This window comes from Pararge aegeria, chromosome 4, assembly GCF_905163445.1.
Source record: "Pararge aegeria chromosome 4, ilParAegt1.1, whole genome shotgun sequence".
NCBI classification, from domain to species: Eukaryota; Metazoa; Arthropoda; class Insecta; order Lepidoptera; family Nymphalidae; genus Pararge; species Pararge aegeria.
The window spans coordinates 8,699,597-8,771,685 of record NC_053183.1 but is presented as its reverse complement, the minus strand read 5'-3'; the positions used below and the strand labels follow the sequence as shown (position 1 = coordinate 8,771,685).

Sequence of the window (72,089 nt, the reverse complement as noted above, 5' to 3'; positions counted from 1 at the left end):
TACATTGACTTTTATTTTACAATCGGTTATATCAACAAATCGAAATAAATGCACCTAACATGCAATGACATATTTTGTGGTAATATTCTGATTTCCTTTCTCACAGAATCTTGTTAATCATACAGTTGATAACCTAAAGTAATAATAATACATAGGTACCTATGTGTAATACCTACCTAAACTTTGATATAGTTGAATCAATTTAGGTAAAGGGCTGAACAATTCCATGCAACTTCGTTGCAATGTTAGAAATATGTTCTGCAGCCATGAAAAAAATATTTATAGACAAAAAGGTGTGACAGTTTTACGATATTGTTCAAGTCACGAAGTTGGGTGGTGTCATCGATCTTTTAAAAACAAGTTCGCTCGTGATTGTTTTTATTTATCCAGTGGAATGTTGGGATGAAAAAATACATACCTTCATATTTCTTGTAAATCTTTTTAATTTTTTGTCGGCATTTCCTTTGATATTAGCTTGTGAGGTGGTCGTTCAAATTATTTCAAATTAATACAAACAAGTTTTTGTTTTGGTTTTAATTAAGTATCTTTAGGTATCAGACGTGATACATATATCAATTCTAACGCATGTGTAGATCAAACGAACTATAATTGGATATAAGAAAAAAATGTAGCGGGGTGTTGCGGTACTTAAGTTTTCCCGTACCTTACTTAAATGTTTTTTAAAGACCTAAACTGGACAGCTTTAAATAACTTCTACTATTAATATAACATTTTAGCAATAAATTTTCAAAGGACCGTTGCAATATATCTGCTTATTGATTTCATCTTTACTTATTTTCAAATTAAAAACAAACCATACGCATGAACATTGAACATACACGATTTGAAAACCTTAACTTCGATATAAATTGCTTTATACTTTACCTTAGTACAAGTAGAAACCTTTTATAACTTCAGTGAGATCGTCTTAAAAGTACACTTCGACTATGAGCTTACGTTACGCTTGGTGGCTTAACAAATATTTCCCGGCGTGGGTATAATACCAATTGTGAGTGCTTCAAAACGGTTCGCGTTCGCTCGTGGTTTTGATAATTTTGCCGCTGGCCCGTTATTTCCTGAGTAGGCGCAGTTTTGGCTTAAATTTCCCAGTATAGGTGTTTGTTACGGGTGATTAGGTTTTACTAAATAAGGGATTTGGAAACAGTTGAATTGGTGGTTTTAACCCACTTACAAAACAGGCCGGCAGGCATGAAGGTTCACAATTCAACGGGGCTTTTTTATACTATTTCCTCCACCGTTTCTTCACTTAGGAATGCCCCTAAATTCGCCTTATAGATATTTTTAGTTCAACCAGTATAAAGGAAAATAAAGCGTGAAAATTGCTTATATATTGAAGTCGGATAATTGCTACATCCTCAGTTTTTTCAAAATACATGTGCAACCAACAATTTTTACCTTTTTATTTGTTATTAGTTTTGAAGTTTATTAATCACCTTTTTTCAGGTAAATAATGAGGTCAGGAACTTTTAAAAGTTTATTCTTTTCGAATGCAATAAATACACGCGTTACTTTCATGATTGTGTACGATGGACCTCGTTTACATGATTTTTCTTAAAATGTGAAAATATTGTATACGTTTTTTTTTTGCATTTTTTTTAATACTACTAGAATGCGCACGATTCATATGTTTATTTATCTGTAATCCTTAAAAACTTAATAGATTGCTCTCAGTCACTGTTCTTCGATCACCAGGGTCCAGAGGAGTGAGTGTTTGAGTGAGTGTTGTTCGGGAGTGATATTTGTTTTTATTCCTAAAAAAGAGTATTCGTAGCTGAGCCATATATCTATGTTAATGTATTTCCTAGGTATAGAGATTACGTACTATTCTAATGTACATATTTTCCGAGGCACGCGTGAACTGTCGTTTGATTGTAGTTTTTCCTATTTACTCAGCCTGTTTGCTCTACAATGTGCACTCACAGAGGTTAATAACCTAGTTTTCCTTTCTCATGTATTGTTTGTCCTATTTAGCACCATCTATGGTGGCTTTTGCATAATATCCGGTTATTATGAAGAACAATATTTAAAATAGCATTATACCGAATGACCGCTTTATACAGATTATGATATTTATAATTATGATAGAACATCACTTACAGATAAGTTCGTTTAATCATTAAATATATTAGATATAAATGTACCATAGTTAGGTACAGGGCCTCCTCTGGCATCGAAAATAAAGATTAAGAGTTAGGCGCAACCTGTTCCAGTGCGGGCTGAAACGATTGTTATCACATTTAAGTTATGAAAAGTTAAAAGGCATTATATAAGGTATAAAATGAATGTACCACAGTTTGGTTCAGGGCCTCCTCTGTCAGGGATAAGATTGATTTAGTGTTAGGTGCATGCAACCTGTTCCAGTGCGGGCTGAAACGATTGTTATCACATTTAAGTTACAAAAAGTTAAAAAGCATTCTGTAAGATATAAAATGAATGTACCACAGTTTGGTACAGGGCCTCCTCTGTCAGGGAAAAGATGGATTTAGAACTTAGTCCAAAAAACTTATATAATATAATTTGCCCTATCCGGAAATTGCATCCATGACCTTGGAATCCATACTTTTACTCTTTTTTATTCAACCTGAACATAGACCATTCACTGCAGCCTCACCTGGTGGTAGATATTGATGCAGCCTAAGATAAAATCGCACAACAAAATCTGACCTTCAAGAGATATGGTTATATTTAACCTATACCCTAATTGGTTTCTAAACAGCATCGTACCGGAACGCTAGAAATAGGCAGAACCGAATCCTCTTACCAGATAAAATGAGGTAGTTAATATGAACAATTTGAGCGATTTGGCATGTTTATATTTTTTAAGTCACAATATTCAGTTTACATATTCCTATCTATTAAATACGTGCATATAAACACGAGATGGGTTGATAAATTATTTATTTGTTGCAATAGTTCTTATCTAGGGATGTATATAATAGCTAGATTAGCCGGGAGAGTCGCAGGAGTGTTCGGAAGAGTGGAATGTGCGCGCAAGGTCATTGCGCCCTGCGCGGTCATGCACATACCCCTCCCGTCGCTCCCCCCGCACCCCGCGACCTCACCCCCCCACAACCACATTGTCTAGCGCGATCAGCTGCGGGATAAAAGGGAACGAGCTAAAAGCCGATAGGAAACGCTTCAATGCAAAATCCCTTTTTATTTTCCCCATCACGAGCGCGACCGCCGACCGCCTTCGGTGATTATGTTCCCTGCTCTAATCTCATTTTCTAAACTACGGAGCAAAAAGACCGAACCCTTTGATTTATTTACAATGCTTGCTCCACCGAGCATTTATGCCGAGCCTTATGCGTCGAGTGCGCTTTATGTTCACAGCACTATTAAGCAGTAAAGATTAATCGTCAGACATCGTGCACCAGTAATATGGCGAAGGCACTTTCACACTTAACCGTTAGATTCCCTTTAATGACGACAATATTAACTTACAGTTTTGGCAATCACACCAACCTTCAACACTACATAATAAACTCATAAACATTCGATCGTAATTTAGCTGTTACGAAATAGGTTGTGGCGTCAAAATAGAGAAGGTAACCTAAGAACTAAATTTACTCAAATTATGACTGCATTTGTTATTCAGGGTGGTATTAACAGGGTTAGTTTTTGCGATGGGCATCGTAGGGCCTTAACCGTTAATATCAAATCTTATTAATCTGTATTGAAGTATTGTCCCTTGTGTTCTAAAATCCGTGAATTATTTAATACGTATGTCTTTAAATGTATTTTAATGCTAAGTTATCCTGCATCTAGAAGTCATGTTATTGAATTCTGTTTTTGTTTCACGAACAAATAATTTTAATTCCTTACTAAACCAGAAGAAGTGATGTGTCTGTAACACGATCGTGAAAGACTGGTTGCTTCGAGTTATTGCAGAACCGGAAAAGCTTTATCACCAAGTGATTTAGCCATCCGGTATACTGCTCCAATTAGTGGTGTAGGTCTGTAAATATACAGAAACGTATTTTTTTTTGTTTTAAAGAGAGTAAAGTTTGAAAATAGATTTGAGAGTAAAAAAATTACTCCACTCTAAAAAAACAATATAAATGAATTGGTTCAAGAGGGAGATTTTTTTAATTTCATTCTTCTCAAAATATAGAGCGACTATAGTAGTATATAAAATTACTGTAACAATAGATTGATCAGCTGTGCACAGCGGTTAGAACCACGTCAACTATTTTCGTAGCGTGGTGTTATACAAACTTTTATATGAAACTAGCGGATGACAGCAATTTCATCTTCGTAGAATTTCTTACTTTCTGTGAGATAAAGAAATTTTTCCGCGGTGCCCGTCTCCAGAAACTATGTTACAAGTAAATAAATAAAATACTAAAATGAACATAATATGCAAGTTGAAAAATTTAATCCTATTTATCTCTTTTAAGTACTTCTCTGTTTTCAACTAAAATCCAAATAACTTGAAAAATATGTTAAAAATTAAGGACTCGAAGGCAAACTTTCATTGTCTATATCGACCGTTTGGGGCAGAGCTTTAAGAAATTATCTTTTAGCAGGTACTCAAGGAATATTCTCGCAAAATCTATCAATTAGTCTAGACAAAGCTTTATATAAAAAGACGATTCTGTAAGGCAAAACCGTAGCAGCGGAACTAGATTGTGGCAAAGTTTTAGTAGTTGTAGAGATTTTTAACAGAGCTCGTTCGGGGAAGTACTACTGCTACTTCTTATTTCTGCCGCAGAGCAGCATTACTATGCTCCGGTCTGTTATAGTTTCCGGTGTAATTACAGGCAGATGAGACTTGATACCCACGCCTTAGGTTGTTATATACACAGTGTGGCACGTTGTAGGACGTGTTCCATGCTTGCCCTGCAACAATATTTTTCTGTTTATAGACGATAGTTTTTACTTACCACGAAGTGGGCCATGTTCTTGATCTGTCAATTATTAATTTTTAAAAAACAATGACGAGTTTCAATCGCACTACGTTTACGTTTGACTCAGTGCGGTTTAGGCTTTAATAAATTAAACTAATACCTACGCTATTGTATTGTATTGTACCTTTCCATTCTGCGGAATTAAAATGCATGTTTTGCACTTACAAGTTACACAAATAAGTTTATTTATGTTAATAACTTTTACATGAATAGTGTGCGAAACCACACATTTTCGTCAGCGGTGCCCGGAAAAGGGAAATTGTCCTCCCCGTGCCTCGGAGAGCACGTTTAACCGTTAGTCCCGGGAATTATGGTCCAACCACAGTCCAATCCACATCAGAGTAGCGTGGGCTTTAGATCCCATTCTCAGATTAGAGATGAGGCATGAGCCCAGCATTGAGATTGATAGGTTGAGAATAACAGCCAAGTTAGGCTGCCAGTCCACCGGAGCGGAGCGAGGCAGCGGAGCCGAGAAATGGAGAAATATTAACCAATAGAATTGCACTAAAACTCTTAAGTGAACCAGACACAGTACGCAACTGCGCTCCGCATAAGTCCGTTTCTCGGCTTCGCTGCCTCGCTCCGCTCCGGTGGACTGGCAGCCTTAATCGCGGGCGAAATCATCTATACTTAACCAATTGATTAATAAGGTGTTAAGGCTTTCGGTATGCAGCATGCCGCCAGTTAGTTGGGCAGCTATGTAGGACCATTATTTGTTCGCATCGGCGCCAAAGGAACGTAGCAAATAAATAACTTGTGCGCTCTCATGTTACTTTGACTCCACATAAGCGTTCCAGTGTCGGGGAAAATGTTAAAGGACTTAACTTGGTATTTAAACCCTTCTTGCCTACCTGGTGTGATTAGTTGCCGTGCTAGCAAGTTGTCGCGGGATAGATTACCAGTTAGGTTAGTTTATTTAACGATGTTTGCTAATTTGGCTCCGCTCTGGGCTGGTCTATCCTACTATATCTGGTCGTTTAGTATTGTGATACGATATGTATCGTATGAATACATTATTTATGTCTTATAGTGCACGTTTAGTCACTGTAAACCTTTTTTTAAGGGCGTGACAGGTTAGGGTGTTCGTTACTTCATCTAGACCGTTACATACTTGTATTCTGCGCATCAGGTATGGTCTCGGTAAAGTCGAAACCTAATCTAAAAACACAGTCTCATTCAAAGATATAACTTGTATTCCGTAAAATGAATGCTGCCCAATAAACGGTTAATCTGACAATTAATACATACCTATATCACATTTTCATTAAGCCACATTTGAACATTCTTGACTGATCTCTGTCAGTTGTGACGTGACTGCATTCGGATCTGCCGTCATCACACCGCAAATGACACGCATGTAGGTTTTAGGGTAGTTTCATGATCATTATTAGAAAACAAATATTTACTTGTATGATTGCATTTATTATTTTATTCGTTTGTGATTTATAAATTCTAAATCATTCTGCAGATGATGAGAGAATGAGATTTTAAGTTATATAATCGTTATCAACCTAACGATTGTAAAAAGGCACTTAAAATAAAAATCAATAGTTTTTTGTTGAATAAATCTAACAAGTTCAATATAACTTATCGATGAATCAAGCAAACACATGAAAACAATTTACTGTAACCTGACTACGACAACTATTGTTTGTCCTATACAGACATATGTCAGGGGTGGAGAACCGTTTTACAAATAAAAGTTATTTTATAATGCTTATATGGATATGATGCTGCGATAGACCAACGTAAGCTACGTTAATAAAAATAGTAAGAAAAGTAAAAATAATATTATCTCAGCGAAGTGACCGAAAATGAAAGTATTCGTTTCATAAGTTTTAAATGAATTACACTTTAATTGTTTTTAAATTTGTTTTCTTACTGTCCAAATCAATGAAAAGAACCAGCTTGTTGAAAACCAGACAGTGCTCTTGGAAGAGGCATATAAGTGTTGTTCGGCTATCGATGGTTTTACCTTAGGCCTAGACTTTAATATACCGGTTTTTAGTATGTGCCAATAGTTTACCATACCTGAGATAGGAGATGCGAAATAGAATGCTTTACATTGAAGCAGTAGAAAGTGGAGCTTTATTGACTTGCGCAGAGAAAAGTAAACATGGTCTACTTTTAATACAAATAAAGTTTAAACGGTTTACGATTACTGTAACTTTTATTATAACAGTTGTATGTTAAGTATTTATAACCTGTAATATTGTTTAATGATGGAAAGTTTATAGACATATGTTAGTGATGGGTGTAATTTATTGATAATTTATGAGCATCTTCATGGTATTTTCCGGGTAGGTATGCTGCTAATAAACTTATTAATCTAATCCGTTGATATTTGACAAGAACATATGTGTACACGAAACCATTTCTTATTTGTCCCAATACTTACATAACTAAATAAAATAAAAAATGTGTTTTGCAATCAGTACTAGAGGAACTAAACACTTTACTATTAAATTAATCGCATGTGTACAAGTTCAAATAAGAAAAATCGGTAAGGAAACAAATGATTAATGAGAAGCTGCTCTTAATTGTCGATGTTAGTATAGTAGATACGTGTATATCTTTAATTCTTCTTGAATAATATTTTTTAATAGGTTTTCATTGCTTGTTTTCAGTAAGAATCCGAATTACGTTAATTTCTTATTTTAACGAGAAAAAACTTGGACTTATTTCTATCTAGCTCAGGAAAAATGGTTTGTACAAAAATACGCCAATAAAAAACGTAAGATCATTATCATCATCATCACTTCAATCGATGACGGTCATTGCCGGACATTGGTTTATTGTAAGGAGTTCCAAAATCCACAGTTCCGGGCCGCATGCCAAATTTTACATGACCAAAACAAACTAATTTGGTTTTAATTTTGTTACAGATACTGAAGAGACAAGAATTTAAATATAAGAAGCTTTAGTTAGGTAAGTTTCAAATATCAACATCATTCAATCTATGAATATCCCAATACTGGGTGTAGCTTATGCCCTCCACGTTGTTTTGACATGGGTAGGTGGGCTTTAATTATAAAAACCACACGTTAATTCGGAAAACCGATGGACGTTGGGGTCCCAAGGTGCTGGAATGGCGATCTCGCAACCGACGAGGTGGTCGGATGACATCAAGAGACTCGTAGAGAGCCGCTGCACTGGACGGATATCTAGAACTCCCTACAAAAGACCTATGTCCAGAAGTGGATGTCCATTGGTTGACATAATTATGATGATGACCTAATTTTTAAAATTCATAATTTTTGGTGCAACCCTTTATAAGAATACATGATACCCTGTGATCCATAATCGATCATGTTTAAAGCAAGCTACGTAAAATATGTTTACTTCAAAAATAATTAAAATGTTGACTATGAGTTTTGTTAACATAACAAAAAAATAACACGTTAACTTTTTACACGGGCTTTTTGTGAAAAATTGTGAAATCGTGTGTTGTTAGCACTGCATTTTATGAGCTTAGATGAACTTTAACCTCTCATTCTTTCCGCGGGTCTAGATACGACTCGTGGTTTTATGACTTCGCACGGCTGTTAAGGCTTGGAAGTGTACCTAAGTTTATTTTTTTATGTTCGATGTTTTATTCAGGGGCAAAGCAAAAGTGTATACAATGTCATTTAGACTGAGCTTAAGTCATAAATGCTAACAATTTTGTTATGAAACATTAAAGTTAATTTTATATTTTTAAACAATGCAATGTGAAATTAGTCCGCCTGACATAAATTAGAAGTGCATCTCTAGGGAACACATATTAAAACACAAGGAATCAAAAGATTTATTGTAAGTGCGCGTTAGTACACAATTGTTCACAGTCTAAACGTAGGGCTTACGCACATAGCGTATTTCCTATGCGCAGACATGTATGCATGTATAATAATAGTCAGCAATGGTTTACTGAAGCAGTGATGAACCAGTGGTTAGGACTTCGACTTCACTGGGGCCGGGTTCTAATTCCAGCACACACCTCTTAAGTTCTGTGCGTGCAATTGAAATATCATTTTTTTCAACGGTGAAGGATTGCATTGTGAGGACACCCGTATGACTGAGAGTTATCCATGATGTTCTCAAAGGTGTGTGGTGGAGAGGAGGCATTAACCCTTTTAAATTGTGGGAGGAGACCCGTGCCCTGTAGTGGATCCGTGCCCTGGTACGGTAATGGGTTGATATAATGATGATGATGATGATGAATGGCTTTGTAGGTATAACCGATCTTATAGAGAGGGTGTTAAGTGCTTTAAGATGAGGTTACCCTTAAAATGACTAGCATATACAACATTCATGCAACTGATATACGACAATGCTACGTTTATCCCAAATTACAAGATTAACACGACGGCCAAAATTCATTAAGTACTGGAAGTGCGAATATTATCTAAATCCATAGCAAGTTTACAATATACTTAAATAATTGGTTTGAAAGATTAACATTAATTTAATAAGTTTCATTTTATCTTTTCTTCACTCTACGTATTATATGATCGTATTAACGCACTATCTTTTCCTTGAAAAAACGAACTGGATATAAAAATATTATATATACGTGTGCACATAAAAGTTATTGCAATACTCTAAACACAAAATATATGTGATGTGTTGGTGCCTTTATTTCCATGCAGACTGCAAATGGTACTTATGTGGGCGGAGCTAGACTGTTTTTATCTCTGATGATTAATAGGTTTTGAATTTGCACTTGAAAAATTGCATTAGGCCCCTTTGATAAATGATATCTTGAATACTTAGTCAGTGAAAGTGATATATTGAGTTTCTCGGGATACCTAATACGATTTATATGCTTAAATCTGTCTGGTTCGACGCTTCAGCCGTGGCTAGTTACAACCCGACGTGCCACTAAGCGTTCCGGTACGAATTCGCGTGGAAACCGATTAGGGTTCAGGTGGGATTGCAGTCTAGGGCTAACTTGTACTGAAATAAAAAAAAAAGTTTGAAATCTAAGTTAACGTGGTAATAATATTCTTAGTTTGGAGCTTATTCGCTGTTGAATATCAGCATATTTCAAGATATATTTTGGAGAGTGTCAAGAAATATTTGATTTAACTGTCCTTTTTACTATCGAACTGCGAGGTATAAGAATCTTAACATTAACAGTGAATAGACGTTTTTCTGTGTTGTTGCAAACGTTGCTCTAGGTATATATTTAGAAGAAAATTAATTAATTTAAAGTAACAGAGGGTGTGGTGTGGCCCTATTTTGACAGAGTTAATCTGTTGATTCACTTAGTAAAGCAACGGCAAGGCAAGTCTGTTGATTGGTTTAGAGATTCAAATTTTGCCTTTACATTTCCTACGTGCTTCTTAGAGCATGTCAACCCCAAATCACGCAGATCACTCAATTACCATTGGCACCTGATTTAAATTACCTACCTACCTTGCGTCGGACTGGGCCCGATATTATTCGAATGTTTCGTTCACAGACATAAAAGTGTTAATGATATCACTTAATGAATTAACTTGATAAGCATTGCGTTAAGAGGTCACCACACTCTCACAAAGTTACTCTACTAACATATGAAAGCTTTGTGGTTTCATTTTTAAAACTGTAGGATATAAGTAAAAATAAAATTTAACGGCCATAATTATAATTATATATGTATACCTTTAAGTATTACACCGACTTATCTGTGGCATTGTTTCTTTAATTCCCACGAAAAGTTATTACACATCTTATAAGGTACCTATAACATTAAACTTTGGATATAAAGACTCGGTGGATAAGTAATTAGTTTAAAACAAACTAAATTATTAAGTTATTTTCAAAAGCCAAAAATCTTCGTAAAAATGAAATTTTAACTCAACCTTGTACCTACATTCCTGGCCCGAAAGAGCATGCGCTATCTGTAAAAAGTAAAGTATGACATAACATAATCTGAAATAGGAATTGTGTTTCATATCAATTATTGTGTTTTGAAAATAAGAACTCACACAGAATAAGAATTCAATGTAATGATAAACGAACTGAAACATCTGCAAGTTAAATTTGAAATTCTTAATAGGTCAACCCCCACTAACACACGAGGTTGTTTAGTTTAGCATACTTAGATATCGAAACAGCACCCTCCAGTTAGTCAAAAATTCTTTTCAAATTGTTTACGCCCTCTCGGAATGCTATAGCTTATTTAGAACTTTATAAGTTAAAGCGAATGGCAGCATTATACCTCGGGCGAGCGTGACCGATCACAATATGTTAACTTGTAATAACATATTTGAATCGACATCCATTTACCACAATTCCGTCTTTCACACCGGTGTAAAACAGTAGAAATTATGTACGATCACGTTACGCTAATAAAGTTGTTCGAAAACACCCTCGAGCTAAATATATTATGTTATTCTAACATCAATTTACCTATAAATTGTTGATTTACAAAGTTGCTATTATCTGAGTTATTCAAAATAATAGTATATCTATACAATAAAAAAATAATCTTGAAGTTTGCTGTACGAGAAAGAAAAACAAAACAAAAGGAAAAAACTTTCTTTATTCAAATATACCTACTCGTACCTATATAATATTACGTATAGGTTAATGGATACACACAAAAGGCACCCTGGTCTTAGTTTAAGAAGAAGCCCACAAGAAACTAAGCCATTAAAAAATATTATCTCTGATATAATTTTTAGAAAAACAAAAATAAAATTTAGAAATATCTAACAAACACTTTCTATAGAAAGAAAAGGCTAACCCATTTATAAATGTCGCCGATATCTGCTAAGACCTCTTGCCACGTGTTAAGTGTCAGTAGGAAAGCGATGCCAGCATTCCAGCCGGCTCCCAAGATAAACACGCAAGTTATTTGCATAAAACCAATAAGTCGTCCAAAGGTATAGAATGTAGTGTCTATGTAGAGAATTCCTCGGGCCTACCACTGCTTTATTTTCTACGGCATATTCATGCAACTCGAATAAGCAGAGCGTGCTTGGTTTTATTTTTGTCAATATTATAAGACAGTGTTTTGTATGTTAATTTTTATGTGCCATTCTTTATCGTGGTTAGAGGGCTCTTTAGGAATGACTGAAAATAGAGATACAGAAATAATAAAACCAGACCACTTGACTTGTGAGGCTGACTTCGCGGGCACAACCCACACAATTGTTCGTAAGTTGTCCATAAACCGAGCGTTTGCTATAAGTATAAAATAAAGGAAACACAAGCATACAAGCAAGGTATACAACTCTCTAGTATTCAATCACTAACATTGATATTTTTTTTGTCACTGTCATTATACGATTACATCGTGGATGTACGTTAGCTAAATCTAGTTTGCTTACTGTTCATGTTATTATAAACTTATAATAATGATGGTGTTTAAATAATAAAAGTAGTACATAGCCTAAAGGAAGCGCTCCAAACTACGATTCATACAGGACATTGCGTGACAGGTGATAAAATTCGCACGCTGAGAAGCGTCCTACTTATTTGTCAGTTTTTTAACGGTTTTAGGTCGGAACTAACTGTAAGTAATAAAGGCACCCCAAGATCTAAACTGCCGTTTAGAGCTCTCGCTTCTAAATAAAAAGTTTTGACAATCTTCCCCTCTTACCATTTTCAAAGTTATTGCATACTTATGATACCTAGTTAAAAAGAGCTAACACGGTCTACAAAATAAATGAATCTAAATAACAAAATAACAAATAAATTGATCTTTTTCTTATTACTTTAGTTAAACTGTATGAATGAATCTAGCTGCTTCGATTTGTAAGCTAAGGTACAATTTCTATTATTTGTTATTTATTACTATTTCGCTATGAGTAATATCACGGAGTGGAGGCGGGAGATCATTGCAGATTTTGGTTGCAGCTAATCGTAAGCAAACCCCTGAACCGTGCCTTTTTGTGTCTTCGGGTGGCTCGTTTCCATTTATTAATTACCCGCATTGCACCATTATCTCTTCGCCAGTGCAGTCTCTACAGGAACCGTGGACACTTACCGTGCAGTATTCTTTATATCAGCATTGTCAAGTGCAGGTTCCTACGCGATTTCATATGACTTTTAATGACTGGTGTGAGTCGCGATCTAAGGCATCACTTAGTAGCGATCTAAGGCAAGCAACTTGAGAATTAGGAACAAAGATTTGAAAGCTGACAAAATTTTTGTTTTATGTTAGCTTTATATTGAGTATGACAATTTTAAGATTAAACTTAAAAGAAAATGCCAATCTAACATGGTGGTTTGTCATAAACTTTTCCAGAGAAACGGACCATAAAAACGCATAAGAAATGCAAATAACGTCTGTGCAAGCATTTTTCAAAAAAATTCCTGTGCGACAGCATTCCACCGAAACCAACAAAAGTAAATCTGACAACAAAATCTGAAAATTAAAACACCATATTAAATTCTCCGCAGGACATTGAGTGAAAGGCAATAAAACTTCACACGTTCAAAAGAAACGTCCTAGTGAGATAATTGGGTCAGACGGGCAACCTGTCTCACGCATTGTCTCGTGTGCTGGGTACCGTTACCGGCCATTCGGTTCTTGTGATTGTTATACGGATTACCGTGACCTGTTATCTCTATCGGTGTTTGCATCTACGAGATGCGCATCTAAATCTATTCTATTAATAGTCTGACTGTGTTAGAGGCTTGATTTTTACATTAGAACACAGTTACGAATAGTTGGCGTATTTAATCGGACTAATTTATGTTTTCTTAACTCTATACGAAGTTGTAGTAGAAATGTCCAATAACTTGTTATAGAATAACTTGTTTTTGTATTTATTTACTAGTTTCTACCCGCAACTACGTCTGAACTTATTTCGTGTTTTGAAAGATCCCCCGGAGCCATTTGTTTTCATAGATAAAAAGTATAATTTCTGTCTGAAATTTTGGTTAGACTTTTGGGTTCTCTGGTTAACCTTGTCTTCTCGGTAATTTTTCTCGGCCTCGAGGGGAAAAGCTAGATGTGTGCAACAACATATCTTGATCAGTACAACTTTTTACCGGATATAGATAACAAATAAAGACAATTTCTTATTCATAATATGTTGCACTGAGAAGAATTTTGATAACAAATAGTAGAAAAAAAACTTCGTACTCAAAGGTGTACGTATTTAGCCTTAGTATTTCTTATTGAAGAATTTGACTAAAGCTTTAGAGTTGTTTATTCCTGGTAGGTTTCTAGCGATGGTACCTTAAAGGAACAAATATCTGATTGGACTCTGACCTCGGCGTACATCAAAGGCACCATATCGGCTTATCGTCCATGTGTGGACATGCCAATGACCAGCGACGTCTTTGTATTATACACGAATTCTCAATGGGTGACCGCATTACAATATTCATTAAAACTGTACATGTGTTTGTCTATGGCACTACTCGAGAACTCATGGTCGAATTTCTTTTAGTTTTGTCGTTACATTATTTAATAAGATTATTTTTATTATATGGGCTTTATTAATAACGGTTCAAATTAAAGATTAATTTATAAAACAGTATTTATAAACGTAATATCAATATAGCGTATTGGGTAGGTATATTATTGTATTAAAAAACTATCAAACTTATTTTTTTTCTTATTACATTAATTAAAATAATGATTACAGAATTTAAATAAAAAAAAAGTAAATATGCACGAAGGCAGAAGGGGATGCCAGTATAAGAGGGCGTTATGCCATTTGCCTTGACATCATAGGAAATGGTTAAGGTAAATCACGTATTTCTAACCTTAGAAGTAGAACCAAGTGCAATAGTGCACGTAAAAAATACTCTTTTCCTTCATTGTGCCCGTTACGATGAAAAAGAAGAGTCACGACCCTCATCGCTAAGGTATTGGTGACCACATACCTTTACCAGCTGTTTAAAAACAGTTTTGCCATAGGTAGTTTTGCTTGAGTCTTTTAGCCAACTTGTATGGTACGTAACTAAGCAAAACTATGGTATAGGTAATTATACGTGACAGTAAATTGAAGACAATAAAGATCAGATAATTACAATAAAAGTTTATAATTCCCAGACAAACAATCAGTTGGGGTAGATAAACCATATTAATTGTATGGCCATGACCGCTACCGTTCATTGTGCCACTGACCGTTAACCACACGTCATTGTTCCGAGCCGGAGGCTGACTGTCACGGTTGGTAATTGGGGAGCGATTTGTCTATATGGGGTCACTTGATTCAGTATAGATGATAGCAACGTTACAGACAGTACCAGTACAGATTATCTTATATAAAGGTCATCATGTCGAGTCATGACCATTGGAATTCAATCAGATGTTATGTGGCATTTTTTTAAAAGAGTAGACTTCGAAGAATTGAGAACCTCTTCCTCTTTTGAAAACGAGTACTAACATTTTCACATACCATATTCTAACTCGCTTAAAAAAAACACGGGCATAAAACGATGGCAGTAAGCCACACGGCCTGAAAGTAAGAAACTTACAGTTTCAATTGTTATACTTGGTGCCGGCATTTTTATATTTTCAAAAAATAGTTCGTAATAAATTCTGTTACTGGAAAGCCTTTTATACTGTCAAGCACTGCAATTATTAACATCTACTCCATTTTCTATGTTTTCTGCCTGTATCCACATTACTATGTATTATACTCCTTGTCTACGACTTCCTTTTCCAGTTTCAATAATACGTATGTTTTAGGTCATCCTATCATTCATCATACTAAGAACTTTTGCCTTTCACTTAAGATGGCATTAAAATCTAAATTGAATAACAAAACTTAGCATGTAATTGTTTCCTATTCACGTATAGTTTGTTTGAATTCCCGTGAAGGAGAAACGACATCAACTATAATTTGTAATTTTATTGTATGAACAACAGGGAAGTGATATCTAGGTTTGCGAATAAGCACATAACATTGAATCGCCTCGCCGCTAATATTGTACTGCATGAGAATAAATAGCCATTGTACGTGGGAACAAAGAAACTGTATTACTGTCTAATTGTGGATAATCTTGCATAAGTTCGTTATTCTCATGATTTAAATACTAATGTACAAAACCGATATTATCTGACAAAACAAGTTTTTATGAGAGCTTTTCAAAAATTGCGGTACGAAATTATTTTTATTCTCTTCATCTATGAATGGGTAAATTACATTCATCCGTTAATGCTGGGAAATTCTGGGAATTTAAGGGAATTCACAAGGTTTTCATTTGCTTTAAACGAGCTTAACAAATAAAGTTGTGCTTTGATTTCTGGCAACATTATTATTGAACAGAACGTGTGTAATATCAGGTTTACAGGATTACACCACAAGTAGAGTTTAGTAGAGCGGATATACCTTCTGCCGTAAATGTGTCGAATTCGTTGCAATGCGTAACTGTTTAATTCTTATCGCTTCTTCAAGCTCATAGAAATTTTATCTTCTTTTAAGGTTACATGAAGTAGGCAAAGTTTCTAAGAAATATCACATTTGCGATAATAGAGTTGTTAGAGGTTCAGCAGTCTTTCACTAAAAGTCTCATTTGTGTTGAACAGGAAATCATCAGTTACGATACAAGTAACTCCCAAGTCGAGTTCACCGTTAAATTGGGCAATTTGAAAGCGCATCTACACGGTCGTTGCATATACGTTACGGTGCCAGTACTTGTGAGGAACGTCGTGACATAACTGTTACAGTAATGTCACACAGCACATACCCTTGGTCCCGTAGTTTAGATCGCGCAGGTGATCAAGGTCGGCCTTTACTGATACAATATTTTTGAACAAGCACGTAATTAAAAATAACTAAATAAAATAAAACCGTCGTTCTGCAGGCGGATTTTTAATTTGTACTGTATAAGTTTTCAGTCTTTTTTGGTCGGGATGATATTAGAATTCTAACAAACCTCTATTCGAACAATCCTGTTGAGGTATTTAGAACTTATGGTAGAATAAAGAAACTCATACAATTATAATAGTATTATTAGCCCTTAAAACGATGGTAAGTAATTACTTTTTTTTGCTATAATTCAATACATTGACTGTAATAAAGTAATATGTCAGTTTTTAATGCCATATGACAAATACATGAATTACGAACTACGCCCGTGCTTTAACCCGATGGAAGCTGGATGTTATACAGCCCATTAGGTACCTTCCGCAATAAACGATATATAATCTAAGACATAGATATGTGTTTAAAAATAGAAGTGGTAGATTTTTTAGATAAGCGTATTTAAAGACATTATATAATCTAAGACATAGATATGTGTTTAAGTATTCAACTAAGTGGTGCAAGTATAGATTTCGCATTTTACACGAATATAATGTATGTCTTAACAAAGCTGGTTTATCAAGTGCTTTATCCTCAATTTCACGCAAATCCTCGATCGCAAGACTGGTTTTCATTTGTGTTTTCGTTGTCTATAACTGTGACTATCATTATGTGACTTATGCGAGCCACGTCACACTTCATAATTGCGTTTCCACATTACGGCTTCGACACGCCCTGTTTCACTCTGAACTTAACGGTTTTAAGTCTGCTATCATAATTAATTTCGTAATAAGCTTCTGTCTTTCTTGTTTACATTTTCGCGATAAGTTGTGTGCTAAACTACGCTACATCGCACCCTATCTATATATGACCGGATCATTACTTAGTTTTAACATTTTTGATATATGTTTACATTGTTACTTTTTTTAAATGCAGACATGATAACTTATTATAAAAAGCCTACCACTTTTTCAGAAGGATATGGCTCATCTTTAAATAGATGAAACTATCAAACAAACTTCACAGTGTATTTAAACTTTTTTTGCGTGCCATGTCATCGATATACAATCGAGAATAAAAAGTATTGAAATATTTATCATCATCACCCTATTTATGCTAAGAAGAAGGACCACGAACCAGAAGGGGACCACTTCTTATAAAAGAGCTTGTTTGAGAGCATAAACTCGTCACGCTGTAGCAAAGCAGGCTGGTGGACTTCGTTGACACTTTTATTACGATAACGACCTAGTTATAATAACCGAGATTGACGACTAGGACTTTACAAGTTTTTAGGCATCATATTTCAAAATCAGCATTTCCTTTTCCAAGTTTCTAAAAGCTTCTTAACCCATCCAGGGCTAAAAATCAGTTACACCATAGATTTTCAATCCTGGATTGGTAAATTCTGATGCATTTTATATATTTTGTTTATGATTTAAAATAAGTTGAAAGACAATTTAAAATGATGCTCTACAGTCATTGTCACAATTGAAATGCCCGAAACAATGGTGTCATAAAAGTTTTAAGGTAGGATGATTTGGATCAAATGTTCCAATGAAAGGATATTTCGGCTAAGATATTAAGCTCCGATAGCCGTGTAAAAATAACTGTTTTCTCACCTTTCTTCTAAACTTTCATAATCTTTTAATAATATAATATAATCTTCTAATATTTATTCCGCTGTGGCTTTGTGAGTTAGAGGTCTCTGGTTCATCTCCCGGGAAAGGCAGTTTAGTAATTTTATAAATTTTCCAAAATTTTCTCTGCTTTGGTCTCCAGTGGGAGGCTCTTGCTGTGGCTAGTTACCACCCTATAAACAAAGACGTGCGGTCAAACGATTTAGCTTTCGGGTACAATGATGCGTAAAAATCGTTTAAGAGTATAGGCGTAAAATAACTACCATTACGATAAAAGGTTGGCCCACTATCATTTATGGGAGCATCAGCACTTACCATTACGAGATTGCAGTCAAAGTGTAACCTGTAGTGGAATAAATAATTTACAACCAAAAATGCAAGCGATTCTCATGGGATCTTTAAAAAGTGTAACAAACGCAAACAAAATCGCGGGTAAGAACTAGAACGAAATAAACCGCGGTCATATCAAGTCACTCTCACGCTTAACAGTCTACATTTACTATAATGTGAGTGTAAAGAGCACGTGAATTTTAGAACGTGCAAATTACCCAAAATTGTCATTACCACAAAACCGTTGGATTGTTTGCGGTTCGTTAGAGACCAGTTTACCGCATATGCTCTCTTCCGGCAAATAAACTTATATACATCTATAAACATGCGAATATGAGTTTGTTTGTTTGTGTTACATATGTTATGACCTTAATGATATTATTCTCCGATATAGCTTCACTCGAAAGTAACCCCCGTTTCTGCGGGATTTGAAAAACCAAGCGTATATAGTTACTTATGCACGGTTTAGCAGAAAAAACAATCGTGCCAAATACCTAGCCCACATTTGTGAGACATACATAGGATACTTTTTTTAGCATGGAAAATTGAAGGGCGCGGGATTTTTAAGAAACTGAAATAAAAACAAATCAATACAAAGTCGTGGGCGCCAGCTAATAATACTACTTTTATGACAAAACTGTGTAAAAAACGTGAGACCACTATTAGAAAATATAAAAGTTATTTTCTAATAGTGGTTACGTAATATTGAAATTTTTTTTAATTAAAGAAAAATACAGACACATGGATATATCCATGTCTATATGCTTCTTATAAGAAATGCGCATACTTGCACTAAGTGCGTATAGACCTTATAAGAAATAATACTACTTAATAGAAGTTCTTTAAAATATTAACCTCTAATATCTCGCTTAACGGAATGGAATGAAGAAATAAGTATTAGGTACCTTTTCGAAAGAAACTCAACTTTTGCGGAATATTTGAACCAGCAGTTTGAGAAAGTTCATATAACGGTAAATTTACAAGCAATTACTCGTATATTATATTTTATGATACCTACATCGGAGAAATATGCTTATAATTAATTGCAATTTTGTGGGGCACGCGTAAATGCAAGCTTACGATGAAGTATTTTCCCACCTTATTGGTTTAAAGCTAGTGATCTTTTTTTTTTTATTATTTGCAAATTATTGGGTCTTATGGATTACGATACGATATGGACACGGATTTTATCAGCCCCATCATTGGGTTACATTTATTATAATATATCAAACCTGATATTTAAAATAATACAATTATATATGTGTTCAAAACTATCTTATTCAATCATAATCATTGTACATAAAAATATTAAAAATGTACAGATGTGATTTTAGATAAATTATAAAAAAAAAGATTACAACTCGAACAATTCAAACAATTCGCCGGTTCACTGTTATTGAATGTGGTTAAATCTAGTAGACCGTTACAAAAGCAATCGAAAGCTGCGTTTCATTAAACATGCATAGTAAAAATGATTTCAGATATTCTCGGTGTAAAGAACACAACTATCGCTTTACTTTCACGTTTATCGATGGTCGTTCGCCTGCTTTATAAAAAGCCTAGTGAAAGCGATATTGCAATGTAAAAAATAATGAAAATTTGTGTCACAGCTTTCCTGAACTCTGAAGGCTCGTTTATCGTGACCCGCATCTGTATCGCGATTAACACCACAAGTAATTTACTTAAAATAATAAAAAAAAAACTTCAAAAAAAATAAACTTTCTAAATGACTGTCAACAATCATAAATGATAAGATAAATATCAAAGGTGTTGTAAGATCATCTGATTATAAAAATTTTAATCTAAATTGTATCATTCGACTACGGAGGATCGTTAGATAAATAGTATTTGGCTGGTTATTGTGTGTACCTATGTACGATTTTTTTTTGTATATAGAGTCGTCCTTATTGGGCCCAGTTCGATTAATATATATGCCAAACCGAGTTACTTACTAGAAGGATTGTGAATAGGGTTTAGGCCGTCGTCCACCAAGGCGGCCATGTTTAGTTCTATCCGACACTCCAATTATCCCAACCCTCTCATAGTTGCAGCTTCTTTCCAACTCACCCATCCTTGGCGCCACTCTCAATAAGAGGAGGCCTACACATATCCTTCACGACTCTGATTACTACTGACAATGCTCCCTATCAGGACACACAATCAACCTCTGCACAGCGTCTTCACCAGCGAAGACGAGGCCCTTGACTTCTGACGACATCCGGACGTGGGCTCACACCACGGCCTCAGAGGCGTGCGGATTAATCACCTATGATGTATAAAACCCTTTACTCTGAGCCGAGGTTCGGCCTCAAGTTAGGCGTGCTTAGGCAGTCGATCTCTTCGCTTCTTCGAGCCCTAAGGTTCAAACTTCTCCTGGCAGAGCCCCATTCCGCGGCACGCCAACAAGCTCGCGTTACGCTGTTCAAATAAGCTACATAAAATCTGAAAAAAAAGATTTTATGCATGTATAGATTCGTATACACGTCTTTTGGAATATTATGAAAAATATGAAAGTTTCCTCACAGACACCATAGTGGACCGTTAAAGCCAATGATATTTAAGTTCCTAAATTAAAAACGTCAATAATTCCGTAAAGTAAAGGGGGATCGAAGTCGGTTCTCCCGAAAGGGAGGCCAAAGTTCTAATCACTAGTCTTTTGAGTTTAAGATAATGGTAGTTTAATAAACTACATGGGTTTAATACACGCACTGGATGAAAAACTAGTAGTAGGTACACGGATGAATAAATGATGAGTTATATTGTACGGATGCGATATTTCATACTGCCAGAATGGCTTATTAAACGAACGCAACGTGTATATTATGTTTATAACAGGTTCAAAGTCAAGGCTCATATCGCTGACCGACTTTCGATTTTATTTATTGTCCACGGCACAATTGAGTTTTTTATATTTCAGTATTAAGTAGGCTTCGTGGCTCGTGCATTCTATTCCACTTAAGTATAAACATTGTGCTCTATGACCTTTCGTTTGTAAAACCCTGATAAAGCCTTTAACGATAGAGATCACTTTTGTGTAATGATTGTTTTGATTTGTAGGCCATACGATTTAACACAGATAAACTTAGATACTTTCAAGTTCAGAATGTGTTTTTTTATGACTTTGTAGCATGAGACTAGTATATTAACTTGAAATAACATAAGCTTACTTTTCGTTTGTTCATTTAGTTAATACATTATAATATAAGAATTAATATAATAAAAGAGTAGAAAAGTGTATTCGTATTTTTTTCTATATAAGGACCAGTATAGAACCTGTTATTTTTCGAAATACGCAACAAAGAAACCGTGAATTTGATACAAAACTGAATAAATTTGTCTTAATTTATATTTTTCTGTTTTACTTATATGTGTTTGTCGATTACATCCGCCATGTTGGAATTGTCATATCGACACAAACACTTGTGGCACACACGCTTTTTTATAATGTAATATGGGAAAACTAACTATTTAAGAGAATATAATGCTTAGAACAGATGCTAAGACAGATGCATTTCCTTGGCTTAAGCCATCGTTATTAACAACGACTATTTATTAGAGCCTAATATTTTGTTTATTTGTTTCAGGTTGAAGTGTCAGTATGAGGGGCGAATATCTGGGCCTGGCACGGATAGCCTTACTACTGTTGCAGTCGTCATTCGTACTTAGTAAGTAGAGCATTTACCCATTCAGTATATTATTTTTGAGCTGACTTCAAAAAGGTCCACCGAGCACAGCGGAACCCTAAAAACTCGTCGACTTTATTACCTTATATATATTAATGTCTACATGTCCTACAGAATTCTTAACATTTTTTTATTTGATAACGGTTCTAATTAACTCTTCGGGCTTTCTACTTTCCCAGTAGCTAGTTTTTATATGCAAAATGTTGATACCTGACATCCACTGGTCTTGTTGGCATAGTACCTCTTATTTCGGCCTTGGCAACTTTAGCGGTTGGATTAGGGTACTTAAACTTCTTGTTCCTTGGTAACCTACAGCATCATGAAAAAGTATTATTTTTAAGAAAGCAAAATTGGCCCTGCTATATTACTCTATACGTCTCACCAAAGCGAATCAGAAACTTCACGCGCTTTAATATAAAGAAACCGTAAAGACTCGGCACTAACTGTGTATCCAATTATACATAGCAAAATCTCTGTCCTATATTAATAGTCACCGTATTCACAGATAAGCAAGCATATACGACAGTCACTTAACACACAATACATGGGAGAATGCACTACAGGAGCTATTTGCACTTCATTGTGAATGTTTAGACAAACCCACTTGGTGGGTACTCCATGTTCCCAGACTTGTCTGCTTCCGCGACTAGCGGTTATCTACACTTTATGAAATGTATTTGCTTAAAACAAATATGGAGTACCGATACTTCAATAACGAGAGCTTAACTTATAAACTTACTAAAATAATAAGCTCTATCGCACTTTTACGGCATTTTTATTTTATACACTGGGTTTTCTGGGATAAAAAGGCCATGTTACTCTCCGTCCAGATGATTGGTTGCGACGTAAAAGAAGGACAAACAAACAAACTTTAGCATTTGTAATATTAGTAAGGACTTAAATTGTTCAGTAATCTATAATCGTATTAAAAATTAATTCAGTTTGGAGCCGTTGTTCTTATCGTGAATGATCCTGAATGATAGAGACCTTTATTAAGACACTGAAAACTTGCGATAAGGTATACTTGCACAATGCACGGAATTAGTATATTTCTTTGATATTATAACGTGGATATAACTTAGTGAAATAAGCCATTGTACTCATAAACCAGAAAAAAAAGTGTGAAATAAAATGTTTTATTCAAAATTTAGTAGGTACCTACTAGGAAAATTGAGTGTTCGCTCTAAATAGTTACCACTGGAACAAAATAATGTTTGCAAATAAAACTTATAACTTTTTTATTATAGTCAGCTTAAAATAGGCATAACGTAATCACACATTAATCATGATCACCGGACAGGAGGACATGAGACAAAAATGTTAAACTTACTACGCTGCAAGTTTGCAGACAATTCAACAAAAAACACTGTTATTTCATCAGCCATTCAAAATATTACGTAACGAGCTAAATGAGTTTATGAGTATTAACAATTGATTTGTTTCAGGTCGAATCGCATTCGAGAAGCTGACGGATGTCGATTTTTCGGGCACTGCGTACTACACCGTGCGAAACCTCTCACTCTACGAGTGTCAGGGATGGTGCAGAGAAGAACCAGACTGTCAGGCTGCGTCTTTTAGGTATTTAAACTAAGATTCGTATCGATTACATCGATCGGTCATTGATCGTTTAGAATCGATATAAATGCACACATCTAAACTAAAACTAACAATTAAAATTTAAATATTACTATCGTAACTGTCCGAATCAATAGTTTTAATCTAATGTTGATGTGATTCATTAACATTCACTTTGGTCGTTTAGTGAAACATTTATAGAAAACGAAGCAGCAACGAAAGCAATCGTAAAAGAAATCGTAATTATCAAAACTAACATGAAAGTTTGCAACCAGAATTTCTAATCAAAATGATGACTTGTCATTCTTTGAGTGATCACAAACAACTGGCAGTATATCTTAGATATCTCTGATCACGCCTAACCTAAATGTCTGAGATAAGATCCGATTGACGTGAGGATTCACTAATCTCTGGACATCAGGGAAATCAGATCTGATATGTTCTTGAAAGGTCGGGATACGGGCATCGGAATGTGTGTCAGTCTGCCAATATCGAGACCTCCGCACTCAAGGCATTCCAATGACACGGTCTCTGCTTTATTACAATGTGTTTCTCGCAGCCACAAACCGTGTAAAAGCGGAAACCAACACTCGCTCTAAATTGGATAACAGTAAAAGTGATCGCATACGTCTTCAATAGATTATTGCCAGCGTACCATTTGGAAGTTGATTTCATGACTATTGGCGGTTTGAACTCATATTCAATTTAATATTATTAACCGATTTTCTAACGGCGACCGCCAATCCGATCGACCGCAATTATATGGAGAAATTTTCGCTGCACAGATAAATTTAATGGCTACATATTCATTATTAGAGAAAATCGTGTTATTCTAAAGAAACTTTCATTCGTTCGTGCAATAGCTATAATTTAGGATAAAATATTATCTAAAGTAAATACTGACACATTAATAAAGTCGAATGATAAATGATGAAATGAATTTAAAATTTCTAATACATACTTAAATAAGCAAATTTTATAATTATCTACATATTAATGATAATGACATTTTAAAATGCCGCATTTGATTGAGTTCCTGCATCTAAAGTTTAATTTATTATGCTTCAGTAAATTATTATGAATTCGTAGATAAATGTATGTGTCATTAAGTCTATACTTAGTTAAACTTTAAGAGAAATAAAGATAGGTATACTTACTAGTTACTTCATTCACGAATTTTTAGGTAGTTGTACTTTTACCAGTGCACTCGAATGATTAAAGCCAATTGGCTCTGTAATAATCAATCAATATGTATATATAGATATACTAGCTGTTGCCCGCGACTTCGTCTGCGTTTGATTTTGTTTTTAAAGTATTCAGTATCGGTAAGCTTTAAATGAGTATAGTAGTATATATATATATAACATGTGACTGTTAATTATAGACAAATAATTTGCAATAAAATAAAATTGTGACTATAATTAAAGATCTAAGCTATCCTATCTCTTAAGTTGGACCAGACCGCTCACGGTGAGCCAATTTAATTTTAAATCGGTTAAGTAGTTTAGGAGTCCATCGCGGACAAACATCGTGACAGGAGATTTATATATATTAAGATATGCAAATATATATGTTTATTTATATGAACCACCTATCTCTCTTCTTGAGCTGTTTTACGCCTTTGGTTGCCTGTAAGAGATCGCTAGGTAGCGATAAGGCCGCCAAATTGTATTGTTAAATTTTTATTTATAATTTTTCTATATGTATATTTAGTGTAAAATAAAAGTGAATTCATTCATGCGTTTATCAATAGCCTATAACAGTCCACTGCTGGACTAAAGGCGCAGTAGATGGTTTGATTAATGAAGAAGTATAGTCATTGTTGGAATTAATCAATAAAAAATTGCTTCGAACCATAATGCATTCCAACTTGTCTGATCAAACCTAGCGAAAAAAATCAAATTGTCTTATACTATAGCCTAACAGTACAGAGCTACATTCCTCGGAAACAGTATGAACGGGATCGAAATAAAATCAATTCGGTAGGTATTCAATTCAATTATCGAGACGGAACCTTCCCGCTTCTAATTTAGTATTGTACTAATACAACGTATCACGAATCAATCTGTCCAAAGAAAAAGCGATCTGACAATGGAACGGAGCGATGCGATATTAACAATTGCTAACTGTTCCCCGCGGTACGTTCCTTCAGAGATAACGACCTCTACAGCGGCTTGGAATAACGCACCTTCCTTATTCCGTACTATAATAAACTGTAACAGTTTCTGATGTTATGGAAAATACAATCGTCAAAAATGTATCATGGTTTTCAGACACGTAAGACAATGAGAGATTTCACAATTTACCCTAGTGTACCATGATAAAATTAAGCCATATTTTACATTTAGCTTCGAAGAAAAACAGAAAATAGCACAATTAAGGAAATACAGAATTTGACTACCTCATCGCTACATAGCAACTATTTTTGAGACAAAAAATGGCGTAAAATTTATTTCCGTGAAACTTCCAGTTTAACACATTGCCCTGTCCACCGTCTTCATATCCATAACGTAATAAAACTTAGGCAGAACCACTTAATATTTAATCTTAACCATCCAGAGACCCACCGAAAAAGAGTGACATACATGCGAGTTGAGAATAATTATATAAACAGTCATCTGTTTATATAATTCTTCATTCATTTATAGTTATTTAGAACAGGAGAACATCTTCGACTCAAGTTCCCTTAAAATAACCAGAATAGGTAATCAGGATCTCTCTCTTAAGAGAATAGCTTATAATTTGAGAGCTACTTTAGTTTACAAAATATATTGTTTTGTAAAAGCATCAAGTGAACTCGAAAGTTAAGATTCTGTCAACTCAGAGGCAAAAAATAAAAGTATTTCAAGGATCGTGACCCGTTGTCTTCATCGAGATGCCAGGATGATAGTATCTCTGTTTTCTAATGATGGACGTGGTCGTTTATCCATGATTATATCAAAATTCTGCATCACGTTTATTAAATTCTATAAATGAATTAAAAAAAATAATAGCAAAGATGCGACATTCGGTGCACAAAATAAAACCTATTCATAATTCAATAGTTCATCTATTGCTTATGGCTGTAATTCAATTTATAGATAACTGTAACACAAGGACCTTGATATTTTGATTTTAAAACATATTTGTAACATCATAGACGATAAGATATAATTTTGTAGATATATATAGATTGTATTTATAGATGAATATCGGTCTTGTCTTATCGTATTTGTAGATAAATATCGGTCTTGGAAATCAATCATTAAATTTACAATTTATTGATTGATTTCGAAGACCGATATTTCTAAAAATGACGGTCCGATATTAATGAAATATATAATCTGAGAGAGTTTTTGTAAGATTTATCGATAGTCTTAATAAGTATTAGAATTTTACTTCAAAAAATCACTCTAACATTGGATAAAACTAGAATACGGAAAATTAATATTTTTTTCATAGATACAATAAATTATCTATTCTAGAAATGGTCGATGGGAAGTGATAATGCAATGCATTCAATCAATTGAATGTGGAAAGATCCAAGATCGTCGAGTTGTATTTCCGAGCATAATAATCTATAAGTAAAAAGTCCTCTTGTAATGTGAGTAGGTTATTTTATGCAACAGAGTTATTAATAAACACCCACATCGAATCAAACGTTCATATGTTTATAATAATATCTATTATGAATAAGAGATCTATAAAGAGCAAGAAAATGGCGCATAAAAAAACAATATGACAGCAGTCATCATAATGTACTGAAGTAATATCCCACTGCTGGGAAAATTGAATTGTGAATTCTTAACCGACTTTAAAAAGGAGGATGTTCTCAATTCTTCGGAATCTTATCTTATAAAAAGGAATACAATATATATATAATAACTTTGTACATTTTACTTGGCACCGTCTTAAAAATATTTATTTTTTGCTTTTTAGTTGTATAAGAAAGTCAGTTTTTTTCTGAAAATTGTTTTTTTGATAATATAGACTAGATAGTTGAAGAAAAATTATCTACCCATAATATTAAAAACTTTTAAGTGGGATCTATTCGACTTTTTAAAACTTTTTTAATTGAAAACACGACGAAGGTGATAACGTACATAACATACGAGTTTATTTTACAGTAGTTTGGATAAAAGTAACTGTAAAGTAAACTAGATAAAAGATTGACATATCGCAAGTTTTTCTTATACGAACGAGCCAGAACACCAGTCATTCAGCCTATTAGAACTTTAAGACGAAAAAATTGTAAATAAATTTGAGTATTACTGAAGATATTTAAAAATACCTCAAACATAGGTAATGAGTGAAATTCTCGTAATACCACACAGTCGACACAATTTAACTTTTTCTACATAAAAAGGTCAAATAATTGCCCCAGAAACGACGCAGATCTACAGAGTTTACACGCGTAATATCAGAATTCGGTTAAATTTGCAATAATTTATCAGAAAACACCGTTCATTCATTCATTGCTCGATCATAACATATCGAAGTGTTTAGAGAGCAAGATGAAATGCACCGATATGCGCGCTACTTTACAATTTCAGCTATGATTGATGCGTCGTTTAGAGCGCTCAGGCGCCGGTAATGATAGCTCGTAGTAGCCCGCTACAGAAATAATGTATGATGTATGCTGTCGAGCTTCTCATGGAGTACATTTGATATGTCCGTTCTATACAGGTTATAGAGTTATAAAATTTTATGATGCGAGCTTTGACAAATGATAGGTATGTGGTACATAGTTTTCTAAGTAGGTTTTGCCGTCTTATCAAACGACAGACTCCCACATATTTATATTTGTTCCTCATAACTTAGAAGTATTTACACGAAAAATTTGTAAATAAAGCTAATGAGTTTATCATTTTTTTGTGAATGGGAATAACTGGGGCAAAAATGTTCGAGGATCATACGAGGATTTTAATTTATCAGCCGCTCACCACATACAACTATTGAACCTGCCCACGTACTTACACAATCAAATACACCTTATTGTACAGCAAATTAGACCAATACAAAGCATTAAAAAAAGAAAAATACACAATTAAAATAAAGAAGAAAAGGTACAATAGGCGGCCTTATCGCTTAAAAGCGGTCTCTACCAGGCAACCTACCAAATCAAATTGAGTACATGAAGTTAAAGAATAAGTTACAAGTTAGGGTGTACAAAAATAATACTTAAATAATAAACATAAATTACAAATATAACCTCTATAGGAACAAAACAAAAAAAAGCTAGTCTAGGAGTTTAAAGCTAGTCTAAATATAATAGTTGGTTTGAAAAAAAAACATGTTAACATTGCTGATTGTAATCTAACGATTTATTACAGTGGTTGCAATACTAAAGATCAAAGCCAATATCATTAGTCTAAGGGCTTTGTGCATTAATCATATCACTTTTTTAACTGACGTGTTGGTATTTTGTTACTGATGCACCTCGTCGAACTTGTTAACTTGAGATTTATAATAAGAAGCTATTTATACGTTCAAACTAATTGCTTACTGTTTAAATGAAAAAGCGGTTAAGATAATTCCTTTTTCTACTTCAAGCTTGCTTATTATGTATAAAGATTATTTTTAGTAGGTAGATAGTATAACCAGTAGAAGTCTCATCCATTTTTAGTAAGATTAACACTTTTGTCTTAAGTATTCTATAGCGCAATTTTTCTAACTTGTACCATTATGTATACAATATTTTCATTATTTTTTAGTGTAAAGAAAGAAGAAGAATAACGAATGTGTTGAAACCAATAAAAACATATAAAAGAAATATAATACTCTTTATGCTTTTGTTATTTTAATATTGTCAAAACGATCTTTAGAATGAAAAGTAATAAATAGATTGTTTACATAATCAGACATGTAAGAAAAAATAGAGTTTACATAAGTACCGAGCGGTGCAAAGTTCATGCTTGATTGAATTGCCACGAGTTACATCCGAAAGTCCGAGTCTTCTAGAATAGGGAATATCAAGTAAAAAAAATACAAAAACCGAAAAAGTTTAACGAATCGTTATTTGAAGGTACAGTAAAAAAAGATTGTTCTTATTTCCAGCCTTCTTGGCCTTGGTTTTTCTAGAAATGAACTTTTTGTAACTTATATTGTTACGTATTTATGTTAGAAGAAAATATATTAATTACGGGGGGTTCATAAAATACGTGAGATGTTTAAGGGGGGGAAGGGGGTCGAGTCAAATCTCATCTACCCAACCAAGGCTTGAGATTTGAGAGGTTTTTTTTAAAAATAAAAACTTAATTTTTGATACCAATTTGAATAAGGCACCAAACGAAACCGTGTTCCGGCATTCTCCTTTAAAAAAACACCTCACGTAATTTATGGACGCCCCCTTACTACTTAAACAAATCATAAAGCTATTTTAACTGCAGCATTTTAACTTATTATACATTAGAAATGAAGCTGTTTTTAGATATACCCCGGGATATAATATCTCTAAAGCAGTTAGTATGATAGTTTTCCAAACAATCAAATATTACGGTTGACTTAAAATTAAATAGCGTTGTATTCTATTTCGTTCCAAACGAAGTCTTATATAGTACTAAGAGACTCTAACTACCCTAAATTTTAAGTCACAGGTTTTTATAGGATTACACCTAATATTTAGATTCACACCTAATATTTGTTATTTGGGAGTTGAATACGTTTACGCAAACGATCTAAAGTTCCACTTATGGGCCTGATTGAATAAAGATATTTTTGACTTTGACTTTAAGTAAGCAACGCCTTAGTTCAGAATATATACGGTATTGATGGACTTATGGTTGGAGAGCGGTAGACGAATTGCAGTTTCGTTTCGCTCGTTCGTAAACTTAACAGTATAGAAATCGCCAATGTATAAAAAAGCGTAATGAACTTTGGGTACACGTAGATACAATTCAGCAAGCATACAATATTTTTTGCATACGATTCTTTCATCCAAATGTAATGGTTATGAGAGAAAGTGAATCAATGTGATTAATATTCGCTTGCTTTCGTCCTTGACCGCCGACAGTGTACACATTTGATAAATTATGTGAGGTCAAAGAGCTATTTTTAGCAACTTTAAATTAATATTCATGCGAACGAAAGTAAATATTTTCACAGGGTCGTTTTGCTAATTGGTTTTTAAACATTTTCTAAACATACAAGGCGATGTTAAATGATTGATTTCTAAAACTTTTAAAATGTAACAAGATTCATTGCACCGAGGCGAAGGAACAGATTGTTGGAAGCCATTTTGAATGGCAGGGCACCGATAAAAAATTTAAATTAATTTAGTTAAAATAAACTGCGGCAGGAACCACATGTTACCTAGCTGTATCCCAATTTCTAGGTTAAACATGTATACAGTAATAGACAGCGGGTCATAAATGACGTTAAATGAAGTATCAAGGTTATTCCTGCAGCATATTTCATTACGTAATAAATTACCTTAGGATTGATTTAAAACCTTCCTGTTAGCTACATAGGCCGAGAGATAAAATATAAAATATCAGGTTAGAACGGTAAACAGCTCCGTTATACAGGCAGTAAGTGTAACGCGCGATCTGGTGTCATTAAGACGAATGCAAAGGCATTAACGCGAGTACCCTTTTATATGAAGAAATTGCTGGAACACCTATCATTCACATTATGTTGAATATACGTGATGAAATTGCTTCACCATCTATCATTGACATTGTAAGAAATAAATATATTATGACACGAGATTGTAGCCTGTGGGTTTTTGCTCATTACCGTGTTTATATGTTTGTATTGGTAAGTTTGTTTTGAAGTTGCATTGTCAGTGAGGTATGATCGCAAGTTTGTATGACTAAAGTTCTAATTTGTCTGGTGAGAGGCTTCGGCCGCGGCTAGTGACCTTCCTACCGACCGAAATGTTCATTTGAAAGCGCTCATGTGAAAAAGTGCAAACATATTACATCAAAAAGACAAAGAGCACAAGAAATGTTATAGCGACAGCTGTTTAGTCTATTATACGAGTATAATAAAAATATTATTTGGTTAAAGTCTTCACCAATGGAAATAGAATGTAAGCTAAGTATAGCTGTTCATTTTTTATACCACTTGGTGGTGGTAGGGGTCCGGTAATTTATTAAACCCTAAACAGTTTCTACGCTACATCGTACCGTAACGCTAAATCGTTCGGCGGCATTTTTTTGCCGGTAGGGTAACTAGCCACGGCCGTAACTTCCGACCAGTCCAGACCCGAAATATTCGTACAGACCATAGACTGCACCAGGGAGGTCGTGATAGATTATTTTGTATTTGCTATAATCACAAACTACTTCAGAGATTTCGTTCAAGTTTTCACTAATAGAAATACTGTAAATATTTTATAGAAACGACTGACAACCATGCGCCTGAGTATATATATGCTGTTTTTGAATATAAAAGAGTAAAACTAGCTTGTACCGAATGTGCAGGCAGCTTTACTTAGCGCGTTCGCGGTAGCCGGTCCCACTTCCCGGTGCATTGCTCTCTATCTCATCTAGTAAATGTTAAACTCTTCTAAATTATATCTTTTACAATCCCGAGATAAACCTCATACATTTTCCCTGCTCGGTGGTTCCGTTCCGGTTGCTTATATATCATTTATTATAAGTTATAGCACGGTTAACAACTTTATTTAATTTACCGTACGCAGTTTTATATATACTTCTTTATCTATACTAATTATATAAAGAGGAAATATTCTGTGGTTGTTTGTTTACTTGTCATCGATAAACTTTGAAAGTACTAAACCGATTTTAATAACGGTTTCATCGTTAGACAGAAGTAATATAGGATATATTTCGTTTCGGAAATAATTGTTCAAATTCAGCCTTGAACATTTTATTCTGGCTTGGAAGAATATTTTCGCAATCTGTTTTATCCGCGGTCGTTGTTGAAATCGTCAGTCATACAAAAAAAACTATGTTATAAAAATAATAATACTGGTCTTTAGTAGAAATTAAAAAAAAAAGGTCAACTAAAGGAAACAATGAGTAGGTATGCATAGTTTCCAGGAGTTAATTCCTAGATCTTATAAATAAGCCTCTTTAACGCATTTATGTCGAAAACAAAATAAAAATAATAATGTGTTTTCCAATCGTCATTTTTGGGAAAAAATATTCACCGATAGGTTCGTTGCAAACAAATGAAGGATTCAAGTTTTTCAGGTCCTGAAAAACTTGACGACTTTATTTGTTTGCAGGGAACCTTGAGGGAAATGCCAGATAATTTTGAAGCTCGTGTGGTATTCGGGGGATTATTTTTCCGTCCCAAATGTCGGCCAATAGAATTGCACCATGAGACGAAATGTACAGTTAACAAATAAGAATTTCATAATGAATAAATATAGCAAAATATATATAGCAACTACCAGAGAAAATTTTCAAAAAATTATCAGTATAATACCATGTAGGTTGTACCACGTGACGTCGAATGGTGCAATTCTATTGGTCGATATTTGGGTCGGAAAAATAATCATCCTAAAAGACAGCTTATTAGTAAGAAGATTTTTATAAAACGTATATAACGGCTAAGGCTATCTCATTTCAATCTTATCTTTTGCGGCATGTTCTTTGGTCGCATAGTTAAGGGGTTGATGAAAACTTCATAATATAAAAATGGATAAATAACGTCTCTGTGTGAGGTATCTGCGTTGCTAATATATTACATAGATAATGCGAGGGATACCACGAGGAATTGCGAGTTACGTATAATTTTTTGGAAACTCATACATTTTACCTGTTTTAAGCTTCTATGATGAGACCATATAGTGTGATTTATTACATTGATTACGGTAATATACCACATGGCATATGCCGTTACATTTTGTTTGAAATCGGCTGTTAAATATACGTTAACTTTTCATGTAAGATAATGATGTGTTTTTGTTTCAGTTTCGTGTTGAATCCGTTGACTCCAGTGCAAGAGACGCGGTGTTTGTTGCAAAATGACACCCAAGCAAATAATCCTATGGCCATACCGCAGGTATATTTTTAATCCGCACTTGACCTAAACCCTTCTCATTCTGTGAGAAGACCCGTGCGGTATATTGGGCCGGTATTGGGTTGATGATGATGATGATTTACTGATAAATCTGCTTCGTTTACCTGTAGCGTCAATGGTACTGGGTTCAATTCCCGGGTCAAGCCAAAGATTGTTAAGTTTATAAAACTGTATCCGCAAATACCTTCCGAAAACAAAATTGAGATCTTTTTAGGTTCCTACGTTCAATCATTTACTTTACCTAATCTCTGGTCCTACCATTCGAAGTTGAAAATTAGTTTAATATTCGGTAGCCTATCATGAGAAATATTTAACCTGATTCTCCGACCTTTCGGAGCAGAGAAAACGATGTTATTCTGCTATTCGACCAACCAACGCGCGCGACGCGGTTGGTCGTGGTATGTTGTTTAGATGTCGCACGCGGATTAAGTCGCTTAGGACTAAATATGGGTAAGTACATAAGTGATGCGCTTTAGTCTCAAACGATGAAGATGACCGAATCTTATTCGTTGATACTCGAATATCACGTCAATTCAGTTCATACTGTAGTTTTTTTTTAAGGTTTTTTTTTCTATGATTAAAAACCACAATGTTTTAGCAAACAGCCATGGCTGCGGAATGCACGGCCTATAGCGGAATAAATCTTTCTATAGATAGGACCATTTAGGCTTGCTTATTCGGTGGCCTAGACATTGCCAATTAGCTGGAAATGTCGATACTGCATTAACAATTCAGATTAAGTCGACTAACATGTTTTAAGATCCAGGAAAAGTCCTCGTTAAGACTTAATCCTATACATTTTGCATTCAATGGTTTACTCCATAGATTTATTCTAATAGGCCATTTCCTTTGTACCCTTCCTTCGCGGTAATTTCGATTATAAACCCATATCATAAAACCGTTCTCTCTCAGCGATTTGCATACGTAGAGGTAAATATTTTTTTTAATACCTGGTACTAACCAAACCAACTAACTAGCCAAATAAAAGAGGTTAAAACTGATATAAATTATTTACTTCTGCTTATTCCATATATTTTTTATTACATTTAATTTTTGCACGGCCAATTGGCGCAGTGGGCAGCGACCCTGCTTTCTGAGTCCAAGGCCGTGGGTTCGATTCCCACAACTGGATAATATTTGTGTGATGAAACTGAATGTTTTTCAGTGTCTGGGTGTTTATCTATATATTATAAGTATTTATGTATATTATTGGTAAAAAATATTTATCAGTTATCTTAGTACCCATAACACAAGCTACGCTTACTTTGGGACTAGATGGCGATGTTTGTATTGTCGTAGTATATTTATTATTATTATTTTAACGGACCTTAGAACGGAGAGGTTCTTAAATTGTTTTTTCACTATGTTTATGGCTCGATATGCACGTTATAAATAATATATACGTGGTTTGTCGAACTTCCTCGCGGAACCTCGCCCTGGTCTAATAAGATGGGAGACAGTTAATGGCTAGATACCTTACTAACTAAAAAGTTCGCGTACGATGCTTTATAGAAACGACTAGGGGTAGGTTTTTAATATAACTGCGATACCCAAAAAAGGTTAGCCAGTCTTAGAAAACGAGGGCTTACTTGTAGTAAAATAAATAAAGAAATTTATGTACTTTGCTTTGGCTTAACGTTTGAACAAAAAAACTACTTTATAGCAGGAAGCGTTCTATATATCTACTTATCGAAGTAAACAGTAGCTTAGATAATCCGTTATTCGCTTTCAGAACTAATGAGCGGTTAGACTATAAATTCTGTGCTAAGTGATGCAACTCAGTAGGTACATATTGTTTTGTTTATTTTATGCAACAATGAAAATAAAAGGACGCGATGCCTGCGTGGGCTCGAAAGTTTATTACGTGTATCGTTCGCAACATACGAAGCTGGTTTCGCTTGTGATATCAGATAGCCCTACAACCTAGGTGTTTCAATAATTTATATAACTGGTAGCAAAAAAGTTTTCCATAAATTTCCTGTGGTTGCCGTGTAGTATTCTATTATACAATAGCCAACACCTGAGATAAATATCGTGGTTAAGTGAATATTATTCTGTTTGGCAGATGGAGTGCATGAAATTTATACACTCATGTCATGATTGAAGTTGTTTTTTTATTCATTGACAAGTTAGTTATTGACAACCAACTCATTTCCATAATACCAGCTCTGAGTTGACTTCATAATCTGGTATTCGAACCCGCAGTAAAAACAGGAAAATACTATTGCTCTAGAAACGTTACCAAAACTATCTACTGTTTGCGATCGTGATCATCATGTGGCTATTAACGTCCTACTGCATACCCTTCTTTCTCTTAAGAGAGGTTTTTAAAGCCCACCATGTTGCGCCAATGCGGGTTGGCGGAATAATTTGCCATTAAATATTGCCTGGAACATAGTAATTATAGTAATTTATATTTCACAGCGTTCAGTCAACACATACTACATGGTGAAACTCCAAGTGCGGTCAGAAAATCTGTGCCTCCGGCCTTGGGCATTCGAAAGGGTGCCAGGCAAGGCGCTCCGGGGACTGGACAATAGTATTATCTACACCTCCACTAAGGAGGCCTGCCTCGCTGCCTGCCTCAATGAGGTAATGAAGCCACTTAGTTTGAATTACTCCGAACCTATAATTTTATGAGCATACCTTTACGTTCGAGGCGATTTGTGTTTCCACTATTTATAAGCGCAACGCCTTTTCAATGTCGGCTATATCTATTCAATTTATATTTACGGCACTGTCCCACTTCTGGAGATACAGTGAAATGATACGGGTCTTATTGAGTCGAGGTGACTAGAGGGTAGAAACCTGAAACTATGTAAGTTTATACAGTCGATTGCTATTTTGTATTGTATAAGATATTGTATCTTATTTGAATGAGAATGATTCTGACATTTTTCATTATACGAGTAGGTCTGTGTGTTGTAAGTAGTATTGTTATAAATTGCTTACGCAGAAGGGATCGAATGAATTTTTATCTTCGTCCCACAAAAAAAGTAATGAACATAAAAGGAATATATTTATATTATACTGTTTGCTACATATTTATGTAGCAAACAGTGAGGGTCATCCTTTTTTAGAAATATATTACAAATGTTTGAACTTAAAATAAATAATGAAAATAATTCACACTTCCCGTGTAAGAAATTGACACGGGTCGCATCACGAACTTCAAGCTTTTGCCTCGATTTATTACTAAATATCGCCAAATCCATTCTTTAAAATTGAGTTCAATAAACTGAAAAGAAATAAGCTTAAAATATGATTCCATATATTGCAAAAGTTATGTACACATTTGTCCGTTCGTATTTATTCATCGAATCGTTTTTTCAATTCGTTTTTTTTCTTGAATAGAAAAAGTTCCCGTGCCGTTCTGCGGAATATGAGTATGGTAGCATGAGATGTGCGCTCAGTGATTCAGATCGACGCACTGCGCAACATTTTGTGCAACTAGTCGATACACCTGGCACTGATTACTTTGAGGTGAGTTGGTAAACTAACTTTTATTAGAAGAATTATTTATTTTACTCTTTAAGTGTGCTAGGTACTGATTTAATGCGTTTTTGAGGTTAAACTTAAAATATTAATTGTTGCTGAAAAGTTAATTAACGACACTGCTGGCTAAGGACGGATGAGATAAGAACTGTCAAACTTGTGTGCTAACCTCGCTAGTACAATTAAATAGTGAGCTTCACTCCTAAGAACAAGCCAAGAATAATTTTAGAATGTCGAGAACGTTATGAATGCAGAAAAATTAGAAAATTGTTGCCCCTTTCCCCCATTTCAACGGAACGACGTAATCGCTGGTAGCGTAAATTCTGCGAAGCTACTCAACGTAAATACCATGTGTTGTCGTGTAAATAAACAGCGTTATTATCACCATTATGTATTTTAAGTGATTTCTGTGTGGTCGTGCAGAATTTGTGCCTGAAGGCGTCTCAAGCGTGCAAGGGGCCAAGAATATTTACCGCGCCGCGTGTAGGTGTCGCCGAAGACAAAGTGGCCCAGTATGCCAGTCTACACTACTACACTGACAAGGAGTTACAGGTAAGGCTTTTAGGGACATTCGCCAATACTTAACGCCTGCTTCACAGGTATTATATATGTATACGAGTACAACATGTATGTGTTGACATATAACTACTTATTTATGGATTGCGATAACTCGCTGACATGCCATTATGCAGATAAATCTAGTTTAGTGGCCATAGCTTGTAGGGTCCATAAAGTATGGTATAGGGGATATAAGCTTTTGTATATATATTTTACTATTCAAATCACAAATATTACACCTAAGCTTATTAATCAGTAACTATAATTATCACAAGTAATAATACATCACAATTACTGTTCACATTTTCGATTACATTGTTTCGATTTAAAACGTAATTTTGGTTTTCATTGGGTGTAATATTAATATGTTAAAACACTCCTTGAAATTCTTTTGATAAATATTGATATCTTGTAAGGTTAGTGTAGCTCTCGTATGATGTCCATTTTTACCATTTGTGTTTGTATTTTGAGTAAAGTATTTCGCAAACAGGTGACGTCGGAATCTGCCTGCAAACTGGCATGCGAGATCGAATCGGAGTTTCTTTGCCGGTCATTCCTCTACCTAGGCGCACCTCATTCAGCCGCATACAACTGCCGTCTCTACCATCTCGACCATCATACACTGCCTGACGGGCCATCCGCATATCTTAATGCTGAGCGACCGCTTATTGATGACGGCGAGCCCATCGGAAAATACTTCGAGAACTTTTGCGAGAGTAAGTACCCTTTCTTTACTTATTCTTGTTTCTTATAGTGTAGCGAAATAATAGATGAAACTAATTTAAGAAACGATATCGAGAACGCAATGGAGAATATTCCAATTTTGTTGCTAGAGAAAAAGAAAAAGGTTTGCCTAATTTTACCGAGATGTTTTGCATTTTTGGCTCCTTGCATTTTTGCATTTTTACTGGAAACAAGCGGCCCAGAACCCTGGATTTTGGAATCCGACGTCAATCGGTGGAAATTTTGCAGATTATGATGTATGTATAGTATTTAGTATTTACTTACAGTTTTGTAATTACCGTTTATTTCTACTACCATGATTTCGATTTACAACTCGATAATAAGCCAAGGATTCGGTTGACGAATAACAGTAGTTAAAACATTTAGTTTTTCAAATAGACGTAGCGACGTGAAAAATTTAAATTAAAGCGTTTACTTGATTGTGAGTTTAGGTAGAGCATACAAAGAATCATATTTATTTTTCCATACAAACTATTTATAAACAATCTAAGTGTTTACATATGACAACCCTATTGAAGATAAAAGACCGACACGTGCATAGTCCCTACACTGCGCGTCACGTACTTAATAATGCGACAGGAGTCACTTGATTTTACTTTTGCATATGATTTTAGGGCTGTACCTGATTTCTTTTTGTAAAAACAATGGCAATGGCTAACTCAAAAACTATTAGCGCTTTGGTTGGTTTCACAGATAAGTCTTAGAGATAGTAAATAATGTGCATCTAAAGTATTATTTCAGTTTTCAAGTTTTTTACACGTTGTATATGTTAAACAATGTAGTAATTAATGTAAAAACAATAATTTATTATTCTAAAACCAAAGTGTATCTGTTAATTACTAGATTAAATTTAGCACAGACCTAGATTGCATGCTGGAGACGGAAGTAGGATATTTTTAGTCCGAGAAATTAATCGGTTTCTGCAGGATGTCTTATAATCTAAATCAAACGAGAGCGGAGTAGTGGCCGAACAGCTAGTTGAATATAATTAATACGTATTTTTTAAAAACCCCGATTCTCTTATCGTAACACCCCGTTATTAACAAAGAGCGTAGTCAAAAATTACAGTTAACACTTTCTTTATCTGTGGCAGAAAAGTTCTCGCTCATTAAATGAGCGCTGCGGATTTAAATGGGAGGTCCCAGGTACAATCCCCTGTCGGGAATCTGGGAATTATTAATTTCAGATTTTGTTTTTGGTCTGGTAGGAGGCTACGTAGCCAGATACCTTCCTGCCGACAAAGACGCGACGCTAAGCGATTTAGGGTTCCGGTACAATGTCGTGTAGAATGATTACAAAATTAACTCAAAATACTAATTAAACACTCAAGGGCGCGGTTAAGATTTTCATTATTTAATAAATCGGGTTTCATAGAGCTTCAACATCCGTACCGATTTACATACACACTTAGTAGATCTAATCGTTGAAAAAGACATAAACGCGTTGGGCTTCTCAAACGTAGCGTTTATTAGATTTTTATATACAATGTTATTAGTATTCATAATTACCCGATTTAACACACCGCTTACAGTAAAATGTACTTATAATTAATTTCGTAATGTAATAAATATTTCTCATTTGATTTTTAATAATATGCATGGGATTAGGAAAATTGTAAACCAACTAGAATGTATCAGTACGATGCTTATAATACTTATTATCTAAGTCGCTATTTCAATTGATTTCAGAATCATAACAGATAATAAACATAAATCTTGCATATTATAGCAATCGAATTACCAATCATTTACGACAGGCCATAGATTATTATAGAAAAGTTATTTAAACTAATGCTTTTATTACTCGCCTTTCATTAGTGACCGACCGGAAACTTGGGATATGCATTTCCAATTACAAATACGTCCGTAAAAAAGGCTTATTAATCAATACAAATCAAAGACTTTCAATACTTATTATTCCTTGAAGGTGGAGTACGAAAATAGATGCAGAATGTGATCCGCCAAGTTAATAATAGAAGCAAGGCGTAAAATTAGCCATTTTAAAGAGTTGCTTGACAGCATATGCAGTTCTAGATACTCAATGATGGTACGCAAAGATTAAGGGCTAATGGAAATAGTAAGTAATTGAAGAGTCATTATTCTAGACTCTTTTGCTAGTAATTGCCGAGGGTTTTTTGCCCTTCCTTTTATAGACTAACTGAGGCGTGGATTTACGCTGTCAATTATTGTGATGCAATAATTTGCTACGTGAAGTACAAATAGATTTCGAACATTGCTGGCGGACAACTCTTAAATAGAAGCAGTGTTTAATAAGTTAAAGCCTAATGTTACTGTGTAATTATTTACTGAAGGCGTGGTAATTAATATTTTTGTCACGTAAGCCCCGGATGTGAATCACAAGATGGTACGTGTATAACATTTATAAGTCGAGATTTTGTTTGCTTTGTAAGTATGAAAGCTTTCGCAAGCCTAACTCCACTCCAGACTTTTAATTTCAATTCGAGTTTTGTTTTTAAACGATTAGAGTCGTTAAGGCCGTGCGGTGACGGCAGATCAGGATACGGATGTCACCACCCTTATTCTTCCCGTAGTTGTCGTACGAGGCGACTAAAGGAATATAACAAAAACGGGCAGCAGCGTCCTGAGTGCTACTACTACCGGCTATTTGTACGACCTGTCTTTGCAGTGATTATGGCTCTCCCAAGGCTTTTAATTACATTACTCACTAATATTTTTAAAGTTCTTGTAGTACCGTCTCCTATATGAAATTGGCAACCAGTATTTAGGATGCACCTGCACGAAAAAACAATCTGGTATTTTCCCGAACCATTGGTGTAAATTTTTCAGCCAAGACCTTCTTCTTGGTTTTTTTACCGGCTATTTACCCGTTAATGTACTGAAGGAGGTTATATTTATCATTTCTCATATAACCAAAGTAGAAAGAAGTCTTTGTCTAAGCTCTGTAATACTCAAAATAATATGCTGTGGGTGGGCACCCATAAAGTTCTCAACATACAGAAATACACGAAATTTTGAAAGCTTCTATCCAAACTACCCAGGTAAAACTGAACACACCCGTGGACCAACAATTCTAATTATTTAATATGTCGGTTGAATATAAAAGCATGTGTATTTTCTTGCGTGTTTTGATTTTGCTTTTCTTTTAAAGTTTAATTTTAAGTGTTTGTTTTCCATGAAGCAAATAGCTAGAATAATTGAACTAAGTATATAAAATTATGTTTTGGTTACATTCCATGTTATTCTCTTTTTTTGAAAATGGGCTCGTTTAACGTATTTACCTAGACGTAAAATATGAAGTAAGTAGGTACCTACCAATATATTTCGCGACGACATTTCTAGAACTTTTCATAAACACAAATTTCGCGACAAAAATACTGAATTCAAACCTAACGTTCTTATAATGCAAATTTCAATGTTGAGGCTTTACTTTTGGAAAACTTGCGTGAGGCAATAACACCTACCGTACCAACACGGAATTAAAAGGATAAATTAACAGTTACAAGGTGCTACGACCTTACCATAATGATATTAATTAAGAAACTACATTAGTTGGGATAGCCTGTGAAATGGTGCACGTACGAAAATTCGTTCCAGCAACAAACGCAATATATTGATATCATGACTGACAATAGCTGCCTCGGTGGTCCGCAATTAACGGTTTACGTTTGTGCACTGCAGAGATCTTCACAAGTTACGGTTAGACAAATGTATGTGATAGAGAAAATATATAGCACATTTATAAGTGGTATAGGCCTCGTCCCATGGTCAGTCTAGGCAGACGAACTGTTGTAATTATATTTATTATGTTATAGTAGGTTATATAACAACGAAGGTATATATGAAATGAACTGAAATATTTTCTGAGGGCTTGACATACCACACTCACCGTTGTCACATTTTAATATAATATACAAGTTCTGAATAAGTTTCGTAGACGTAGACTCTTTAGATGAAGGATGGGCAATAACTACTGCTAAATACATAATAGTTTGTTTTATTTTATTAATTACTAGCTTTTACCCGCGGCTTCGCTCGCGTGGTAATTTGAAAAACTTTGCTTTATTAGCAATATGGGCTATTTTGTATCCCGAAAAAATGCAGGCTAGCAAGCAAGCAAGCGCGAGCGCGAGGGTGTGCGTAAACGTAGCCTCCCATAGGATCTGCGCATTTTTCAGGGATAAAAAGCCTATGTCACTCTCCGGCCGATAAACTATCTCTATGCAAAAATTAACATCAATGCGTTGCTCTGTTGCTGCGTTTTTGATGGACAAACATTTCGCATTAGTATGGAAGTATGAATAGCATTTTGATTTACCGGACTTGCCTACTTTAACTTTTTGAGCATAAAGCTATTACACGATAAATAACGGCAAATCGGTATTCAAAAGAACGTGAAGAAAAACACTAATAACTTCATTAATTCACCGTAATTTTACCCACGGATGGTACTGTTAAAAAGAGAGCAATTAAACATTACTTCTCACCCATGTTCGTGGGAATACATTAGTGCATTATTTTTTTAAAAATTGCAATACAAATAAGTTTAATGTCAAAAAGAGGTGGCCATTAGACATGGATTGGTTTTGATGTCACTTTTTTGTTGGGACTTTCATGATTGTGTTGCCATTAACGATCATTAAAAGATTTTAGGATTCTACCAGCCTTAGTCGAGATTTAAATAAAACAAATATGTTTATATGAAAACGCTTGTCTGGTATATTTACCAAACAAAGCTAGTCATAAACGAAGCTTGTTAGTTCCAGCAGCTAAAGTCACAGTTACTGGCTGGTTTATTTAATTAAAAGGCTGGCATTCAACCTTTAATGTAAACATAGGCAGTTATCGAGAAAGAAACAGTTAGGCTCCGCTACAGGGGAGCCTGGATTGCTACTCCATTACGTGGGTACTGCTACGACATTTAGATTGTCATCTATTGCTAAAGGCCAGCTTCGGTGCACACTGAATAACATTATATACCGATACGCAAAACACCGTTATATTCGAACTAGATCCCTTATATTTCCTTTTATATAATGCAAGGCGTAATTGCAAACGCTAAATTAACCTAATACCTAATGATAATCAATATCCCGCCGTAATCGAATAAAGTCTAACAGTGTTTGCAAATCTTCGATCAATTATGTACGGGATACTCTGTTCCATACAAAATCTAACAATAAGTTTTTAGTTTTTTTACCGATGGTTACAGTGGCGTAAAAGCACTACCTACCCCTTAAATAACTCTTAAAGAAGGAGCAGTTTTCCATTTTATGCTATCTTCCTGGTCTATGCCTACCCTAGTGAAAAAATTTACACGTACGCCACTGGTTATGAATTAAGTGATTAAAAACATTGAATACAACAATATCTTTTACTTTTATTGCTTTTCTTACGTTAAGCACGAACACATTAGCTTTTTAACTAAGAAACCATCGCTTTTATATGTTAGATACTCTAAGTAAACTAACAGAAATAAATAATTTGTGAGTGAAACTCACCGTCACATTTTGAGGTCTCACAAGATATTGTATACTTAATATCCACCTGTAAGGTTACTGTAATTTCAAAGTAAAATGCAATTCTAAGCTAGATTATCGATACGAGATGATGTGCAAATCAATAACATGAATCTAGAAATTATAAAAGACCTTAGTTATCATCCTTTCGTTAAAAAGTCATGGATTTGGAGTATTAACATTTCTTAATACGGTGTTGCCACGATAGTTGGTAGGACTGGCGACTAAAGCGACCCGGTGAAAAAACAAAGAAGAAGAAAAAGAAAAGATGGCGCGGGAAGCGACAACGGTGGTTTGGGATTATTTGGCGAGTTTTTAAAAGAGAAAAGGGAAAGGAATATAGTAGCAAAAGAGTAATAATTTTAAGGATTTAAAGTGGAAGTTTATTGTTAGCGTAATCGACAAAAATATATGTTGGTGTATGATTCTGAAATTGGTTTTTTATTTGGACTGGAGTATACACACCTACAAATAACCAGGATGACGGAAAACAAGAAATTGGTGTGTAGTTATTCACCAACCCAACTACTATTTGATACAACGTTTATTAGTAAGGTTCCTAGTATATTATTGAGAAGTTGCATATTAAACAAATTAAAGAAGAATAGGCGCATCAACGTCTAGTATATCTCGACGTAATTTCATTATGTTTACAATGTATCTAGAATTTGCTGACTCACGGCAACAGTTGCATTTTGGTGCAAAAAGTTCTTAGCCAGGGCGTCGGCATCGCCGCTCGTGCGTGCCTCATAACGGTGGTGGTATACGAAATTGAAAATTAGTTTCTGCGGCGCCCGTGAACTCAGCTTCGTTTTACTCCACTGGGCTTAGTAAAATTTAGCTAGCTAGCAATCGAGGAGTCATTTTTGCATGACAAACTTTATAAAATAAATAACCCGAATAAATCTTTATATAGATACCGAATATAGATATCTCTTAGTTCAAAGGTCATATAAAACGTAAACTTATAGAAAATTCCTATCATTATATTAAGGATTACATAAAAGATGAAAAAGCTTGGGTACGAATTGCACTAACTTTCATAGCTTATTAATAAATCGACTGTGAGATGGTAATAAAAAAAAATACCCGGCTAAGTTTTTTATGGGCCTTCTTTAAGCGCGGCGCGTTAAGAATTTTCTTTGGTTCTTTAGTTTAAGTTACCGAATGTGGTTTTCATCATCACCTCGCAATAATGGAGGCATATGTATGAACACTTCAGAACTGAATGTAAAATTACTATACCGACAAAGCATAATGGGCCAAATGTGACTTATTTTAGAGTCGCAAATTCTGTTTTCCGATTTTTATCATACACACGTTCTGCCTAAAAGCCATAACTAAAGAATAGTAGGGAATTTTGTGATTGAATGCATACGGAATAAGATTCATTTTATTTCGATGTTTAAGTATTTCCATACTCGAAAACGACTCATCGATTGCGAGCGAGCAAATCTTTTATTAAAGCTACAGTACTATTTCAGTTGTAATTGAATCGAGATGTATAAGGAATGCTGATGCCGTTGTTTGTAAATCGTTATTTAATTTACGCCGCATGGAATTACAAGAAAGGAAGCGTCTTGTCCTAGTGAAATATATCAAAAACGTACTGCTACAATACTACAAAAATATACTAATACAACTTAAATATGTTCTCTTCTTAACTATTTAATATTATGTTTTATTGAAAAATCTTGTACCATAAAACAGGGATTCTTTTAAATTTAATAGCTAACACCTTGAAGTACTCTTTTTTTAAAACATCATTCATTGTTAAATGCTGACGTGACAGACGTTGTACTGTTCATTTTTTACCCTTAATATATTTCAAAGAACATAAAGAACCAAACAAAAAAGAATAAGGCATACCCCATCGTTCGAACTTCGAAGCGTGAGTTATGGCCGAGAGTTCGTACAAGAATGCCATAGAAAAAAAGCAATTTCAGCCCATTTTCCAATTTGTCACTCTCCAAAACCATATAACGACTATTAGGATCACTAGTTTTCAAATGGTGTATTTACTATCAACAGGTATTTAATTTTTATTTCTCTTTTATATGTAGAAGATTAAAATAAAAGATACACGTATAAAAAGCTCGTAAATCAACTACCTAATTTATTCGTTACGTGTCAACAAACTACATCAGGTGAAGTGCATAATAGGTTTATTAAAGCCTATCAGTAACATGGCAACAGCCTGGCCTTGCAACCAGTACCTCGGGTCGGCGTACGCTCCGGCAACTACTTATAACATTGATAACGAGTAGGTACCTATGTAATAAGACCCTCATTACGTTCGCTTCTATTGAATTAATTCTTTAAAAGGATTACATTGGCAGATGTTCTATAAGTCGTTGTAATCCAGGATCTGACATCTGGATTTCCTATGCGATTATTTTACTGTTTTAATTGTAATTTTTCATTAAACTGAAAGTTTGTCAGCCTACAATGCATTAATGACTCTTTACCTATTAGCTCTATATCGTCAACATTATTTCTGAAGCCCAAGGATCTATAATAAGTGTGATTATTGGTACCCAATCTAATATAGAAAGACATAAAATTACACTAACAATAGAAAAATGGTATTTAATAAATTGAAAGTTTTATTATAACGAATTCAAAAAAAACTACACAATTAAAAAAATTAACATAATAAACATTATTAAATTTGGAATACTAATAGACTCATTATCGTACAACCAAGTTTCACTCAACATTAAAATTTGAGATTTTTGTACAATTGAATCAATTAAATCACCGGAATGAGCCCGCAGACTGACAACTGTAAGTGTACACTGTCAAACCTTATAGCTTAACTTTAGGGGGCCGGTTTTTTGTGACACTTTCATTAAAAAATCAAGAACTTTTACTTTAAAACTGTATATAAAGAGTAAAAATACTAGTAATAATAGCCTAGTGTGTTCTAACGTAACATTTCTGATAATAAGGATTAAGTAAGTAAGTAGGTAAGTAGGACGGTTTTTTCATATATCACTTAAGCATAATGCAGGACAATATCAATTTACTCAGCAAAATTGTTCTACATTAACGTGTCCTTAATATACTATAATGATCTGCTGTAAACAGTTGGTGGCCTTGAGTGTCCTTGGTAAAGCAACTTGTGATACGAGTCAATAACCTGTTAATTGCTTCTATGTAATACCACAGGTAATAATTGCTATACATTTTGCCTACATGTAACTCACTTGTGTAAAACATTGTGGTGTTGCCATAGCCTATTTATATAGAAACACTAGAGAGAAGTTTGTTTAATCTGTATACAATATAAATAAAGCGTATGTTTGTGTCTGCAAAACTCAAAAATCAGAAATAGTACGGTCTTGAAATTGCAGAAAGTTACATTTTCATATAGAATGTGTCTATATACTTTTTGTGGCTATGCTCCTACGGGAACGGTAAATTCCAAGCGGTTTGCTAACCACAGAAAATCGTGGCCCGGTTATAATAGTAAAATTGCATGAGTATTGCCTGAGAAGCACGTAAAAATATAAAATCTTATAGGCAAATCGCACATACGCAATTTTATTAAATTTACGTATAATGGATGGTTCCGGTCAACTAAGTAAGGAGACAGGCCCGGGAGAAATTATTTATTATTTTTCAATATTTAGATTACTGGCAAAAAGATTTTTTAAATGCGATAGTTCAGAGCTTTTAAACAAACTCTTCAGCTTTATTATAAATAAAAAGATAAATAATATTGCGTGTGTGCGGTGCCACAAAAAATCCCGCTGCCGCAGCTTTGTCAGCGAGATTGTACGTTTATAGAAAAGGACTGCAGTTGGAAGTGAATTCATGCTGACAGCATTTCCTCTTTGGAGGACAAGACTTATATGCTGTCCATTATACCACGCCAACTATTTGATGAACGGTTATTTCTTGCGTTTGTGCGAAATAAAAGACACGCTATTGCGTTAGTGATAAGCGCTTGCCAATAGCGAGACGGCCTTGGTTATGCCATAGCTATTGCATCTTGTAATACCAGGTCAACGACTGCGATTACAGTAGCCAACTAAAGGTATGCACGTAATACAACCCCTATTATTGCCTTGATGGGTAATCTAAAATTAGTTCTGTGAGTATCTCTCTGTGATAAAAGACGGGTATGTTTAGATCGCTACGTCATTTAGAAGATGATTGGAGATAGGCTTTTTCAATTATAAAATTCCCATCTTGGGATATATACTTATAAGTGCTGCATATATTCAAGATTAATTTACATTCGAGAATAAGAATCTTAGTATTGTTAGCCTTTGATTGCTGCAACTTCTGCGGGCTCAGGTGCGCTATCTAGGAGTAAGACTGTCTTTAAAGATCGCACTCACTCGAATAATCCAATCAAACTTAAAATAATAATAATAACGTTTAATTCAGATAAATATCCATAGCTACAACAATAACAATTACCTTATTTACTATATTATAAACTAAAATTGGCCTAACCTATTAATAATAAATAATTAGGAATCTCCTAACTATAGTAAGTACCCACTTGAGCACTTGGTGTACCAACCCAGTGCTCCATATAGGTATACATCTGTATACCTAGGAATATTAGGCGTTTCTTATTTAGGCATTACCTTGTTCGTAGTTAGTAAAAAACGTGTGTGTACTTATGTACACGCGTTAGAAGTTATATTTCTTTGGCGTAACAAGATAAAAATGTTTTTAAAAATTGTATCTTACGCCTTATTCTACGTTTGTAGAAAAAACGACACTAACAATAGAAAAAAGGTATTGTTTGAATAATTGAAAGTCAACTGTCAAACCTTTTTTAGAAAAACTAAAATGTTGACTATTGCTAACTTCATGGTGTCGGTTTTTTTTAACGGTGTGCGCGTGCATCGTAAAAATTTACTCTCTCCATTTTTCCCTAAAGCGCCAAAAGAAGTATAACTTCAAAAACGGGCGTTAGTGTTGCTAGCATGCAAATACATTTACTCGGGAACACAGCATTAGGAGCTCGTTTAAGCAAACTTACCAAACTGCTCTGTTTGCGATAAAAAAAACGCTAGTGCATTCTTTCGCAAGCAGCACTTAACAAATTTTTTGTTACGTGCTCACAAAACTGATCTGTTTCCGAACGAATGAGCTTGCGTTACAAACGACCGTAAAACAATTGTGCGAATGCTCCCGGTATGAACACTATTGGTTAAAATACGCAATTCGAGCGAAAGAAGAAACCATTTATTTAGATAATAATTTATTATATTTATAAATAAAAGATGCAATAGTCAAAATTTCACATTCAACACAATAATGTTCTACAGTTTGTTTACAATAACTCAAAATAAAATGGAGTTCAAGCGGAAACCTTATACCAATAAAATAAGTAATAGTATAAGTATAAGTAGTGCATTAAAACGTACTGATAGTAAAAAATACAAATAAATTTAATGCTAATGTAATGCAATTGTTATTGCATACTGCGTCTTAATATCTTTATTGTGAACTATCGGTTGTATTTCTTAAACGGGAATCCACATTTTCCAAATAGGGCGCTTTTATTTATTAATACGTAACAGCTGAACAGTTACTTAAATTGCTCGTTAAACATCTCTGTTATCTTTTTACCCATAAACTGCGTTAACTGGATTTCTATGAAAATGCAACGGTCCATCACCTTTATTGAGTTCTGAAAATGGTCTCAGCTTCCGTTCGGTTGATTAGGAAATAAACTGGAGAAAACATTCTTGGCATGGCTTTTACTCAATATCAAATCAGAGATACGTCTATTGATCTTAATAAAATAAGAAATGAGAACTTATAGGATTTTTGAACTAAAATATAGCACAACTATTCAACGTTAGCTAAGGCCGTTTATACTTCGCTCGAGCTTAATCAGATATTCGAAAGGAATTACAGATACTAATATATATAGAAATATTTTGCAGGCACTTACAATATGAAAACAATATTATATGTCTAAAAATGTCCTCTTTCATCACGAAAAGTCAGACATTAAAAGTTAGTTAATACTTTACGTATTTTTTAAAATAGTTTCCCAAAAAGTAGTTAGTTGTGGAAAGATGAGGTTCTTTGGCAAGGTTAAAAATCTTTAACTTGCATACCTAAGTTGCAAATTGAGATTTGTAATTTAACTTCATGGGTTATTAACATAAATATATGTTATGTAATAACTACATATGTCTCGTCAATGATAACGTATTTTTAAACGAAGCCAGCAAAAAGCTAATCCGCATTAAATTACTCCCAAGATACGAGCGACAGTTTTATTGATGAAGAATATCGCGTTTGCTTTCATTTATCAGCTAAGGTTTGGGGACAATCAACTTATATTTTTGCCGATAAGAAAGTATTGTCTATTATTATACGTACAGAAATGATAGAATAATAGCTGTTCTTAGATAAATAAATAGAAATGATACGAGTAGCGGCCCGCAATCCGCAATCGTTACATACCTAACGGCAAGTGAGTTAAAGTGGACAAAAAGGGGAATTTTGCTATTGTAAAATGATGATCGTTTCTATAAAAACTACGACTAACCCACTTTCAAATTGTAGCCGATTTCTAAAGTTTCTTTGAAACGACAAAAGGTGATAACAAAATATAAAACCATTCAGATTTAATGCAGAATAATAGGTGCACCGTAAGACTGAAGAAAAATCTAGTTCAAAGCAGTTTTAGCGGCCTGAAGATTAAAGATTTATTTTTTTAATTATAAGCTATGTAAAAATAATATCTTAAAACCTTTTAAACTTTTTCACGTTTCTTTATCAAAGGTAAAAGGCCAAAACGTAAAATCATTGACTAAAGTATGTTAAAATACTTTTATTAGATTGATGATTACATTAGATTGATTGATTACTTTAAAAATCAATCTAATAAACATTTACCACTAGAAATTATTTCAGGATCACACGAAATAAATTGATTTTGAGGTATCATTTAAAAATTAAATTGTAATCTAATTGTTTGCGCAAAACTTGAATAATATTTTGAAGGTGTGAATCTCGCTCAATATAAATATTATCGTGGGAAAAATTCATTTTAGTTACTGAAGCGTTTCAAACAGTAAACGCGGCGGTGTCATCGACTCTGGAATATACAGGCATGAGAACGGGCTACGCGTTAGTATAAAAAGTTTATAGCATTTAGTATTGCGTCTGGGATTTGCATTTGATGTTCTGGATAGCGGCTAAATTAAGTGATAAAAAGTACCATCAAGTTCCATTTGAGCTATAGTTACTTATTTGTGCAAATTGAAAATTGTAGGAGTTCTATCAGTCGGCCCGATTTTAAGGATAGGTATATATAGGGTTTATCGTTACAAAATAATTGTGTTGTTTTTCTTTTATGGCCAAATGCTCGCATCACTTTGTCAAAGTTTTGATAAATAAAAACGGTTTCACCAATCATTGCTTTTTGTGTTAGATAATGAGATTGTGCTTAAAAGTAACGATATGCTTGCTTTTAAGGAAGTTGTTTGAAGACAATTTGAGTTTTTAATCGAATTAGGTTTTGTATTTATTGTAAGTGGACAGAGAGCGACAAACCCTCGTCTGACCGGTCAACGGCCTGAATTGCTTTACGTCATTTTATCGGAGGCTGACACGACGAGACATTGGCACCGTGCTTACGAATTGATTCGGCACGGTTCACCGTCGGCTTTCCGGTAACTGACTCTATCATTAACACCCACTGTGTTACTGTTTGTCAACGGAAGTGTGAACAAACAGTGTTTTTGAACAAAATCGAAACTCATTCTACCCAGAACGCCTTAATTGTTCAGTCGGAATTCGATTTCTATCGAGGCTTTTCGTTAAACTTTTTCAGATTACCGACCATTCTTAAATAAACACCTGGGTATATAGTATTTAGAAGCGAGGGGATTTTTTCATAAGCTCAAATAATAATAAAACCTTTGGGTCTATTTCAACGGAAGTTATAATTAGGTACCACAATAAAATTAAGTTTTTACGGTATGCAGATATCTTATAGAAATAAAGTCTACACTACAATGTCCCATTCATTGGAACTCCACGAGTGGTGTAATGATTTTGTTGATTTAAAGTCGCCATATTTCACCAGGTCGACACGCAGTTAATCACAATATAATAGTATGATAATCTATTCTCGGTGTTCCGTAGTATAAACCTGGAGTGAATGCATGAGTTTCTAAGAATGCGTTCATCAATTGCGTGTGAAAAATCTAGAATTGCACGAAGCGGCGGGCTTTGCCGTCTGTAATTACCTCGCCCACGTTACACTTGGAATCGTCCATTGCTACAATCTCCTTTTGATTATGATCGCACATGTCGAACACATCCGTTCCTATTAAACATAACCCTTAAATCCTTATAAATTTATTAATAGGTCTCTTCTTAAGGTTTTACAATTGCATTTGTACTGTAAAATATTTTAAAGCTTATCTGTGTTTAACTATTTAGCAGTTATTTAGCAGTTACCGTATTATAGCGAGAAGCCCGAATAGGTAGGTATATTTTCTACAATGGTGATACTGCGTATACCGATTTATCGTTATCATCTTTATCATCGGCCTATTATTGTTCCATTGCTAGACACATGACTCTCTACGCGCTTTTAACTGTTTTCTATTTAGTCAGTAATGATTTAAACAGGGTTATTTGGGAGGAGTTTTTCCCGCTAAGTAAGATTGTTAGGTAAGATTTTATTATTATATTTTTTTCAAATAAATATACTACGACAATACACACATCGCCATCTAGCCCCAAAGCAAGCGTACCTTGTTTTATGGGTACTAAGATTATTGATGAATACTTTTATGAATAATAAACTTATAATATACATATAAACACCCAGACACCGAAAAACATTCATGTTAATCACACATATATTTACCAGTTGTAGGAATCGAACCCACGGCCTTGGACTCAGAAAGAAGGGTCGCTGCCCACTGCGCCAATCGGCCGTCAATACTATTGCGAATTGAACAGAACTCATTTTCTGACTTTGGGAATCCATCCTAGAACTTCGTGTCCCATAGTTATGCTATCCACTATACCAACGAGGTACTTATAGGTTGGCACGTCCTATCGCACACCATTAAAATATTAAATGTGCCAACGTATCATCGACAAGAAACTCCTTTAAAAATGTAATTGACTTGTGATCTCTTTGTTACAGAGCCACCTGCCAATCCGAGTGGTGAATTGCCTGTCACAATAGAACACCAACAGGACACGAACATGTCCAGCAACTTATCGAGGAACGACGCCAACTGTGACAAGACTGGGACTTGCTACGACGGTAATTGTAAAAATAACCACCCACTCCTTGTTCGTTGTGCCTTAATAATATTTAGTTTAGGTTTGTTTGTAAAGAAGTTACCAGACGTAAATAAACCTTTTCTCTTTTACTTTTTCGTGACTCCTTGATGTAGAGTAGGGCATGAAAGTGGTTGAGCACTTTCTATTCAATGTCCTATAGGTAAGAGTGTCCTTGTAGATCTAACACGCATAAAAATTTTATATTATGTGGTTAGTAGTAAACAATTTCGCGGCAAATGCAATACTACTGCTATTACACTTACTGCTATTTAAATACCTATATATATATTTTTATAGTAACTTTTAAAAATCATATGTTTTATGTTATTTATTTTTAAATATTTTATACGCTCACAAAGCACCTTTCTCACGAGCAAAGCTTTTGACTTTTCCATATTTTTATTGCAAATTTATCCAGCTATGGGAAATACTAACACTGGTTCCCGTGTGGCTATACTGTTAGCCTTTTCTCACCCTACTATCTCTTTAGGAGATAACTATATCCTTGTCCATCGTTTCTTCTTTACTTTAATATCACTTATTTTAGTTCAAATAGTGCCGGTAAAAAGTTGATTTTGTCCCATTCGGTTAATGTATGGTAACTTCTACAAATCAAACTGTACTTATCTTAACAATCTCGGCTACTAATGTACGATGCTATTTCAGTATCGGTGCACTGCAAGGATACGAGGATCGCAGTGCAAGTCCGCACGAATAAGCCTTTCAATGGAAGAATTTATGCACTCGGTCGCTCGGAGACATGCAATATCGATGTTGTGAACAGTGATCTATTTAGATTGGACCTCACGATGGCCGGGCAAGATTGCAATACACAGAGCGTCGTAAGTCGTTTTGAACAGTTTTTTTAGCTTTTTATGTAATTTACTTATCTTTACGCGCAGATAAATCTGTATTATATTTATTTTGATTGAAATGGTAGATATGTTTCTGTGCTGGGAAGTTTACAACGGGTTCCCCGGACGTCCAATAAAGCCAACGAGAGGGACATGCCGTGGTGGTTTTTAGTTCGGGTAAACGAGTCCCACATAACCTCTGTCCTGCCCAAAAGGACAGAGGTAGCCATAAAGCTTTCCCACTACGACAAAAAAAAAGATATGTTTCTGTAAATGTAGTAGTAAAACAGTTCAACGACATTATAACTGCCCTCATCTCCGCTAGAAAGGTAGATACTAAATTTTACTTCAAAATATCAATTAAGTACCTCTTTGATCGATAACAAAAATAAAAGTTTGATCGAAGAACTAGGTTCTTACTTGTTAAATTTCAGTACTTACTTACAGTTATTTTTCATTTTATTGTAACTTTAACAGTAAACAGATATCGGATATTGGTTAACTCAACGAGTGAAATGTAATAAGTACCTATTAGGTATATCGCTGGGTTTCCTTGGTTTTTACGATAATCTACTATTCCAAATTTAAATCCAAATTCGTATTTCGTCTGTCATTGAATTAAAAACACACAGAATCCTCATTCAGCCATTATTGTATGCAATGTATTGTGTGCAAAAACACGCGCTCAAAACTTTTTCCCATATCGTTTAGAACATTAGTGACTTATCGTTTGTTCTTGAAACCATTATAAAGTGGAGTCGTTTTTGATGCTTCAATTAGATTAGTCGTATACACGGTTTCCGTATTTTTTTAATTCTGTGTCGACGGTCTATAAATTGATAAATTTTCAGACTGGCGTATATTCCAACACGGTTGTCCTTCAACATCACAGCGTGGTAATGACAAAAGCGGACAAGATCTACAAAGTGAAGTGTACATACGACATGAGTTCGAAGAACATCACATTTGGAATGGTGCCCATCAGGTGTGTAACAGTACATTGGCACAATAACGTATGTTTCACGCAATTGGAGTCGCACTGCAAAATATTTATGACGAACGATTACCTTTACATGACGATGCGCTAGAAGAATACCAAATAAAGGCACTAGTAATAAATTTTGTATCGACTGTGCCTGCGCAGGCACATGCGCAGACTTTCTGTATCCCAAGTATAAAATTTGCAGGCTTGCAAACGTGTAATCGCTTTCGCGCATCGTAACATTGTACCTTCATAGCATAAATGCTTTATGTCATTCGTTTCAGAGTAGGAAATTCTATACTACAGATTTTTATTTTATAAACACTAGCTGTCGAATTTAGGGCAATATTGAGATTTGAAACAATGACGATACACTCTGACGCTAAAGCGTTTGGATACTCGAAAACGAAACTACGATTGTGAATGTACTAATCTCGTTCAAAGGGTAAAAATTTGCCTAGATAAGTCAAAAAAAGAAAATAAGAGGCGGCTATTTCGTAAACAGACAGATACTTCAAGACGGTCTTTGATTTAAACGACACGAGCTGTTAAGCAAAACTATCATGATCTGGCACATCTGTGCCAGAAAATCCCAATCTCAATGTTGGTTGCTGGGTTTTCCGTTGGTTGTTGATTTTTTCATACGCAACCACAAATTAATACCTACTAATCATACATAAGAATATGAATTGTAGAACTGTTTTAAACAGTTATTTCTATTTATGAGTAAGATATAATATGCAAATATACCGCACGACAATCGACGAATTTTCCCGATACCGTAATATAAATATAATAACATTATTAGAAAGTCTGGCTATTTCCAGACTGCCGTCATATCTTTTCAAAAACGGCAATTTATGTTTTGTTTCTTGGATAAATTAATTATTGCACAAGCTGCAGCAAGATATACCGTAAATACCAAATGATGTCAATAAAACAATTCACATACCAATACACCTGAACACGAGTACCTACCTATAAAATTCTATTGACCCAATATCGCTTCTGAATTATACATAAAACAATTAGATTCACCCAGCACTAGCGGCATGCAAACGTGATGGGAATAATAAACGTATTTACCACTTAGAACGGATTTTCTAATAAACTTCGCCGAAATGCGATAAAATCGTTATACCTTCCTTCTAAGGTACCCAATAAGACACTAAATATTCCCGAGTTACTAAATACTTTTTATTCAATACTTCAGTTTAAATCAAATATTCGTCGGAACTAGAATAATAACTTTCAGTCACGTAACAATGTTAATGCTACTTTCTAGACGTATACTTACTTAATGTAGGTAGGTACGTTTTAGCATTCTACAAATACATTTTTCGTACTACTCTCACGCACATATTTTTAGTTTTCATCAACCTACCTACTTATATTTAACCGCAAATAGTTTTTAAACCTCGCTCAATTAAAAATTACAATTAGGTTCATACCTTAATATTATCGGAATCAATTTTGTCCAAAAAGTCCTGTGGTTTCATACGTTGTCTATGTTCACGCGTTCCATCTATCTTTATCTACAGGCAAAAGTGGGAAAAGACTAGCTAACCTATTCATAGATCGACTACTATCGTAAAATTGTGGTTAAATGCACGATAAAAATAAATGTTAATAAATGCTAGATCTAACTCACCCGTAATTGCGGATTTATAATGACTACCACATTTCCTTCAGAGACCCCGAGATGATATCGATCACTGCGGCACCCGAGGCGCCGCCACCGCGTATCCGCATCCTGGACAGCCGCCAGCGAGAAGTGGAGACCGTGCGAATCGGAGACAGGCTTACCTTCCGCATCGAGATACCCGAAGACAGTGAGTAATGGTTTTTTATCCAGCCACTAAACGGTTGCTCTATACAAGTTTATCTGGTGCACTTCTATCTTCTTGTGTATACAAGGTTTTAATTAACCTGCCATGAAAATAAAATCAATTAATTCAATGAACAGTGCTATGTTCCGCGACAAAACCGAACTACGGTGTGCCAAATAAATCTACCAGAATACGCTTTCTATGCGCATTTTCCTCCCGAGCATCCTCAGAGTATTTGGACGCACGTTTAATTAAAAATAAAGAAAGCCTTGACAACATAAGGATTATTGTTTTCTCGAGACTTTTGACCGCAATACCTTTTCTATTTTTACATCTTCGATTTCCATTTATTTTTACAGCTCCGTACGGCATTTTTGCACGCAGCTGTGTTGCAATGGCGAAGGATTCAAAGAGCACCTTCCAGATTGGACGCACGTTTAATTAAAAATAAAGAAAGCCTTGACAACATAAGGATTATTGTTTTCTCGAGACTTTTGACCGCAATACCTTTTCTATTTTTACATCTTCGATTTCCATTTATTTTTACAGCTCCGTACGGCATTTTTGCACGCAGCTGTGTTGCAATGGCGAAGGATTCAAAGAGCACCTTCCAGATTATCGACGACGAAGGGTTAGTATATAAACAATACAACTCCGTAGTACATTACATTTGACGGCCAAACCTACAAATACAATTTTCGTACTAACCTTTCTTAGTGCGCAGCGACCCTGCTTTCTGAGTCCAAAGCTGTGGGTTCGATTCCCACAACTGGAGAATGGTCGTAGTATATTTATTACTATTTATTTATTAATGTAATTTTTCTCGTAAGCAAGCCAGCGTTTGCAATATAAGCGCATAATTTTTTTTAGCGCATAAAGTTTGAACGACATAACATTGCAAATCTTTGAATTTATTTTCTTTTCTCAACTATAATTTGAATATTTACTACATATAAAACTTTCTCCTGAATCAGTACATAAATTGCTTAAACTGCATTAAATTCCATTGTAACGTTAAAAAGATTTAAGCGTACAAGCAGCGGGACCGACTTTGTTTTATACTATACATGGTATACACCTAATGTTTAACATTTAACGCGTTTTCTGAAAGCTATTTGTTATTATAGTATATACTTCAACCGAAACTCAGATAGTATGTACATTTTTCCAGATGTCCAGTTGATCCTTCGATATTCCCAGCGTTCTCACCCGACGGCAACGCTCTCCAGTCAGTGTACGAAGCATTCAGATTCACTGAATCTTACGGTGTCATATTCCAGTGCAACGTCAAATACTGCCTTGGACCTTGTGAGCCTGTGAGTAGTTATCAGTACAGGTATTTATTGTATACTTGATGGTCGCTGAGTGCGAGTCTTATAAGAACACTCAGAGTCACGAGCGGGCGATAGAGAGAGTTATGCTAGGAGTAACTCTACGTGATCAAGTCAAAAATGAAGAGATCCTATGTAGGTAACTTTCTAAAAGAACCAGAGTTACCTACATAGCGCATTAGAGTTACATACGAGTCGCAAAGCTGAAGTGGCAATGAGCGGACAACGTGGCTCGGAAAACCGATGGATGTTAAGGTGCTGGAATGGCGACCTCGCATCGGTAAACGCAGCGTTGGTAGACTCCCGACGCGACGAGGAGGATAGGGAAAACGAGTCGCAGGGAGCCGCTGGACCTAAGATGCACAGGACTGCGGTATTTTTGAACTCTCTTCACCAGAACTATGTCCAGCAATGCACATCCATTGGTTGACATGATAGTGCCGACCTGAAGTACTTCGTACCATATAACGACTCTCATCTATTAAAGTAATCCGAAGTGGCAATTCCCATACAAAATTACTAATTTCGACTGACTATTGTGGCGATCAAAATATAAGAAATACAAATGGGTTGAGCAATTCTGGAGTTTTTGCGCAACGCACTGCAATATATAAATAAATATATAATTAAGATAGACTAACCTTTTAATTCTAACGCCCATTAATTTAAATGAACTATTTTGTTACGCTGATTTCACTGATGCCATATGATGTCATCGTCTTGGGAAATTACACTTCTTATTTACTGTAGTTACCTACTTGTTCATCAACAAAATACAAACTAAGCTATAATCCATTAGCCTTAAAACATGATGTTTAATTTTGTTAATTATATATTTCAGGCAATGTGCGAATGGGGAAGAGAATCGATTGAGTCCTGGGGCAGAAAGAGACGTTCGTTGCCTCAGAACGAAACAGGTGAACCGCACAACCAAGAGGAAGATATGAATATCTCCCAAGAGATCCTAGTTCTCGATTTTGGTGATGAGCGACAGAGCACTGACTTCTTAAGGTCAGATAAGCCAGGTGGCACTGCATCGGAAACTAACTTTGGCGGTAAGAATTTTGTTCACAGATCTGGATTAAGTTGTTTCATTTAATAAATTTATTTGTTTTCATCACTAGAATATTTTCATCTTCACAAAATTCAAATCTACGAGTTTTTATGAAAACACTGCATGACGTTTAAATGTTCAAACAATGTTTTAATGTTTTATTTTTGTCTCTTGCAGAAAAAACAGTTACGATTGTAGAGCCATGTCCCAGCAAGGCTTCGGTGTTATTACTGGGAGTTGCTTGTGCACTCTTAGTGCTCTTATACATCGCCACAATCTTTTGCTATTACATGCGTAAATGGCTGACACCTCCGAAGCATATGTCATAATCTACTTTATCCAAGGGGCCATAGCAATAATTTGCGGTCTTAAACAAATTTCGTAACGTTCCAATGCCTGTATTACTGAGGAACTTGTGATACAAATGACTGATTCGAAATTCCATAATGTAACGTTCATGTCATTATATCCGTCCATTTCGTAGGTTAAGATATTGTGGTGACCGAATATGTCGAATGAAATGTAACCACCGCGTGTTTTGCATTTACCTGAAGGTAACCCATTGCATTTTAAAGCATTTAATATTTTTTATAAGTAGTTTTATGAATAGAGGTACAACTTGTCGTAAATATTAAATTGAAATTTTTTCAAATGATGTTGTAATGCTTATTATATCATAAAGTCTCATCAAATTTAGGTAATATAGACGATAGGTGCCTAAGTATACGGATTTAGTATGCATTCTGACTTTGCATTTATTATTGAATAAGCTATAGCTAGAACAATTTTGAAACTTTAGCTCTTTTGGAATATTCCCCGAAAATTTTATAATTTATTATTAGCCTATGGATTTAAGGGGAATATTCTGAATTTTTATAATGACTAGTTAAGAATTAAATTGGCAGAACTTCTCTAGGTTAAAGAATTACTATTATTTAGGAGTACTTAATTAATTTTATTGTGCCCATTAATTACTTAAACGCATTTATACTTGTAACAATTATTTAATAAATCTTTTTAGAGTGAAAAAACAATCTTGTAAATATACTGTTATCTGTCGCTTGACGCTAACAGTTATTATTTCTTTTAAATTATAGGACTTTCAGTTGGGTTCTGCAGAAATTGGAATTTATTTTATACAATTTAATCAGTGTACCGGTGTTTCTCTTAACCCAACTTGAGATTTCTTTTTTATTTATTTAGAATTACTCATAATACACTTATTTATTTTCTTATTTTATTTTATAAATGAAATAAATTTGTACAAATCATACTATTTTTTATTTCATCACATTTGTAAACTATAACAGAACAATCAGTATTAAATACTTATAAATAAGAAACAACTAAGAGATTTTATCTAATACAAACACTAATTTTTCTTGCTGAGATGCCTACATTGCATCAACCAACAATTTGCTATAAAGACTGTCCAGTATTTCTTTTTGGAGGTTAGTTTCTAGCTGCTCAGTATTGCAGCCAAAAACTTTTTCAAAGTTCTTTAAAAATATTGGCATCATTTTATCAGTCGTGCACATAACACCCGTTTCTCTGGTCAAAGAAGTAACACCTTTATCTTCAATCCCACAAGGGTCAATATGCTCGAACCATGATAGATCATTGTCACAATTCAAAGAGATTCCATGTGTAGTGACATACCTGGATGCGTGTATGCCAATGGCTGCAATTTTGTTATCGTCAACCCAAACGCCTGTATGTGGTGATCGAGCAGCTTTTATACCTACAACAATAAATTTTGGTATAGAATTGCTTTAATTTTGATTTTTGGCAAAGATCCTTATATCCATATATTAGTGAAATATATATTGTGGGATCACACATGTCAACATTTGGTGATAATGTTTTCTTATCTACACTTTGCCAGTGAGGTGGATCGAATAGAATAGTATAGAAAAACTTTATTGCAACACGACACAAAAGCAAAAACACAAGGATAACAGTAATAATACTTAGTGCTGGGGTGCAAATCTGGCCTTATCACTAAAAGTCATCTTTTAAAGGCAACCTGAGCGTACAAAGGGGATAAAAAAGATACTTTAGAATTACGCTCTTTCAAACTAGAGAGGAGACACATATGCCCTATGGTTGGGTGGTCATCAGCTGCTAATGATAAAACATTTTCTTTCCATCCTAATACAACTTACCTAGTTCATTACACATGTTTATAACAGTCTCTTCTAAACTGTTAACATACCACCGAACACTTGTTTTGAAGTGTTTCAAATTAATAATTGGGTATGCAACTAATTGTCCTGGTCCGTGAAATGTGATTAGGCCACCTCTATTTGTTTTGCGAAACTCTGCTCCTAAATTCTTGAGTCTTATTATGTCTTCTTTGGGGGTTTCATCTCGTATACCTAGAGATTCAGATAAGTTAAAGACAACCTAACTTACTAATCTTTGTAACAAATTTTAATTAGATGAGGGTGAACATTTTTTTGCACATACAACAGGCCAACCAAAATACGGAGACAGAGCCAGGAACAGAAGAAAAACATTTTTGGTTCTAAAAAATAAAATACTATACCATAACTTCCAAAAATAGATCAAGCAGTGTATGGAGCTGAATATTTTATTTTGGTTAACAGAAATAGGTAACATATTATGTTTACAGATTACAAGACAAAACTTAATATTTGAGATTCTTTACTATAAAAATAGAAGAATTTTAAAACATCAACTAAAATAAATATATTCCTAGGTTTAGTATGATTGCAGTGCACTCTAGGCATGCTCCTAATTATTTTGATTTTGTTTGACATTTATTAAAAGTTTGTCCATTACAACAAAGTCATGCCAGCAAGTACCTGAGCATTCTGGTACAACTCCACATAGAAACCGAGCAAGCCTAATTAGTTAGCCCACCACCATCCACATACCATTTTAGACTGTATTATCACTTACCATTACATAAGTGAACTTGCAGTCAAGGGTTAACTTTAAGTGAAATTAATTGTAAAAATAATAATCTCTTTCTTAAAATATAAGTAAAGAAACATAACTCATCATAATTTATGAAAAATAATTATATATCGTAAAAAAGAAATAATTGGCAACTTAGCAGTCTCACATCTACGCAGAGGGCAGAGACTTCTCTCATAGCAGAGAGCTAGGTTTTAAGTAAACGTTTTTTAAACAAAAAACTCTCTATTGGTCTCTTTTATTTAAATTTTTGAGACTGCAAAGGTTGTAATGAACTGAGGTTATAATTTTAATTTCTCACCTACAGTATAGACCGGCTTATGTTCTACGAATAACAGAGTGTCGTAGTCTCCATTCACTCCTTTCATCATAGCTTCAAGGTGCTTTCGTGCTATGGAAGACTGTATTTTGTACGCCGTATCGTAGCTTATAAGACCCAATTTCCATACTTTCACCATTTTGATTAATGAAGGTCATAAATCTGACACCTTTTAATTATAAAAATGTGTGATGGATATTTAGTGTAGTTTGCAAATGTGATGTTTTCAGTTTTACTAAATAATTAACACTAGATCGAAAAACAGTCGGAAGACAATCTGTCAAAAAATTCAAAACAAACACCAAAAACCAAATGTCAGTTTGACTTTGAAAGTTTCCGGTTTTCTTTGTGCCAGAGTTATTATAAGATAGCATTAAATTCTTATTTTTGCAAATAGCTTAAAATCAAAGAAACTTTATATTGTACCAATAACAGATATATAATGCTAGCTTAAGAAGTTTCTATCAATAATAGATTAATAATTGTTGCTAAAAATTAACAGCGCCATCTATTGTATAGTACTCGAATTACGTGTCGATCGTAAACAACTATGTAAAGTGATACTTGTAATCAAAATTGCTGTTAAGGTAGTAGTTTCACTGCTTACCACTAGAGTGCACTCTTTTAAACACAATTCGTCAACATGATATGGACTCATCATAGGTAGGTACAACAGGAGTGTGGGACCTCAACATAGCTGGACATAACTTGGTTACTTTCAGGCGATTCAGTCCTTCCGTGTTCCCTGTCCGTAGGGCGGTGTTTTGATCGTTACGTAAACCAGCTGTTAATATAAACATTGTTGTGTTTATAAGACAGAAGACTTTAAACTTTCAATATTGTTTTATGATGCACTGAATATCTAGTGTTGAGCTATTATTTTGAGCAGTTTGAATTACAAGTCTGTTTTTAACGTATATTTGTTGTTTTTACTGCCGGCAAAGCCGTGCTAAGTACTTTGAAATATAACCCTTATGATAATAGTGGCGCATTACTTGAATGTCGTGTTTAGACAAAGTATTGGTGAGATCAGAGATGTGGAGTTCGCTGAAACGATGACAACAGGGGTAAGTTTTGCGAAGTAGGAAACTAGTTCAGGCTTTTTTTGCAGGTGGTATACATAAACTTATTTTAAGAAAGGTAGGTACTCAGAAATTATTTTAGTTGGCAGTAAGTAACATACATTGAAAGTTAAATAGACTATAAAAGACTATAAATCATAAAGTTTCACTGCGAAGAAAAGGCATGGAATAGATATTTATGTTTAAATAACCTAATAATATGTGCGTAACTATGACAGAGTTTTATAAATAGCTATATACCATTATACCTACCCAATAACATTAGAAAATAAGTTTTAATGAACATGTTTTGAGTTTTACCAATTATCTATACCTACGTATCAGAGGTTTGATCGTTGCAAGGAGTAATCTATGTTTTTTAAACTTTATTAAAATCCAAGTGTCTCTTATCCATACAAACTTTATAAATGCGAATGTCTGTCTGTTTGTTTGTTTAGTCAACCACAGCATCGACCTTGATGAAATTAGGTACAAACGTACCTATATGACATGCGACATGCATGATGCATCCTTGAGATGGAAATAAGTAATTTTCTATCCCAGAAAAGCACCCGTACAGCGGTGACGGTGGTAAGAACTTCTCCTTTACTTTCGAAGACAAGCAGTGGCGTGCACTTCATACATGCACACAAGCATTACATACACAAATTATTTTATATAGCTCATCATGGAGGGGAATATTTCTATTTTATACTATATCTGCTTTATGCATACCCTGGTCGAAGACCCTGTGCACGCCACTGGATCCGAGCCCTGTAGTGGGCAGGTATCTAATGATGATGATGAATACCCGCGCAGGTGACGGTCCCAGGGGATTTAAACATAACTTTTTTTTACTACGTATACTACTTTTCCCTTATTTATCTGTGAAAAATTCGCCTCTCGCGACACGCGGGCGAGCTATGTAGAGGCATTTCCGTAGACGCTAGACAGGGTGACGCGACGGCAGGCGGTCTAAGAGGTCGCTGATAGCCCTTAATAATTTGAAGTGTTCTCGAAGTTGTACCACAGCCGTACTCCACCTTCCGCTTTGCAACCTGTGCACAGCTATGTAACTCACTTTGTAGCAAGCGCACGCATATTTTATGCAACTTTTATTACATACAATTACACATACACTTTTTATTCATTATGGTCACTGCTGGACACAGCTCTCCTCTCATTCGAGTTTTGTTTGTAGCATATACGTGTATATAACCTCTCATCTTATTCTGACTTATCAGAGGTTGGATCGTAATTTACAAAATCGTTCTAAAATGGACGGAGAAATCGGTAAACAAACATAAAAAAATACATTCAGTCGAACATATTATTACCTTACCTTTTCAAGCCGAGTAAAAACTTTATCGCTGATGAATACAAAGGATATGATGATTAGGTATTTCTGATATATAAATTAATACACTTTAGGTACGGATATTTTACGAGAGTAGAGTAACTAAGCAAGGGTTAAAAACCGCTAGAAAGGTAAACAAATGTCAAAAAGGTGAAGCGGGAAGGCCGATGCTTCCGTCCGGTGTATTTATAGCCCGCGGGGTGTCGTGGAGTGCGCGCACGCATCTTGTAGGAGTTGTAGGATCCATCAGCGGAATTATGGTGTAAGTTTCTTGACTTTCTCAAAAATAATTTTAGTCAATACAATTTTTTTTAGTTTTGTTTAACTTATAAAGTGAGTACTTTTTTATAGCAACAGTTGCATTACGTCCCGTAAAACAGGACAGTCACCGAATTTGGCCCTCCCGTCCCGTAATAGGTACTACATGCCCCGCAGTGGCGTGCATACTTTAAAAAATCTCCAGTACAGGTTATACAAAACATGAGGATAGGCATTGTATGAGGTATAGAAAGACTACCCTAAAGTTTGTATGACTTGTACTGGAGATTTTCTTCATTTTATATCAACTGCATACCCTGTGCATACCCTGACTGATGCCCCGGTTTTTCCCGTATATCTAGAAAATACTACTTTAAGAGCAGAGTAACTGCTAAAATAAACTTAAAAAGAATAAAATAAAGAATCTTTTGATACGGTTTAGATCACTTACACATGTATTCCATGTATACCTTTATGGTATAGTTGAAAAGCCGCATATCGAGAAAATGTCCCGTATTGGTCAGAAGTTATGCCATCCCAAGTAATAATTAGAGGATCAAGTAGATCGCTCACCTGATGGTTAATGGTACCCCAACGCCTATAAACAGAGCCACAAGAATTCTCATTAAGCCATTATTGCATGCAGTGCATTGTGTCCAAAAACAAAGACCCTGAATCACTTCATACTCGCGGAGTGTTGCTAGCTCTCAAACTTTCCCCATTTTCCCCATTTTTTGGTTAGCGTTTAGAACATTAGAGGTAAAATGTAGAACTCAAACTGTAGAATCTCAAAAGAAGATTGTTGCCCAAACGCATGCTTCTTAGTATTGGTCACACGCAGAACGCAATAAGGTAACATACTCGTACTTTTAAGTAATCATGCGGACGCCGTATATTTGTTGTTAATACACAGTCTTGATATAAATAGTACTATAATTTAGAATATAGAACAAACTGTATTCTGTGTATTACAGTAAAAAAGAGCAATAACATAATATTTGAATTTGGAACCTGTTACGTTTTCTTAAAAACATTAATTTTCGCGCCAATCTGGAGATCATTTGAATAAGATTATGAAATTGCTTTTATGTAAGTACATATATGAATGTAAAACTATACGCACTCTGCGGTCATAAATGTTTTGTGTAGGTTGTACATGATATTCTTGTAACTTTATTTATGGCAAGATTTATAGTTATTTTAACTAAGAGTAAAAAACGTCATTTTTTTTGTAAAGACTAGGCATTGCCATACCTACATAATACATATTGATAAATATTTAAATTTCGTCTATTAAGTAGAAGTTGCCCTGAGGTACCAATTGGCAAGCAGTTACATGAAACCCTTTTTTTTTGTAACGTAAACACCAAACACTGTACTGGTTTAATTTTCCCCCGTCTAATTTCAATTTATTAATTATGCTTAGAATTTTCACGGTTTAATTACTATTTCCTGTGTTAAATATTTTGCGTTCACGAAATGCGGCCGTATTTAACCAATTAAAATTTACGCAAACCAATAATTCATGAAAGCAAAAGTAAGTAAGGAAATAATATTTAATACCTATGATGCAATAAAAGAAGGTATGCGACTAATAAAACGTGATTTAAATTGTGTTTCTAGATAGATAGATAGATAGATAGATAGATAGACAAATTCTCTATTGCACACAATTAAGGGATAAAGGAAATATATATTGAAAACAGAAATACAAGAAAAATAAAAATGCACAAAGGCGGTCTTATCGCTTTAAGAGGTCTCCTCCAGGCAACTTATATAAGTTTATGACTCAGTTTATAACTAAACATGAAAATCATTTAGGTAAATCTGCGTTTATGCTGAACATTGGTATTTAAATTAGTAAAAAGTATTGATTAAAGTTTTAATATTTTCCGTACTTTTATGTGGTGTAGGTACAACAAAAGTGTGTATAAAGTACAAAAATGCTTGTATATTTTATACTTAAAGTCCCAGCAGATCAACCCTTATTCTCCGAAGACTTTGTACAAACTTGCTTCTGATAAACAAACTTAACTGAATTGTGATAAATGTTTGTTTAAAGCGAAAGTCCTAAGCAAAGTTTGCAAAGTAAAAGTAACATATTTCGGGCGGCTCGTTAGTACAGTCTATAAAAAAAAGCTTTCATGAAAAAAAACCAATTTTGAATTCAATTTTTGAATTCAAAACTCAGTATTCGTTTCTACAGAGCACAGTTATCCTCTAAGAAATAAAACGATTAAAGCCATAGCCAACCACGCTGGCCAAGTGCAGATTTCACGTGCCTTTGAGAACATTATGGATATGTCCTCCTTCACTTTAACTTTCGTTAAAGCAAGTGATATTTAATTGCTAAAAATGCTGGATTTCGAACTCGGCCCTCCCGAAGTTAGGCCGGAGTCCTAACAACTAGGCTATCATCGATTGTGCTGAGCTAATTAAACCTTCGTTAATTTGTGCAATTAACTTTAGCTAGTAACTTGAGTCAGTAGCTTGCTCTAGTAGCTCATGCAAGTAACTTGCAACAGTAACTTGGGCCAGTGGCTCTGGTAAGAAATTTTTGCCAGTAACCTGGGCATGTTACTTGAGCTTAATTATACTTTGGATTTCAATTTATAAAAAGTTTTTTAAATCGTAATTACCTATTACGAGATTATGATTAAATTAATGTTAATCAGAAATTTTTTAATACGATTTAATTAATTTTAAACGTTAATCTTGGATAACTTTTTAATCGTGATCAGATTAACTTTGCCAACAGTACTACCTGGTCCGCAGATAAGGTCTTATTGTAACGATAAAAACTAGCCCCAACTCGATATACCTATGAGTAGCTCTACTCCACCAGAATTTCAGATGTTAGAGTAAGTGTCAGTGGAGTGGAGTTACTGGCAGGTCCCACAGGTAAGGTCACATAAAACGAGCTCAAACTAGATTTACCTAGGTCTGTTTATCTATGAGTTCTAGTTCCAATGTTTGAAGTATAATTTCAGGTCACTCCACCAGGTTTGTAGGTAATACTTAATAGGTTACCATCAATAAATAAATAGTTAATAATTTAATAATTTTATTCAAAATACCAAGATGATTAGGTCATTACCAAGAATTTTAGTCTAAAATAAACTATTTTATCGATACTTCACTGACAAAAATCAAAAAAAATTGATACGTAAAAATGATATGAACTACTTAACTGAACTGAATTGGTGTGTGAGTGAACAACACCGCTCTTGAAGTGCAGCTTAGGTTCTTCGAACGATTTCTTATGAAACATTTATGCACTCTTCAGTGCGATTCAACCTTTAGCTATAATTTGCCAGAACTGGTGTGACAAAATTTACGTCACAAATTGCATTGCGTTCGCATGGTATAATTCTGTGCCACAGAAAGTCCGTTACTATTTGATTTTGAAAGATGTAATCAGGTTTCCTAGAGTTGCCGATAATAATGTTTAGAAAATAAACTGTTTCTCGATCAAAAACACTTTTGCCTGTAAGTGTACGTTGCCATGGCGACGGCGCAGTAGGCTGCTAACCGTGACGGGAATGACAACGTAGCGGATCGATGTCGGCCACACTTTTTTATCCCCGGCGGAGGCTTTGATCTCGAAATCCTTATCTGACCAAATCTTCCACGCTTCCCAATTTTCAGGGATTTGAGATCACATACTATTATTATAAACCAGCTGAACCCCGCGGTTTATCCGCGGTAGGTAAGTCTGTACCACACGTTATTTTATTTGGTATTACGTATACAGGTAAGAAGTGGTAGCCTAGAGGTTACAGCTTTGGTCTGGATCCCGGACACAGTTCGATCTCCGGCACGAACCTGTATCTTTTAGGAGTTATGTGCGTACATTGCATATTTTCATTGATTATATTTAAATTTAAGCAATTAAAATATCACTTGCTTTACCGGTGAAGGAAAACGTCGTAGGGAAACCCGGATGCCTGAAAGTTCTACATAACGTTTTAATGACGTGTGGAGCCGTGGGACAATTATTCATTGTAAAGTCAACATCATCTGAAGATGCTCCGGTTTCGGTTAAACGGTGTGGAGTATAAGGAGTGAAGAAATTAACTAACACCATACAGATTCTCCTGCTTTTTGCGGAGTATAACAAACTAAGCTTAATTTTCATAATATATCATGGTTTTCCGCGATGTAACGCCTACTTCTATCCTATACGTGTGGAGACTACCAATCCACGCGAGCCAGCGTGGTGGACTACGGTTTAAACCCTTCTCATTCTGAGAAGAGACCCGTGTTCCTTTTTGGTTCCTTTTTTTTTGTGTAGGCTTATTCAACTAGTAAAATGAAATTTCGAGGCAGTTTGCTATGGAAATTTATAGCTATAGCTATCTATATTCATCGACGTGAAATAGATTTTTTTTTGAAATAGAATTTAATTCAATTTCATCAGGCAAACTGGTTAAGTATTTTCGGCGTGAGAAGAATAGGAAGAAAAGAACAAGAATAAGAATAATACAGACTTACATACTAACTATTACCTTTATAATATTAATGTAAAGTCTGTTGGATGGTCTGTGCTCCTTTTACTCGGCGACTGTTTTTTATGACATTTGGAGAAACAGAGAGTAACGTCATAGTCTATTTTTTAACATCAGTAAAAGGTAGAGATCCTACTTTAAAATCTGTTCATTTACTGAACTAATTTTGATAAAAAACTGTACTTAAGTATTGCAATATACACAAAGAAAACATACTTATATTCATAATAATATATTGTTCCAACATTTATAGGGAAAATGCATACACTATAAGTGGGCGCAGTCACGGGTACAGCTTGTCTAAAGGTAATTATACTTAAACTGTAAACGGTCTAATTCTGTACATTGAAGTTATTTATAAAATATACTTTTCTCCCAAACCTCTGTAGTTTGTTTAAATATGTTAAAAGGAGTTGCATTGCTAGCTTTAATTCCTGTACTTATCATAGGAGTAGTAAAAGCATACTATAACTATTACTAAATTGGTCCTTCCTTCAACCCCTTACTAATGACTAATCTAGTTGATTTTTGGCATAGAGTTAGTAGAACGGACGGAGAGTAACAAAGGCTACAAGAGGTTTAATGTAAAGACACAAACCACAGCCGTCCTTAAATGGTGAACTGTTTTTTATTCATGGTCGGTGTCTTATAGCTCCTGGCCAAGTTTTTGAACCTCAAGCTAGCCCTTTACTGCAATATCATTTGGTGGTTAGTGATAAGTAAGTAAGCTAGAGGCAATTATATTCAACCCGTGCTCCGAATCGGTTTCAACGTGACATCGTGCCACCAAAGCGTCCCAGACCAGACCAGACCAAAAATTATAAATTCCAAAATTGCCGGTAGCATCATACCCGTTACCTACTATTTAATAATCCACTGAAAGCCTCAGCGCATTCATTGTGTTATTTGTGGAACGGGATAGTACTATTTTTAGACACTGTCAATTTCGTTTAGTTGAGATTTGAGTGCCATAGAATTGGCAACATTAAATTTCTTACCATGAAAAGATGCAATAAAAGTTATTGTCGGTGAACTGAAAAATCCTCAGTGTAAGATTCAAATGTTTTTTTATTCTGTGCTCTATTTGTAACGGCAATGTAGAGAACTCAAACATTCAGTTGTAATTCCCCTTTAATTAGCCTTTTTAAGCTTCGGCCTTAATTAAGTTTACCTTCGTGTAACTTCAAACGGCTGGGAATCTTTAGTGTCGCACTCGTGTTTGTATAATTATGCCGACAATAATCGTAAACCCTGGCCTTCCGCATGCCTTAGTTCTTATTTTGGTTCAACTAATGCTGCCATGTTTAGGTAATAATTTAAGGCATTTATTTTTATATGTAAACATAATACGCGTGGATGGTGTGTGTAAATACTAAGTCTTTTATGTAATAACAATTAAATAGTTGGATTCCAATCAATATTTGAGAAAACGAATAATTCAAAAGTTGCGCTTTTCAATTATTCGCATTCTCAAAAATTGATTAGATTTTTTGAAAATTAAAAACGTTTGAGTCATTTACATTAGAACTCCCTAAAAAAGTCCGAACATAGGTCTTTTGTAGAGAGTTCCAAACCAGTGGACTTCAACCTATTGAAGTGATGATGATGATGATGATGAATCCTTAAAAAAAGATTTTATTCATTCGAATGCAATAATTAGAATTATTAAATTTTTTTAAAGCATTTTTTCCTTAATATTTAAAGGCTGTGGAGAGTGATTGTAAAAGTAACAATATTTATAATATATTTTCGATACATTCGAATACTCAGATTGTTTGGTTTTAATTTTTAATTGATGAATTAAGAATGTTAAATCAAATAATTCTGTTCAAATGGCTCCGATTACTCCGAAATTTCTTGTATTTGCGTATGTCTCGTCTTTGTATTGCCGAGTGTAGTCGGGCTTTTCAACTAACTCCCAATTCCTATATATTTAATACTTGATAAAAACGTTCTTTTAATATTTATTTCGTACTGGCAACTTAGAATCGTCGAGATGTAACTAATTAAGCCATAAAACGACGTTTCCTTGAAGTGCTACGTCCGCAGACCGCGGGGTGGCTGGTGAGTTATCGCCTCAGTTTAATTATTCATGAGCCCTCGGACGAGTTTCAGCGACTTCGACCGACATCTGCTACGATACGGTTTAATTTTCACCCACTTGTACGGATGCGTGTCATTTTTACAAATAAT

At 34.7% G+C, this 72,089-nt stretch overlaps 2 protein-coding genes across 2 annotated transcripts; one reads left to right on the top strand and one right to left on the bottom strand.

The window, feature by feature from the left end:
* Nucleotides 1-22,174: 22,174 nt before the first annotated feature.
* LOC120623513 lies at nucleotides 22,175-59,842 on the top strand. Its single transcript, XM_039889563.1, has 15 exons — nucleotides 22,175-22,241; nucleotides 23,705-23,837; nucleotides 33,701-33,791; nucleotides 36,234-36,401; nucleotides 37,164-37,292; nucleotides 37,728-37,856; nucleotides 38,353-38,578; nucleotides 53,258-53,380; nucleotides 54,067-54,242; nucleotides 55,106-55,239; nucleotides 56,929-57,068; nucleotides 57,615-57,696; nucleotides 58,237-58,381; nucleotides 59,238-59,421; nucleotides 59,637-59,842. The coding sequence occupies exons 1-15, from the start codon at nucleotides 22,175-22,177 to the stop codon at nucleotides 59,777-59,779; spliced, it is 2,070 nt and encodes a 689-aa protein (XP_039745497.1). The 3' UTR covers nucleotides 59,780-59,842.
* Nucleotides 59,843-60,714: 872 nt separating this feature from the next.
* On the bottom strand, nucleotides 60,715-62,994 carry LOC120637811 (putative lipoyltransferase 2, mitochondrial). Its single transcript, XM_039909835.1, has 3 exons — nucleotides 62,695-62,994; nucleotides 61,616-61,828; nucleotides 60,715-61,191 (listed from the first exon to the last, which is right to left on the bottom strand). Exons 1-3 carry the CDS (start codon nucleotides 62,849-62,851, stop codon nucleotides 60,845-60,847), a joined length of 717 nt encoding a protein of 238 aa, XP_039765769.1. The 5' UTR covers nucleotides 62,852-62,994; the 3' UTR covers nucleotides 60,715-60,844.
* Nucleotides 62,995-72,089: the final 9,095 nt, after the last annotated feature.

What these genes read in the sequence shown, in the direction of transcription:
- LOC120623513 (XM_039889563.1), top strand. Translation starts at nt 22,175, where the DNA reads ATGAGGGGCGAATATCTGGGCCTGGCACGGATAGCCTTACTACTGTTG. An exon ending in CTGGCACTGATTACTTTGAG is followed by an intron (nt 37,293 to 37,727) that starts GTGAGTTGGTAA and finishes GTGGTCGTGCAG; the next exon opens with AATTTGTGCCTGAAGGCGTC. An exon ending in GACTGGGACTTGCTACGACG is followed by an intron (nt 53,381 to 54,066) that starts GTAATTGTAAAA and finishes ATGCTATTTCAG; the next exon opens with TATCGGTGCACTGCAAGGAT.
- LOC120637811 (XM_039909835.1), bottom strand. Translation starts at nt 62,851, where the DNA reads ATGGTGAAAGTATGGAAATTGGGTCTTATAAGCTACGATACGGCGTAC. An exon ending in TAAGCCGGTCTATACTGTAG is followed by an intron (nt 61,829 to 62,694) that starts GTGAGAAATTAA and finishes CTGAATCTCTAG; the next exon opens with GTATACGAGATGAAACCCCC. An exon ending in AAACATGTGTAATGAACTAG is followed by an intron (nt 61,192 to 61,615) that starts GTAAGTTGTATT and finishes TTATTGTTGTAG; the next exon opens with GTATAAAAGCTGCTCGATCA.